Here is a 70,776-nt window from a genome sequence, read left to right on the forward strand (position 1 = left end):
TATGGTTACAAGATTACATGGAGGAGCTACATCGAAAACAGCCAATCAGTACACTGTGGAGTAATAGTTAAAGTGCAGTGCACTTAGCAAAGAATACAACTTATCACTCAAGGACTAAACATATCAAAAAGCATTATCACTTTATCAAATCAGCATTGAAAGATAATAAGTTAAAGCTACAGAAGATTAATGGCTTGAAGAATCCAATTGACATGTTGACCAAGGCAGTAGACAGAAAGAAGCTTATTTTCTATACTACTATCATTGCTATTACTCCATGTTGATTGATGGGGAGTATCACAGAGGCACAAGTTTTTCAATTACTATTTTTTAAAGAAGATAGATGCAAAGTTGCTTGGTGCTTGAGTATGTTTGTCTTCAAATGAGAGATTGTTATAGATGAAGCTAAATATTTTTTAGGGGTTTTTTGGTTTTTTCTATCAAATTTACTTTTAAGTTAAAAGTAATACATTTATATTAGCGATGGCAAGACGCTAGCCGTCAAGACACTGAAAAAGAAAATAGAGAGATAAAAAAATGATTTTTTTTTCTTTATGAGAGTTCTCAATCTCTTTGTGTCCTGATCTTGAGAGAAAATCATCATTGTATTCCAACTTTTTCTGAAGTTTAGTGGATTCGTAGAATGCCCTTATGCGGAGACGTAGCCCAGGTTTGGATGAACTTCGTTAACAAATTTTCTGGCGTGTTCTTCTGTTTTTATTCTTTTATTATTATATTTTATCTAGTGAATTGTTTGCAAGCGTTATTTTTCTAGAATTAACGTGCGATTTCGTAACAACCATCTTATTATCCTCATCATTCACGAGAATCAATCTAATTGTGGCAACATAGGACTTGATCCCAATATTGTCCATGACCTCATAGCTGAAGCACTTTTCACTAGGGTCCATCATGAGGAGCCACTCAATGACCCACTTGATCTTCGACGGGTCTGAATCGTTGACGGATGTGGTGGAGGCGACGTATCGAACGAGACCGGGCTGGCCCAAGATGCCCTTAACTTGGTGGCAAGTGTCAATGGAGGGAAGCAACTTGTGGATATTACAAAAATCCGCCAAGAATGGCCAGGCTTGGTTTGGTGTTGGTCCTTTCAGCTCAGTAGTGAGCTTGGCTTCCCATCTTGGTTGGGTTTCTTCTGCCATTGAGAGAGAGAGAGAGAGAGAGAGAGAGAGAGAGAGAGGACTGTTGGGTTTATGGCAAAGATGGAGACGCTTATTAGATAAAGCCCAAACATGTGGTGCTAAATTCCCCTTCTCCTTGTATACAATTCATTTTAGATATTCATGCTTTGAAAATTATAATTTGTCCCCCATTAAGTCAGATGGTTAAAGTGAGTAAGGGTTGTTTGGTAAAATCTATTTTTGTTTCGTGGAACAAATTTTTTTGTTCTTTTGTTTTGGGGAAAAAAAAAGAGTAGAAACGTGTTTGGTAAAACTTTTGTTCCCAGGAACAAAAAGTCCATGTTTTTGTTCTCAAGAATAGATTTAGAACATAAATAAAAAGTAGAAAAAATAGCTTATTGTTCCCGGGAACAATTTCTAAAATCAATTTTTTTCTTTTATTTTTTCTTCTCTTTTCTTCTTCTCTTTCTTTTCTTCTTCTTCTTCCTTTTGGCCGATTGCCAGCCTTGGCCATGGCCGGCGCCGGTGTCGCCAACTAGCCAGATGAGGGCCGGCGACCTCGCCGAAGTGTTGTTGGCCCTCAAAGACACCAAGCCACGGCAAGGCTTGGCCTCACCAGGCTAGGGTGAGGCCGACCTCTCATCGGCCGGCGCAAGGCTCAAGGTGAGGTCGACCTCACACCGCTTGGGTGAGGTCGAGCCTCATGGTGGCTTGGCGAGGCTCCGATGAGCTCGCCGGACCTTGCCCAACCGGTCGGTGACTATCTGCCACCGCCGTGGCTGGCAACCACCATAAAGGAGGAAGAAGGAAAAAAATTAAAAAGAAAAAAAAAAAAAAAAAGTAAAAATATAATAAAAATATTTAAAAATTAAAAGAAACAACAAAATTATACTATTTTATCAAATGCATTTCTACCACATGAATAGAATTTTTTTGCAGTTACCAAGCGCGCCCTTATACTCAAAAATTGTTCCTAAGAACATAAACAAAACAAAAAACAAAAAAAAAAAACCATTTATCATCAAAAATTGTTTCCTGGAATAGAATCGTTACCAAACGCACCCTAACTAAATTTAGGAAATTGTCGTTCGAATCTATTCTGGCGGCATACACATACATGTCAAAGTCAATAACTTAATATCTATCATGAAATTTCTATTTATCCGCTGGCGGTCTCTAGCATGTTTCCCAACTATTATATTAGCAGAGTATTTTCATCTTTTTTTCTCAGTAACTATTTTACAAGTTATACCGTTTTCCACATAAGAAAACAATTCAATTGCTAACATTTTCATCATGTTTACAACTTTGCGTACATGGTTTTATAATTATTTGGAAACTCGAGGGACTTGGGAGACTATGGTAATATTTTCTTTGCTGACTAATTAATTATTTTCATCATAAGTGGAAGCTTCCATGTAATATGAGGGAAAATTACCCAAAAAGTCTTAAATTTATCCATTTCAATTTGGCAAAATTAGTTCTAAACCATTTTAAAAAATTGTCAATGTGGTCTAACCAACCAATTTTGGTAAGAAAGTTGCATCCGATGTGGCACAGCTAACACTGAGAGGAAATTTTAGGGGATTGTCAGCCACCACCGAAGCTCGACAATCCCCACCAGCCACTGGGCAAGGGCCTGTGAGCCCTCACTACCCAATGGGTGAGGACTCGCACGACTGCCGCCCTTGCATGTGACTAGCGAGGGTTGCGAGCCTGCATCTAGTTAGCCACATGCTAGGGAGCGAACCCTTGCCTAATGGTCGAGGGTTGTTGGGTCTTGGTTGGCCTTTAACATTAAAAAAATAATAATGAAAAATTCCAGAAATTTTTCAAGTCCATGGTATCAATTTTTCACTAAAAATTAGTCCAATAGACTAATTTGACAAAAAGGTTAAAAATTAAATTGACTAAATTGAAATATTTAGGATCTTTTAAATAATTTTTCCTATAGCGGGATTGAAAGTCAAGCTCCCTTGAGATACAGATAAATAATTGGGACAATTCAATTTGGAAATAATATCGGACGTACTTTTCAACTTCGAATGGGTTTTGGACAGGAAGAGGTGGAGGATGATCAGATCGGAGCATCGCGATGGGTGCTCCAGTCCCATTCCATCTGCTGATATCTTTCTATCATCGATGGGTCCACCACGCTATTGATAGGTTTTGGCTTTGTGCTCTCGACTGTTCACTTACCGGTTTGATTTGATTAAAGGAAAAGGGTTTTGAAGAAGTTCGTTTCCTCTTTTCCCAGCTCAAAAGACCTTTAAAATTGGAGTTTGCTTTGATGACTACGATGCGGCTTGATGAGAGGGCCGATGCAGGTATTGGCGGCCGTAGTGGACGGAGGCCCATCTATGGCGTCTAGCACCGTCGACAGTCGATGATGGCGACAGAGAAACGATTGAAATAAGCCACGCAAATACGATGTTTCAATCTCCTACAATCGTCGTAAGAAATTTTGATTGCCTGAACCTCGAATGCAATTGCACTTGTCGGAGCTTTCAAGGCTGTGTGGTCCACTTTACCGATGAAAATACGAGCACGACCGGACCACAAACACCGCACTCCTCTCTTACATGAATAATTGCCTTCACATGAAAACGACGCGCCTGAAGAAAAAACAAGCTAAGCAAGACTTTGCGTCACATCACAGAGATGGAATCCTCCATCTTCCTGCCCATGCCTTGCAACCCCACCTCATATTTCCTCACCAAATCTTCCAGCACCCACCCTTCCACCGGGTCTACGGTGAATGACCATTCGATCGTGCACCCGCCTTCGCCGTCTCCGTCACCAGGGATGACTCTGACTGTCGACGCATATGAAGTGAACCCGTTGTTAGAGTCGACCATCTCGTAGTTTAAGCTTCGTCCGAGCGGATCTACACCGACGAGTCGCTCCTTGGACCACTTGATGGGGCGATTCTCGCCGGGGTCACTTGTGCCTTCGGACGAAATGGAGAAGCCGGCACAATATCGCACGCAACCGGGCTCGCCGTTCTTGCCGTGGATGCCATAGCAATCGGATAGGCCTGGGAACCATTTGTGGAGATTGAAGAAATCCACGAAGAGTGGCCAGATCTGGTCTGCACTGGCCTTTGCGACTCTGGTAGAGACCTTGCCTTCCCACTTGTGACCTGATTGGGACTCCGTTTGATCCATGTTTTGGTGCTTCTTTTTTGTGCCAAAACATGCTTGAAGAGAGTAAATACACGGCTTAAATATACACACAGATATATATTTTATTCATAGCAATGTAATTAATAAAATTTCGAATGAGCTGGAGTAGGTAGGGAAAGCACATCTGGCATTGGCTGATCTCATTAGGGCAACTATTTTAATGTTTGACCGAAATCGAGTAATAAATTATTCAAGCAAGAAACCTACAGGGTGCTTTGTCGTGGCTGTCGACGTAAGGAGTAGGGGGCTCAGTTGTCTAGCTCAATTTACGTATTGGTTGTAATCTCTTTCAAGAAAGTTGTCTTCACCGAAAAGTAACTTTATGGTGTTAGACTTTTTATTTATTTATTTGGGTGAGTGCAAGAGGGTACAAAATGTTTTTGATAAATTAGACGAGGGAAACGAACATGAAAATAATAATGTTATGTTTTCAACAGGAGAATTTTTCATTTTCCATGTAATTTTCTAAAGAGGTTGGAAATATAAAAATATTGGTAAAAAAAGTCCACGAAGGACCTCGTATCTTGGACAGCCCAATCCTCGACAGGATCAGCCACAAAAGACCACTCAATCATGCACCCAACCATCTTACCATCCCCATCATTCATGGGCATCACTTTAATTGTGGCAACATAGGACTTGAGCCCAATATTATTGTCCAAGACCTCATAGCTGAAGCACTTCTCACCAGGGTCCATCAAGAGGAGCCGCTCATGGCCCACGGGATCTTCAACAGGTCTAAGTCGTCGTTGATCGTGGTGGAGGCCATTTACCGCTCATGGCCCACGGGCCACGTTGATATCCTCGACTCGGTGGCATGTGTCGAGGGGGGGAAGCAACTTGTGGAGGTTGCAAAAGTCCTCCAAGAGTGGCCACACTTCGTCTGGCGTTAGCTCTTTCAGCTGATCTTGCCTTTCCATCTTGGTTGGGTTTCTTCTGTCATTGAGAGAGAGAGAGAGAGAGAGAGAGAGTTGTTGGGTTTATTGCAAAGATGGAGGCATATATTAGATGAAACCCAAACATAAGGCAGCTAGATTCCCTTTCTCTTGGCGTAGCTAGATTCCTTTTCTCTTGGTATACAATCAAACAAAGGAAAAAAGGAGTGAGACAAAGTTTTTAAAGCTTCTAAATAAAATGAATGAGTACGATTCTAAGATCATTACGATTAATCAAGTCAAGCAGAAACACAAAGTTGAAGTGGGAGATAACTTTTTCTTACATTCCGTGACCGTGAGCGAGAAGCATTTGGCTTTGTGCAGAGCCTAAGTGGCTGGTAGTCCATGCATAGATGTTTTCAGAATTGTGAATACTAGTGGTGAAAGAAAAGTCAAATCATAGATGTTAAAAATTAAAAGGATAATATTACGAAAAACCTCAAAATGATATATGTGACAAGTTTATCATAGATCTAAACTGGTATACCTTGCGATAAATTTATCCTTCACTAGTTTTCGTTAAATTTTATAATTAAATTTCTAAGTTGGATGACACATAACTGTTGACAAGTATAGCATCTCTTTGATCGAAGGAGTATTGAAGAAGTTTTCAGTTTCTCTTAACATTATTGCGAAAAGAGTAATCCCTAATTTGATTGGTGATGAGGGACTTCTAGCGTTGGAGACATGTCTCTCATTGATTCAATCACCCAAGTTTTTTCCCAACCATTAATGAAGTCTTTCTTTATAATAGAGAGTTTCTTTCGAAACCCCACACAACACTAAGGGAGCTGTCGCGACCAATTTTTTTTCGAGGTGTGAACCACCTAGGGTTTGGCTAATGGATTGTTAAGCCTAAACTTAACTCGGGCTCTCCCAAGCCCATACCAATTCGCGACTTTCGGTTCAAGTTCTTAACATGCAAATTTTTTAATTCGGAGTCGCCACTAATCTATTTTTGGTGGGTCGATTAGAAACCCAAGTAAAGTAATAGGAGTTTTACTTTACTCCTACGAACCAAAGATTTGTGAGTCCGGGGACTTGGTTACACTAGATTTCTCTAATGCCCTTTCGGTACCATTCTTTTAATTTCAAAAATGTTTTTTGCAGGCAGCTTGAATTGATTTTAAATTCTAACATGTGAGGTGACCATGCAGGTGCGCAAACCACCAATTTAACACTCAAGAAAGCAAATGAATAAATTGCAGGACTTACCTCATAGCAACGAAAGCATCTGCGTTGTTAGTTTAGAATTCACATCAGCAGTCTAAATATGATTTCTAATTAACACGCAATTTTTGTTTTGTTTTCACTTAATTAATGAAAATCATGCAATATGTAATGCATGCCACTAATTTAACATGAAATGATATGACATGGCAACATAACTTAACTATATGACCTAAGCAATATGACATAATTAAGCATGTAGTCTATCCTAAGCATGAGATGATTTATTCTAAATAATTTTTTTATTTTCCATGAGATTTGAAATTAAAAAAATGCAACACTTAAATATGCAATCTAAATTAATCTAATGACCTAATTCTAATGACGGGCAATTTCTAATTAGAAATAAACCTAACAATAATCACTAAATGACGTGCATTTCATAGACCTAATTCTGTATGACGTGCACATGATTTTTCTATTCTAAAAATGCAATCTGTCCTAGAAATTGCAACTAATTTATCCTAAGACAAATTTTATGAAATTTCAAATGATCTAGCTAGATTAAGATTCTATCTAATTTAAACTAGGGATTAAGTCATATTAAATCCTAATTTAAACTAAGATATTGTCTTAACCTAGCAAGCTCTAACCTAAGATGCAAAAATCAATCTAAACTTAATATGCAATTTTATCCTAATATGTCATGACGTGCCAAGGATGCCTTAATTCTACATGACGTATGCATGATGATTTTTTTTTTTGTGTTTTTGTTTTATTAATTTCGAAACTAATAATTGTCAAATAATTAAACATGCAATCCGAGTTAAAAATCTAACAACCTAAATTGATTGATTTGATTTTTTATTTCTTTGCTTTTTTAAATTCCTATTCTAAATATGCAAACCTTAAACCTACACTTTTTGGATTTTTTTACGAAAACAAAATTAACTTAAATGGCATGACAGCAAATCAAAGCAAGATTGATATCCAAATTGACGAACCATATCCCGCGCATGAGACCGGGTTGGCCAATTTTAAAATAAAATCGCGAATTATATCTCGAGCGTGAGATCGGATTGACGATTTTTACGTGCGATTGCGAGTCGTATTTCGAGCGTGAAATCGGACTGTCAATCATATGCACGTTGCGAAATTAGGAAGATTTCCTAATTTAGAAGGCTACTCGAGATTTCACATATCTTAGCATATCGGAAATTTCCATCATGGGCATCAACGAATTTATCAGATAAGGAAACGGAATTTTCGAAAATCAAAATAGATAAGATTTTTACCTAATTCGAATATTGGCTTCCGAATTCCGATCCTCAAACGCTACTCACGACCCGCGACCAAGGTTGGCCAGCGGTGTACTCGCAGTCACGAGACCCGAAGTATGTTCTCTATTCTTCCACTAAAAAAATATCTCCACACGTCTAAATTCTTCATGAGCTCCTGGCCTAAAATTAATCTTCTGCGGCAACTTTATCCTCTTTTCGGGAAACGTGAGACGCCACGGTTTTGTTGCTGGACATAGACAAAGACACCGGTAAACCTGCAAAAACAGAGAATAGTAATTCGCGGGGCTTGGCTCAGCAATTTGTGGTGCTGCTGGCGTGGTCGTTGGACTCGACAGCAAGGGCGATCGGAGTCACGGATGCTGCAGCGATGGCGTCACGAAGGACTCAAGTGAGGCAATGGAACTATGTCGGCAAGGGTGGCATCCGACTTGCGGGATTCGTGGGGTCTTGGACGCGCTGTTGCGGCGGTCACGTGAAGACGATGCAACGAAGATGGAGTCAAGGTTTTACGGGCAGCATCGTGGAGAGAGAATATTTCGTTCTCTCTCTAGTGCGTGTCGTTGATTCTTGCGGATTCTCCTTCAAGGCTTCTTCAATGTATAGACGTCTAACCTGCAGAAGAAGGATTCTCCAGTTTTTATCTCTCACGTGTTTCCCACTCACGTCCCCTCTCTGCACCTCTTCAGAATTTCAAACAATCCCCTTTTGACTCTTTTTTTTGGCTGCTCCTCCGAAGACCCCCGACGAATGAACCCCAAACCAAAAGGAAAAATCTCCTCTTCTTATGTTCAAATTTCTGACCTAAAAAAAAAAAAAGAGAAGAACCCCTGGGAAAACTTTTCTTTTGATTTTGACCTAAAACTCGAGAAAAGCCCCGTGTATATTTCTTGTGTGGCCTCGTACACGGTTGCTTTTATAGGGGGTGAGAGATAAGCTTTCGATTTTCCCTTCAAATCTACATCGCGATACATTTTCACCAACCGATCACTATTGATAAAAATTTAAGATTACGATAAATATTTTCTCGAAATCCAAATCTCGCAAAGATAATATCGCAATATCGCAATATATTTTTTTACCCATCTCGCCCTATCTAAAAAGATTCATATCTCGGAAAAATTTTAAAATATTATATTCCCATGAGATAATTTTTAATTATTAAAAAACGCAGCTTGGGCCAACTCCGTCGCTTCGTGGGCCTGATCCATCTAATTCGAACTCATTCGCCATAGGTCCAAAATATGCAAATAACAAAATAAATGCAATCTAAATCTAGCTATGCAATTAATATTTTTTTTTTCAGAGATAAAAATTAACCCCTAATTTTTTATGCAATAAATGACTAAATAGATCGCCAAAATTTAGGTGTCAACAGGAGCCATTGCCAAAAACGGGGACTACCCGAGCTAATGATAGAGGGAGTTCTAACCATGTTAACCATATTCTTTTGAAATAGCAATAAAAGTGTTTACACTAGTATCCAAAAATACATCTTTTAGTTCAAATTTCAAGTTTTATTTTCCATTTGTCACATGTGTACCAATTTTGTTTTTTCTTGGTATTAGTCAAATTTAACAAAAGGTAAATTTGTTACATATATATCGCTTTAAGGTTTTTGTGATTAGAAATTTAATTCTTGATAAATTTATCACATGTGTATTAGTTTGGGGTTTTTTAAGATAAAAAAATTAGTTTATAGTAAATTTATCTTAGGTGTACGTGCTAGTTTAGGGTTTTTCGTAGTATTAACCTAATATTAAAACATTAAAAAGTAAAAATCACTATAGCTAGACTAAATCTCGTGCCATTTATTTGTCAATGCAAACTTATAGTTTTTCATCTTTAACAATAAAGTTGAGTGTGGGGAATGACGAAATTAAAGAACTAAATTTACACTTCTTCCTTTAACTAATACTTTAAAAATAATTATGAAAGTACAGTCAAATCATAAATCTTATATTTAATGTAATCTAGGACTTCTTTCGGCTCCATTCAATGTAAACAATGGAAATACTAATATGATAATTTTAAATAATTTTCTGTGATACGTGATGCTGATGTGGTATTTATTTAGTGTTACAATAGAAAGAAGTTGGAAAAAAAAGTGAGAGAAAACAATAAACCAAATTTGGAAAAAAAAAAATAGGAGTCAAGTGAGGAGGCATGCCAACGCAGCGAAAGAATGATAAAAGCTTTTTGCCAAAAAATAAAATAAAAGGATGTTCTTGTAGGAACAATCAAAACTTGCAGATTGAAATATCTTTAAAAGGGTTTTCGAGGAGAAAAGGTGGGGCAAAATCAGAGCATCACGATGAGTGCTCCCATCAATCAGTCGAATTCTCTCTATCTACTGATATCTTTCCATCATGGATGGCTTCACCACATAATCAATAGGTTTTAGCTTTCTGCTTTCAAATGTTTGATTTTGTTTTGATCTGATTAAAGGAAAGGGAATTTGAAGAAGTTCCATTCTTCTTGTTCCATTTTAAGATGATAAACCTAAGAGTGTCCTTTGATGAATGCGAGAAGATTCGATGAGAGGGTGATGACCCTCCTCAAGGAAGAGGGGAAAAGAAAGAAGAAAAGCAAAATGATGAATAATAAAAATAAAACAAAATTGATTTACAAATTTATTGTTGGAAGATTGCTATGTGAAAGAATTTGGTTACATTCTTACCTTCAAGTATGCATGTCAATAATCCAATTGTGAGTGTGTAAAAGTTCTGTTGTACTAGTCGTGGATCTAAAAATTAGCCTTATTAAAATCTATGATTTTTTTATTACTTTCCTATAAAAAGTTAAGCACCTTATTTAGTGCTAATCTATGCCTTGAATTTAAGCCTGTAGATGCAACTCCCTGGTAGAAGTATTGGCTGTATTTTGAATGTCCTCCGATTGGAACATTATCTCCGAGCAAATTTAGTGGAGTCCGAAACTTGATTAAAGCTTGATCTTACATTAAATATAAAATGAAGAAAATCCAAATTTCCCAGTATGAGTAGTCAATTCGTAGAAGAACATAAACAATATTTTTCTCGGTTCGTACACATTAGAGCAAACGATCAAAGTGCTAAGGTTCTCTCTATATGACTTTTTTGAGAGAGTTCTTTGTAAGAGATTATGAGATAAAATTTGCTGGATTGTTTTCATTGTTATATGAATTGGACTAAGAAACACTTGAGAATGATTGAACAATTGAGCAAGTGTAATGTTGTAAATCTCCTGATTCATAATGGATTTTTTCGTGGGTGACTCTCTTTAGGGAGTACATACTGATTTCAGATTAAACCATATAAATTACTATTGTCCTTTTTTGTTGCTTATTGATTTTTTTGATATTTTCTTTTTGTTACATTAGGTTTGAATTGCAAGATCAATTAACTTCCATTAACAAATGGAACAAAGTCATTATGGAAATTGGAGCAACATGAGATGGTGAGCAACTAATTGATTTACATATACTTGTAAATTGGCTTCTGAAGGAGCAAAAAGCTAGCTTAGCTGACACGGACAGTGAAAGTCAATTCTCATAATGAGCACATGGGATCAAAATCGCTTCATCAGGTTGGCATAATTTTTTTGGAAGAGGGGGGACTAGCTACATCTACACTTATAACCTAACTAATATATTATGAAAAGAAAAAATTCAGCATATAGAAATTTCGCAAGAGATGAGCCTACATAATTAATTGAAAACATTTAACCATCAATACGCATATAAAAAGTCAGGGAAAAAAACAAGATGAAGCAAAGAAAAAGGAGATTCATGATGAGATTAGACTTCCAAGAAATTCAAAACATGACCTTAAGATATCAAACACAATCTTACTGAAATTATTAAAAGCATGCATAGTCAATCAACAGGAGGAATCGCATCTTTCTCAATTCACCCACTAGTTTCTTGAATTGCACTTTCTATCTTCTTGGCCATTGATTGGAGGCAAAAATCAAAGAAAGACTTCATATCTTGGACCCCCCAAGCCTCAACAGGATCAACCACAAAAGACCACTCAATCATGCACCCGACCATCTTACCATCCCCATCATTCATGGGCATCACTCTAATTGTGGCGACGTAGGACTTGAATCCAAGATTGTTGTCCAATACCTCATAGCTGAAGCACTTGTCACTAGGGTCCATTGTGAGGAGGCGCTCATTGGCCCACTTGATCTTCGACGAGTCTGAGTCATCGCCAAACGTGGTGGAGGCGACATACCGGACAAGGCCCGGCTGGCCCAGGACGCCCTCAACTTGGTGGCACGTGTCGAGGGTGGGAAGCAACTTGTGGAGGTTGCAGAAGTCCGCCAAGAATGGCCACACTTGCTCTGGTGTTGGCCCTTTCAGCTCAGCAGTGAGCTTGCCTTCCCATCTTGGCTGGGTTTCTTCCGCCATTGAGAGAGAGAGAGAGAGAGAGAGAGAGAGTTGTTAGGTTTATGGCAAAGAGGAGATACTTATTAGATGAAAGCCCAAACATTGGGCAGCTAGATTCCCTTTCTCTAGATTCCTTTCTCTTGTGGTAACTACTATGTTCCCTTTTTCTTGTTATACAATCAAAACAAACAAAAAAGGAATGAGACAAAGTTTATAAAGCTTTCCAATTAAAAATGAATGTGTACTATGTTATCGTAAACTCAGTCCACTGCTTTCAAAATATTACATGATAAGAAACCCAACATTGATTCTAACGTTTTCTCTAATTCATATAAGAGTCGGAGCACAACCAAAATATTCGCATAAATAGCAATCCAAGATTGATTTAATATGTCCATCGGTAGTTTAAACTTTGTTGTCAATATTTCTTGCTTGAGATTCCTTCTAAAGTTTATATATACAATTCTAATATGTCGTTGTTTTCTGCAAATTATTCACTGTCGCCGCCCTCCTTCTCTTTTCTCGCATTCTCTACTCACTAAGAGTAGTCCCCATTTCTATCTAATTAAGCAGACACATCGTTGCTTTTTCTTCCATATATTTTGTGACCGGGCGAGAAGCATTTGGCTTCTTGCAGGTAAATAAGGAGCCTCCTCAAGTAAAAGGCTAATTTCTGGTCAAGACTCAAAATTTAAAAAATAAAAATAGATATGCAAAAAAACTTTCACATGATTTTCAACGGTCTAATTGCCCGTGCGTAGATGTTTCAGAACTGGGAATACTCATCGGTCAATAAGGGTGCGTTTGGTAATGATTCTATTTCCGGAAGTAGATTACGATCATAAATGATTATTTTTTATTCTGTTCCCGAGAATAGATTCTAAGCATTTTAAGTTGTTTGACAACTGTTCAAAATTTCTGATTTTTGAATAGAATTGTGTTTGGTACCGTGTTCATTGATTACTTCCCAAATCAATTTCTTTTAATTTTTAAATAATTTTTAAATAATTTTTATAATTTTTTCCTTTTTTTTTTCCTTTTTTCTTTTCTTTTTTCTTTTTCTCCTATTCTTCTTCTTCTTCTTCAAGCTGGTTACTGGAATGGTGACTGGCCGACGAGGGCCAGAACCTCACCGGAGCGTCGCCGCCCTCGGTGAGGCCGGCCCTCATCGGCCGAGCCTCGGCCGATGGCTGCCGGCCTCGTCGAGGCTAGGTGAGGCCTGCCTGGCCATCGATGGGGTTGGGCGAGCCTCTTCGGGGCTGGGCGAGGCCCGCCTGGCCGTCGGCGAGGCCCCCCTAGCCATCAGCGAGGCTCAGCCTCGCCAAATCTAGCGAGGCCGAGCCTTGCCGATGGCCGGGCTTACCTCCGCAAGCTCGCCGAACAAGTTGCCAGCGACCGGCAGTGGACGGCGATGGTGGCATCGGCAGATGGCAACAGTGGCGGACGACGACGGTGGTGGCGGCAGACGGCAACAATGGCAGACTGCGGTGGCAGCGACGGCATATGGCAACGGTGGCGGCGGACGGCAACCGCAGGATGGCAATCGATGAAAAATAAGAAAAGAGAAGAAGAAGAGAAAATGGAATAGAAGAGTTGGTTTTGATTCTTAGATTTGTTCCCAGAACAAAAATCAACTTTTTTTTTTTTTTATTCTTGATTCTGTTCCAAAGCTACTTTCGGGAACAAAAAAAATAGAAATTTGTTCCCGGGAACAAAAATTTTAGTAAACGCAATTCTGTTCCCAAACTACGCCCAGAAACAAAAAATCATAATCAGTCGCTATTGGGATGGTTACTAAACAGGCACTAAAAGTCAAATCTTAAAAGTTAAATTTATTAGAAGGTCAAAAGTAGAAGTCCCTCTAGATCGATTAAATTTCTCTTTAATTCTATAATATGTGGCAATGTCTAGAATTAGGTAGGGTCAGTAAAGAAAAACAAACAAAGATGGGGTGCAAAATCATGTCAATTTTAAAGTCACACGAGTTTGTGTATCACTGAAACCTTTAGATTATTCTTTAACTAAAACCTATTAATTAGTGTAATCAAGTACTTCTATTAACTCTGTTCAATATAACTAACGGAAATACTATGTGATACTTTTTTATATTTTTCTATTACACATATTGTTAATGTGGTGTCCACTTAGTGCCATGTCAGAAAAGAAGCTGAAAAATAAAAATAAAAATAAAAAGCAAAAGGCCAAATTTGGAAAAAAAAATTAAGGGGAAAAAATTTTAAGGAAGAAGGGAAAAATTCAAGACAAATTAAAGGGAAAAAGATTTTTTTTTTTTTTTTTTTTTTTTTGATATTCAAGATCCAGCCCGGCATACCTTACGGGTGCTCACGGCTGCCGCCAGCCTGATAGGCCAACGGAGACCACCGACTATATCTGAAGAGAGGCTAGCACAAGATTCCACCACCATGGCTCCTCACTTAAGACGTGTTAGCAATGCGAAGATTCGAACCCATTCCCTCGACGATGAGGTAGTAGAGCCCAACCAACGCAGCTACCCACCGGTGGGTTAAAGGGAAAAAGATGTTCGCATGGCATAAATCAAAACTTGCAAAGATTGAAATCCATCATCCCAATTCTCTCTATCTGCTGATATCTTTCCATCGTCGATAGTTTTAACACATAATCACCTAGTTTCAACACATAATCATCGGGTTTTAGCTTTTCTGCCTTCAAAAGGTTTGCCTTTTGTTTTGATCTGATTAGAGGAGAATGATTTTGAGGAAAGTTCCATTCTTCTTCTTCTTCTTTTTCCATTTTAAGATGATAAAGTAAGAGTGTCCTTCGATGACTACGAGGAGACTCGATGAGAGGGCCGACGCAGGTCGTGGTGGCTGCATTGACCATAGTGGATGCAGGCCCGTCTAAGGTGGCTAGGGCGGTGATGGCGACTTTGTTCAAGGAAGAGGGAAAAAGAAAAAGAAAAAAGAAAATGATAATATAGAACAAAATAGTTTATGTACCGTTTATGGATTCATATTAGAGAGAAGCGACTAAAATATTCTACGTAAGATTTTTTAGTCAAAATTTGATCGCACAATTTTACTAATTTTAAGATTGATTGTACTTTTACTGTAAATTTTGGAATCTCTCGTACACTTATGTGTTGTCATCTACTGATGAACACTGCGCATCTTTTACATTGATAATAGTCTTTTATTACAAGGACGTGTGTGAAGTTAAAAAAGGACAAGAGGGAGTTGCATCACAGCAATGAAAGGCCCAAAACATTTATAAAGCAGGACATGTAAAATCAAGGACTACGGTTATCGGCCAATTTAATTCCCAAACGAATCCTCCATTTTTTTAGCCATGCCTTGTAAGCCCGCCTCATATACTACCCTCACCAAATACTCCAACGCCCACCCTTCCACCGGATCAAGGGCGAACGACCACTTGATCTTGCACCCTCCTTCACCTTCTCCGTCACTAGGGATGACCCTAACCGCGGACAGGAATGAAGTGAACCCAATGATATTGTCCACCATGTCTTTGCTTAAGTTTCGTCCGATCGGATCTATACTGACCAATTACTCATTGGCCCAATTGACGGGGGTGGTTCTCGCCGGCATCGTTAGTCCACAGTATCACATGCAACCAGGCATGCCGTTCTCGCCGTGCATGCCATGGCAATTAGATAGGCCTAGAAGCCATTTGTAGAGGTTGAAGAAGTCCATGAAGAGTGGCCATATCTAGGCTGCATTGGCCTTTGTAACTCTAGCAGAGACCTTGCCTTCCCACTTGTCACCTAATTGGGACTCCATTTGATTCTTGCTTTGGCACTCTTCTTTTATGCCAACAGATACATGAGAGGAGAGTTAATAAGAGAGCTTACAAATATAGAACTTTGGGGATTGTACAACAATCTCCAAGTGGCAATTAATTGTGGGTTGGGAAATTACTCTCAGTCATGACATAATGACGGGTATAATAATATTTAATAAATCACAACTCTCAGTCATGACATAATGAAAAACAACGCTTTCATATCTTTTACCAACTATTATTTTCCTTTTTTATTTGGAGGAGGGGTCGCTATAGGGGCACATGAACACGTTCAAACAGTTACATCATTTCTTGTCCGTGTGTGAAGAGGCATATTATGGATGTGGCATGGGAACCATTTAAGCTCTCTCTCTTTCCGCGCCAAGCCCGTTCCACATGGACCAAAAAATTAGATTCGACTTAAAAAAAAAATAAATAAATTAGACCTAGGTTGGGCCATTGGGGTCCATGGGCCTAACCCGACCTTGGCTTTACGGCCGTGCCTGGCACCGCCCTGGCACGGCTGGTTGCACAGTCCTGGTGAGGAGGGCCGCTGCCTCCTCAACTGCAGCTACCCCTCACCTTCCATTGCGTTTGGTTTTTTCTTTTGTTCTCTTTTTAGTTTTTAGGATGTTTCATATTTCTATTTTTATTTTTTTAAATTTGAAAGCAATTGTTTATATTTTGGTTTCCATGTAAGATGCCACATAAGGTAACATGTCGTCATTTAACAGCTACGCCGACATCTCCATTTATATTTTTAACGGCAGGACCAATTGAACAAAATATGTATAGTTTAGGGACCAAATTGCAAAAAAGAAAAAAAGGGTGGAGGGGCATGATTGAACATTTTAAAAAAAGTCAAGGACATCTTGTGCCTTTATTCCTAAAAGATTAAAAAAAAAAAGTTGATAGCTAAAAGAAAGATAAACTTATGAAGTAACTCAAATGAGAGTTGGTAACCCAAAATTAGTTGATAATTTAATAAAATAAAAATTGACAACTCCTAATTAAAGATGGTAGTTTCTAAAAATTGATAAAATCAAGGTGTTCCTAAGATATGCAAAGAAAAATTTGCAAATGACATAAAATGTTTGAAAGTTTAAAAATGTCATATAAATATCAATAAGCAACTCAAATAAAAGTTATTAATCCACTACCATGTGGTAATCTAATGGGAGAAAAATTAATAGTCATGTTAATTTAGTTTTGTGATCCCTAGAAAGAGTTATTAAATGCAAGCAGTTGCTGACCCAGGTAAATACATATTGGTAACTCAATAAAGAAGTTGATAAGATATAAAATAACATTTAAGTGTTAGTAAATAACTCAAATGAGAGTTGGTAACTTAATATGACTATTGTTGGCAAATTTCTCTAATTTAGGTTGGTAATTTATATAAAAATTAGTAAATCTGAACCATTAGTAAGTTATGTAAATAAAAGTTTGTAAATTAGTGCCAAAATTGCTCATTTGCAAACTATAAAAATTGTTAGTAATATCTTAAAAAGGTTTGTAAGTTACCAATAAACCATCTGGAAATAAAAAAAAATAACTATCAGTTGTTATATTATCAACCGAACTAACGGCATTTTGCCCTCCTTCGCGCCCAAAAATAACGGTTGAAATGGAGTCAAAAGGACTCGGCCTCGCTCTCACAGGCTCACCCTGCCCACTTCATCTTCTCTTCGCTAAAGAAACCAAGAACGACTTCAGCCGAAAGGAAGACTGAATCATCCGATTCAGAAGAGATAAATTCCTCAGCTTTCCAGTTCCAAGAAAATCCCAACACACACATCTTGCAGTTGTTCATTGGAAGGACAAGACTGGGAAGAAGAAGAAGAAGGTGAAGAAGAAGGAAAGCGGCTTCCGAATGATCGATACTATTTTATAAACAAGAGATAGCGATGGATGAGTTTATTACTCAGGCAAGTTACATAGGAATTCAGGGACTCGAAGATGAGGGCCACAGCAACTTTCCTCCAATTCCAGAGGAGGTGCGTGATTTTTCTCAAAAATGTTTAGATATTTCGTTCTTTTGGTTTGACTAAATCTTTTTGCAAGTTTTCCGTGATTTTGATAGATAAAGAAAAGGAAATGACCGGCGAAGTCATCTTTGGTAGTTTGAACATTTCGGGTTGTTCTTGTTTTTTTTTCTTTATGACTGAATGAGAAACTCAATTCAAAAGAGAAAAGAAAAGGGAAACGTTCATCTAATTTGGATTGATAGCTATAACCCCAATTGGCAGAATGCAGTATGTTACTGGATAATCTTCAAGGGAGTTTCTGGCTATTTTCGAGGAAATTACTGCTCTGATGTAATTATCACAGAATAACACTTTAGGTCATCAACTAATTTTGCCCTATTTGGAATTCATGCATCCCCAAAGACTCTGTTACTGATCTATAGTTGTAAAAACTTTTTGTTAAGTGCAGTTATGTCGATTATTTTGCCATATGCAAGCGTCGAGTACACCATTCTGAAAGTTTTACTGTCTCAGGTCCAGATTGATGATTCTCCAATGTACAGAATAGAAAGACAACTGGGTAAGGGAGCTACTGGGCTAGTATGTGTGGGTCGACCAATCGGTCCTTCAACTTCCGGTGGTCAAACTGGTTTACATGCAGAGGAGGTACTGCCTTGAATCTCTAACTCATTTTTCAGTTTTGTAAAGTCAATTTATGCTTTACTGCTTAGATAATCAGTACAACACTATCTAGGTAGCAGTAAAGTTTCAGCAGAAACATCCCGGCAAAGACGACGTTCCTCATGAGTGGAAAGTTTATGAGTGAGTCGCTAAAAATGTTTCCACGTTCGTTTTGTTTACATTTGATTCTAGCAAATGAACTTGTATCAGTTATACAAATCTCACATCCACCTTTTACTGCATGTTGTGCAGTGATCTGGGTGAAAATCATGGCGTACCACTGCCACGGGTGCATTATTGGGGGGAAAAAGGTGGCTATGACATCCTGGTATGTGAAATTCCCTTCGAAAAATGATTACAAATTTTTCTCAGATGCTTTAAGTCTTCGATGATCTGCCTCACATATGCAGGTCATGGATATGCTTGGACCGAGTTTACAAGTTCAGTTGGTCAATAACCGTCCATCGTATGCTCCCTTGTGAAGTGCTTACTCTATGATTTCTCTTTTAAATTTGAATGTTGTATCGTGTTATGCGTCTTTGAAATATTGACTCTTACCTTTTCTATTATTTCAGCATGCCATTGGCGTCAGTTGCTTGTGTTGCGGTTGAGGCAATCTCTATTCTCGAGAAGCTGCACTCTAGAGGGTAATGGATGGTGGTCGTCCGATCTTGTTCCTGCTTTTCAATGTCTATCAGGGTGTTCCCTTTATCGAAGTATAGAGTCAATTTCAAAAACCAGAGTCTTTTCTTGGCAGGTACATACATGGGGACGTAAAACCTGACAACTTTTTGCTCGGTCCTCCAGGAACTCCTGATGAGAGAAAATTGTTCCTGATTGACCTTGGATTAGGTTATCTGCAGTTGCATATACAGGTCTATATCGTAAGAAACAGAAATTAGAATACAATCTGTCTCATTGTTGTTTCATCATTCGCAGCTGGGAGATGGCGAGATCGTTCTAGCAGTTCGCATATTAGGTACCATCAATATCCAAACCATTTCAGGTGGGTCCAAGTGGTTTTTATCATCTTCGCACACAATGCCCTGTCCAATGAGCCTCCACTCACACATATACAACAAATTAACTATTTGCTGCAGAGGAACGCCTCTTTTCGCGAGTGTGCATGCTCATCTTGGTAGAGCAAGTAGCCGAAGAGATGACCTGGAGTCCCTGGCATACATGCTCCCTTTCCTTTTCCGTGGCCATTTGCCTTGGCACGGATTTCAGGTTTTGATGTGCTTAAAACCAGGAAGATGATTTTCAACCTTAGAGATGAATATGCCTTCTTAATCACTGCAGCTGTTTCAGGCGGACAATACGCCTATGCTTGTATGCAGGAGAAAGATGGCCACTCCTTTGGAAGCTCTTTGTCACTCTTGTCCTCCGCCTTTCCTGCAATTCGCTGAGTTTGCAGTAAATTTGAGATTTGATGAAAATCCGAACTACGCAAGATATATTTCTCTTTTCCGTGGGCTAATTGATCAAAACCCATACGTTTGGCCTGTGAATGCTGATGCTGCTCGTGAGGTACCACCTTATTGCTCTAAATATGTGTCTTTTGCAGTTTCTCCAGAAACAAGATGTTCGTTAAATTCTCTGATCGGACCTCTTTCTCTATGTGAGCAATGTCTTTCTCTTTGTTTTGACATGCATTTGCCAGTCGAAAGGCGACATGCTACCAAAGAGCTCACCAGCACGAAGGGGGTTGAGGAGATCACGATGGATAAGCATTTTCCACACACATCCACCCATGAGGCAAAGGTGAGGGATTAGACTTACCGCTAACAGTTCCTTCTTTTTCCGCACCTTGAGTTTGTTTTCAGATCACTATGCCTTGATTATTGACTCTAATTGTCCTATGGAAGATAAAGATGGAGTGTTCATCATCTTATCCGACTCTTTTTCTGGGTAGGACTATCCACAATTTGGACAATGTGAGACTAACTTCATGCATTTGGAAGGCATATGCGGATGGAATGTATGTTAGCAGTGCGGCTTCACGCTTGAATTTGTGGGCCGTGGTAATGGATTCTGGCACTGGCTTCACTCCTCAAGTTCATACTATTTCTCCCAGTTTTCTTCCCCAGGTTGCATTCGAGCTGCCTTTAATTGCACTTCCATCATGTACTGTAGCTCCCCGTAGTTCCACGTCGCTATTCTTTTAACAGATTGATCAATTAAAAGAGGAATTCAACCTAAAAGAAACCAACAATACATCAAGCCCAATCGATGGGATTCCCAGTTGGATGTGACTGGACTGCTTATTTTTTTGTTAATGAAGGACTGGATTAGGAGACTGTGGAAGAGGAACTACCACATCACTGCAATCGCCGGAGCAGATAATGGTAGCACATTAGTTGTAATGTCCAAGGGTTAGTCAGTGAATGATTCTTTAATCTCTAATTCCAGCAACAGTTGTTGTACCTCATCGATTATATGAGCTCTTCTTCATTTTACTGAATTCAGGGCCTCAAAACTTTTGGCAATCTTATCGCGTCGCCGATACATTCCCTTACGGGTGGATTAAGAGGAAATGGGCACTTGGTATTTATGTCACAGCCATGGCCACTGCAGGAAATAAATGGGTAGTCATCATGTCCTCTACCGCCAGATTTGTCCACCAGGTTCTCCATCCTTCTGTGCTTCCAATTTTTCTCCTTTCCATGATTTCTCTTTCAAAGTGTCTAGAGCTGAAAAAATCAATCTGATTTGGTTTCTTGCGCTGAAATTTAAGGTTGTAGAGCTAGATTTTCAGTACCCGTACGAGGCAATTGACAAAAGGTGGAATCAAGGCTACTTCATCACTTCGGTTGCAGCTACTACAGATCAGGTAGCCGTTGTCTTCAGCATTCCAGGAGAAGTAAGAGGATCCCAAGATGCATTCCTGACTTCACATTTTCCAGATAGAGTAGCCGCGGTGATTATTTTAGGCCATTTTACAAGCATCTAACTTTTGGTTGCATTTGCTCTGATTCTATGAGATTCATATGGTCTGTTTCTCATCTTATGCAGGAGAGTCGGCATAGGAATTACTACTTGTCCCATCTTTGCTACAGCAGAACTGTTTCATGAACCACCAAGTATGGTGCGTGCAATTACTGGCATCTTCACGGGTGATTGACGCGCTTAACATGCATTTTTGCCATTTATTTCCTGGCTTTAGGGGAAGCAAGGTTTAACAAGCCGCTGATCAATCATGTACAGCTATGAACCCACTTCCCGTGGTACTGTATAGAATTGAATACTGACCAATTCTTGTTTTCCTTGTATGCATGTCTGCGTTAAAGTTTTTCCCATTCGTGGTGCTTTTGAAACGTTTTAAGAATAATAGTAGGCCGAAATCCGGCAACGAGAACGATGCAATCTGTGTCTAGGTTCTTTTTCTCCAATGAGAACGCCCTGCTGATCAATTACCTTGGAACTAGTTGAGACTTGCGTTACGTAAAGCAATCTGCACGTAATCTGATGGAAAGAATCACATGCCATATGGAAAAATTTGGACTATAATTACAAGCCAAGTTGATACGAGTCTCAGAGAACGTGTTTATTAGAGTCCTTATCCGGATCTTAAAATCTTATGATTTAAGATCTGAACCTTAAGGAACTCTCCCGAGCTTAAACAGGATCTTGAGAGATATCCAAAGTTGATTGCTACCGCCGTTGGGACTCGACCTGGCTTGTTGATCTCTTTTGATTGTGGGTAAAAGTTGGTAAATCTGAGAGATCAGTAAGTTACGTAAACAAAAAATGGTCAGTTACTACCAAAATTGCTAATTTGCAAACTATAAAAAGGTTGGTAATTATATAAAAATATTGTTAAGCTATCAATGAGTTACTTGGAAAAAAAAAATATCGCCTATCATCAATTATCAACGGCTTTTTGCAAGTACCATCAACATTTATTGAAATTCACCGGCATGGCGACTTCGGAACGATAGAATTCAACGACGAAGCATGAAATCACTGAACCAAAATCAAAGGATGCAGAACAAAACCAGTGGGAGGGATGAATGAATAAACTATTCTTCTTGAAATAGCCCACCGGTTTTTTTTTTTTTTTTTTTTGGGGTGCTTTTTAAGCATTTAGGACGTCAACCGAATTAACGGCATTTTGCCCTCCTTCGCGCCCAAAAATAACGGTTGAAACGTAGCCAAAAGGACTCGGCCTCGCTCTCACAGGCTCACTACTGCCCACTTCATCTTCTCTCTGCAAAGAAACCAAGAACAACTTCAACCGAAAAGAAGACTGAATCATCCGATTCAGAAGAACGAAATTTCTCAGCTTTTCAGTTCTAAGAAAATCCCACACGCACATCTCGCGGTTGTTCATTGGAAGGACAAGACTGCAGGAGAAGAAGAAGAAGAAAGCAGCTTCCGAATGGTCGATACTATTTTATAGACAAGATAGCCATGGATGAGGCCATTGCTCGGTTAAGTCGCCTAGGATATATGGGACTGGAAGATGAGAGCGAAAGCGACTCTCCTCCAATTCCAGAGGAGGTACGTGATTTTTCTTGAAAATATTTTTATGTAATTACCATTTTATAGACAAGATAGCCATGGATGATTTCATTGCTCAGGTAAGTGGCATAGGATATCTGGGACTGGAAGATGAGAGCGAAAGTGAAAGCGACTCTCCTCCAATTCCAGAGGAGGTACGTGATTTTTCTTGAAAATATTTTTATATAATTACCGTTTTATAGACAAGAGAGCCATGGATGATTTCATTGCTCAGGTAAGTCGCATTGGATATCTGGGACTGGTAAGTCGAATAGGATATCTGGGACTGGAAGATGAGAGTGAAAGCGATTCTCCTCCAATTCCAGAGGAGGTACGTGATTTTTCTTGAAAATATTTGGATATCTTGTTTTTCGGTTTGACTGAATCTTTTCTGTGTGTTTTCCGCAATTTCGATGGACAAAGAAAAGGAAATGGCCGTGAAAGTCTGTCTTCAATAGTATGCACATTTCAGATTGTTCTTGTTTTCTTCTTTATGACTGCATGAGAAGCTCAATTCGAAAGGGAAAAGAAAAGGGAAAACGTTCATCTAATTTGGATTGAGAGCTAAAACCCCAGTTGGCAGAATGCAGTATGTTAGTGGCTAATCTTCAAGGGAGTTTCTCGCTATTTTTCAGGAAGTTAATGCTCTGATGTAATTATCACAGATTAACACTTTAGATCATCAAGTACTTTAGCCCGATTTGAGAATTTATGCATCCCCTCAAGACTGTGTTAACGATCTACAGTTGTAATGATTTTAAGTTGGGTCGATGATTTCGGCATATGCAAGCTTCAAATATGCCTTTAAATCCGTACTACATACTGGAAGCTTTACTGTCTCAGGTCCAGATTGAAGATTCTCCGATTTACAGAATAGAAAGACAACTGGGTAAGGGAGGTAATGGACTGGTATGTGCCGGTCGGCCCATCGGTCCTTCAACTTCGAGTGATGAGCCTTCAACTTCGAGTGGTCAAACTGGTCCACATGCAGCGGAGGTACGGCCTTGAAGCTCAAATTCATTTTTCAATTTTGTAAACTCAATACTTGCTTTGGAGCTTAGATAATCAGTAAAACACTATCTAGGTAGCAGTAAAGTTTCAGCAGAAAGATCCCAGTGGAATCGAAGCCAACATTCCCCGTGAGTGGAAAGTTTACGAGTGAGTCACTAAGAATGTTTCCATATTCGTTTTGTTTACATTGGGTTCTAGCACGTGAAATCGGACGACTTATACAAATCTCACATCCATTTTTAACTGCATGTTGTGCAGTGATCTGGGTGAAAATCACGGCATACCACTGCCAAGGGTGCTTTACAGGGGGCAACAAGGTGACTATAACATCCTGGTATGCGCAATTCCCTGTGAAAAACGACTTCGCATTTTTCTCAGATGCTTATGCTTTCGATAATCTGTGTCGCATATGCAGGTCATGGATTTGCTTGGACCTAGCTTACAGGTCCAGTTAGTCGATAACCATCCATCGTATGTTCTCTCGTGAAGTGCCCACTCTATGGTTTCTTTTTGAAATTTGAATGTTGTATCGTGTTATGTGTCTTTGTAATATTAACTCTTTATCTTTTCCATTATTTCAGCTTGCCATTGGCAGCAGTTGCTTGTGTTGCGGTTGAGGCAATCTCTATTCTTGAGAAGCTGCACTCTAGAGGGTAATGGATGGTGGTCTTCCAATTTCGTTTCTGCTTTTCAATGTTTACCAGGGTTCCCTTCATCGGAGTATAGACTTGATTTCAAAAACCAGAGTCTTTTCTTGGCAGGTACATTCATGGGGACGTAAAACCTGACAACTTTTTGCTCGGTCCTCCAGGAACTCCTGATGAGAGAAAATTGTTCCTGATTGACCTTGGATTAGGTCATCTGCCAGTTGCATACACAGATTTATATCCTAGGAAACAGATATTAAAACACGATCTGTCTCATTGTCGTTTCATTATTTACAGCTGTGAGATGGCGATGTCATTCGACAGGTTTGCATGTTAGGTATCATCAATCTCCGGACCATTTCAGGTGGGTTCATGTGGTTTTTATCATCTTTACACACAATGCCCTGTCCAATGACCCTCCGCTCACAAATATACAAAATTAACTATTTGCTGTAGAGGAACCCCTCTTTTCGCAAGTGTGCATGCTCATCTCGGTCGAACGAGTAGCCGAAGAGATGACCTGGAGTCACTGGCATACATGCTTGCTTTCCTTATCAGCGGTCAATTGCCTTGGCATGGATTTCAGGTTTTAATGTGCTTAAAACCAGAGAAGATGATTTTCAACCTTACAGATGAATCTGCCTTTTTAATCACTCTGGCTGTTTTAGGCAGAGGATATGCTAATATGCAAGAAAAAGATGGCCACTCCTTTGGAAGCTCTATATCACTCTTGTCCTCCACCTTTCCTGCAATTTGCCAAGTTTGCAGTAAATTTGAGTTTCGATGAAGATCCAAACTATGCAAGATATATTTCTCTTTTCCGTGGGATGATTGGTCAAAACCCATACGTTTGGCCAGTGAATGCTGATTCTGCTCGAGAGGTACCATCTTATTGCTCTAAATAAGTGCCTTTGCAGTTTCTCGAGATGCAAGATGTTTGTTAATAATTCGTTCTCTATGTGAACCATATCTTTCTCTTTGTTTCGACATGCATTTGTCAGTCAATTGAGGGCGACGCGCCACCGAAGAGCTCACTAACACGAGGGGGGTTGACGAGATTACAATGGATAAGCATTTTCCAAGAACATCCACCCATGAGGCAAAGGTTAGGACTTAGAGTGACTTACCCCTCACAGTTCCTTCTTTTTTAGTACCTTGAGTATATTTTCAGATCATTGCACATCGATTATTGACTTCAATTGTCCTGTGGACGATAAAGATGGAAGTGTTCATCATCTCATCCACCCCTTTCTTTGTAAAGGATTCGCTACAATGTGGACAATGTGAACCTACCTCTATTCATTGAGGAGGCACGTGCAGATGGAATGTATGTTAGCAGTGTGGCTTCCCGCCTCAATTTGTGGGCCGTGGTTATGGACTCTGGCACTGGCTTCACTGCTCAAGTTCATACTATTTCACCCGAGTCTCTTCCCCAGGTTGCATTCGAGCTGCCTTAAATTGGACTTTCATCTGTACTGTAGGTCCCCTTAGTCCCATGTCACTATTCTTTTAAAAGATTGCACCAATAAAAAGAGGCATTCGGCCTAGAAGGAACCAACAATACATCAAGCCCAATCAATGGGATTCCCAATTGGGCGTGACTTGACTGCTTAATTTTTTTTGTTGTAGAACTGGATTAGGGAACAGTGGGCAAGAAATTACCACATCACTGCAATCGCCGGAGCAGATAATGGTAGCACATTAGTTGTAATGTCCAAGGGTTAGCCAGTGAATGATGCTTTAATCTCTATTTCCAGCAAAAGCTGTTGTACCTCATCGATTATGTGAGCTCCTCTTCATTTTACTGAATTCAGGGCCTCAAAACTGTCGGCAATCTTATCACGTTGCCAATACATTCCCTTACGGGTTGATTAAGAGGAAATGGGCACGTGGTACTTATGTCACGGCCATGGCCACTGTGGGAGGTAACTGGGTAGTCATCATGTCCTCTGCCACCGGATTTGTCCACCAGGTTTTCCATTCTTCTGTGATTCCCTTTTATACTCCTTTCCAAGATTTATCTTTTGAAGTCTAGAACTGGAAAAAATTTACCTGATTTGATTTCTTGCACTGAACTTCAAGGTTGTAGAGCTAGATTTTCAGTACCCGTATGAGGGAATTGATGAAAGGTGGAAGCAAGGCTACTTCATCACTTCAGTTGCAGCTACTCCAGATCAGGTAGCTTTTGTCTTCAGCATTCCAGAAGAAGAACCAGTTGGAGGACCCCAAGAGGCAGCCCAGACTTCAAATTTTCCTGAAACAGTAGTGGCGGTGATTATTTTTGGTCATTTTACAAGCATCTAACTTTTGGTTGCATTTGCTCTGATTCTATGAGATTCATATGGTTCTGATTCTCATCTTTTGCAGGAGACTTGGCCTAGGAATTACTACTTGTCCCTTCTTTGCTACAGCAGACCTGTTTCGTGAACCACCAAGCATGGTGTGTGCATTTACTGGCAACTTCACGAGTCATTGACGCACATAACATGCATTTTTTGCCATATATATCCCGACTTCTGGGAAGCAAGGATTAACAAGCCACTGATCGATCATGTACAGATATGAACCCACTTCCCCTGGCACTGTATAGAATTGAAACTGACCAATTCTTGTTTTACTTGTGTGCATGTTTGCATTAAAGTTTCGCACATTCGTGAAGCTTTTGAAACGTTTTAAGAATAATGGTAGACCACAATCTGGTAATGAGAATGATGCAATCTGTATCTAGGTTCTTTCTCTCCACTGAGAACGCTCTGCTGATTTGTTACCTTAGAATTAGTTGAGACTAGTGTTACATGACACAATTTACATGTAATCTGATAGAATGAATGACATGCTACATGGCAAAATTTGGACTATAATTACAAGCCAAGTTGATAGGAGTCTCAGAGAACGGGGTTGTTAAAGTTCTTATCCAGATCTCAAAACTTCATGATAAGATCTGAACTTAAGGAACTGTCCTGAGGTTAAACAGGATCTTGAGAGATATCAGGAGTTGATTGCTACAATCATCGGGACTCAATCAGGCTGGTTGATCTCATTAGATTTGCGGTTTTAGAAACCACTCCAGCCAAAGGACCATAACATAACTCATAACTTTAGTAAAGACATCGATTTCATAAGAGAGGCTGGCCTTGGATTTGTCTTCCCTCATCTATCAATGCACAAATGCAACTGGACAAAAATACATAAATTTCCCAGAAGACCAGTTGAACTTCTGATTATTTTTTCTGCTATTTATCAAAACTAGGAAGGAAAAATAAGCCAACCGGATTTTAGTATTGGTGATCACTACAGATTGCAGAGCGTCCGTGAATGTCACCATGGACCAAATGAAAGACCGCCCACTGTGGGGACTCAACTTCTTAGCAGTGAGATTTGAAACTTGATCAAATTTATATAGAAGTACCACATGTCAAGTCTATCATAGGTAAAAGACGATCAATTCATGTAAAAGTAGGTCGGTAAAAGTTAATTGATAATCTAGTTTAAGCAATCAAGTTTTGAATGTTTCTCGTGATCCTATTCAAGATCAGGATAGTTTGTTAAGTTTTAGACATCTGATTTGTGATCTGGGTTGTATCTTAATAACTGTATTCTCGAGGGTCTTAGTGAGGAAGAACATTAGTAGGGGACAATGTCATTCTATTGCCAGGCTCTCTGGGAATTATTATATCGGAAAAGCTTCAAAAACAGTATGAATATTGGGGATCTCCTGCACATATGCATATATAAGGAAAAAAAAAATCCGGTTACTGTTCAATGCCTCACATGATTGATCAGTGGCTTCATCCTAAAAAATTGGGGAAAATTAGATGGCAAAAGATGCACGTAAAATGTGACAAGTAACTCAAGAAAACACCGGTAATGTGCAGTGGCGGCAGTGCTCGGTAGCTCACGAAATAGTTCAGCAGCAACAAAGAAGAAAAATACAGTAATACATAGCCCACCCTTCCTGCAAAATGATGAGAGAAGTCAGAAGCCTGGAGAATCAAAGTGAGTTCAACCTAAGCTAGATGCTTGTAAAATGGCTGAATACAATCACCACTACGTAGGTCGGGATAAGATGGGTTTGGGCCTGCCTTGCCGCCGGTAATTCCCCAGGAATGCTCAAAACAAAGGCTACCTGATTCAGAGTAACGCTACCAGGATGAGGTCCGATACCTTTGGCTGCACTTCTCACCTCTCATGAATACCTTCATTAGGGACAATAGTCTAGCTCTACAACCCTGAAGTTTAGTGCGACGAAACGAAACCAATCAGGACACGAATCTTCAAGTAAAGCAGTGTGCGATTCCTAACACATGTTGCCGTCGTCTGCTGTGGCGAACATGTGATCATTGCACCGCGCACATGGAGTTCGTGTTGACCAGATACAGTATAGATGTCCACTTGCTGTGATGGCTCGACTCCAACTTCAGGATGTGGAGTCAGATACGAAGACTAGACCATCTCTCTTCTTACTGTACTCTTGCAATTGACCTATCTTCCTTGCAATGAAGGTTACAACTTTGAAAATGGATATTTAACTATTTGATAATTTTGTTTTGCACAGGTTCAAAATAAATAAATCAAAAATGAAAAATCACAATTGTCATTCTAATTTTTTATCTAATATGACTTTGCTAAAACATGTCTCGAGCTTGAACCCAGAAGCAAAATTTGAGTACGAAATAAAAACATATGAAGTGCAGCTACTATTTGTTGTCACAAGTCCAAATTTTGGTCAGAAAAGCAATAAAAAGGAATTCATAAGCAATCGTATTAGAGGGATATTGGCTTAAGAAATGAGGATGACTTTGTGTAACTTACCCAATAAATTATCATAAGCAATCAGAGGTCAACCGAAATAACGGCATTTTGCCTTCCTTCGCGCCAAAACTGACACCTTCAACCTGGCACCGCCCACTCATTCTCTTCAAGAACCCCGATCGTCTTCTCAAACAGAAAGAGAAAAAGAAGAAACAAGATTGAAGGTAAGTATTCCGCTTGATCTTCCCTTTCTCTTCAAAAGAAGATCTCAATTTCAACGCTCAGTTGAGACCTGTGGGGACTACGCGGCTCAGAACCATCAAGATTGGAGTAAAGCTGGGAGGGTAGATATGCAGCAGTTTAGCAAGGGAAGTTGTAAAGGTGATGAGGGCCATCGAGATGAGAACCAAAGCAACGCTCCTCCAATCCCAGAACAGGTATTTGCATTGGAGAAAGAGTAAAAATTGCAAGTCGAATCCCATGTTGATTAGTTCGCAAAGTTTTGGCCGTCCTTGACTTCTGGGTTTGAGAAATTCATTCCCATGAAGCAGTCAGTGTCTTTCTTGTTTTGATGTTGATTCGGCAAACTTAAACAGAGCAGGAGGAAAACATGACCAAGATTTTGGTGGGTCATCCTTGGCTATTCTTTCGGCCAAAGAGAAAGAGGAAGATTTCATCTAATTCAGATTGCTAACTAGGATCCCATGCAAGTTCCATAAATGTTCTGTCGTCAGCTATTTTTTATCCATTCAAGAACTCCGTGCATCAGAGTGTCAGATCATAAATTACTGGCAGTTGTAATTAAAACAGTTCATCCATTCACCATGCAATTCGAAATATGTACTGAAAATTTGATCTTCTCAGGTTCAGATCGATGATTCCCCAGTTTACAGAATAGAAAGAAAACTGGGAAAGGGAGGTTTCGGGCAAGTTTACATCGGTCAACCCATCGGTCCAACTTCAAGTGATCAAACTCGTGCACAAAAAGCAGAGGCATGGCTCTGAGCTCTAGTTTTATCATTTTCAGATATTTGTTACATTGGCACCAACAGTTTACATCATTTAACGCGGCACTATCTAGGTGGCCATAAAATTCGAGCATAAAGACAGCAAAGGATGTGAAGGTGGCATCCCTAATGAGTGGAAAGTTTATGAGTGAGTACTTTAGAATTATTGCGTGCTAGATTTGGCTATATCTTGCTCTTGCATGTATAATTGGATAAAGGTGTTGAATTTCGCATCTGCATTCTGCATATTGCACAGTGATCTGGGTGAGGGTCACGGGATACCACTGCCACTAGTACATTACAAGGGGCAACAAGGAGACTATTATGTCATGGTATGTCCATTCCCTTCGACTTGGATTTTGTACTATTAGAATGCAAAATTTCAATGATCTTCTTCGGATATGCAGGTCATGGATTTGCTTGGACCTAGTTTACAAGCCCATTTGGTCAACAACGTCCCAACGTATGTTTCCTTGTAAAGTTAACAGCTTTTAAAGTGTCTGCTCTTGAGGATCTCTTAAACAATCTCTAATTCTTTTTCAGCTTCTGATGTTAGCTTTTTCCTTGGTACTACAGCCTTCCATTAGAAGCAATTGCATGTATTGCCATTGAAGCTATATCTATACTTGAGAAGCTGCACTCTAGAGGGTAATAGATTACTAGCTTCCAGTCGCATGTTTGTTAGCATTTTCTTTATCAGTTGGTCAAATCAGTTTTTCGAAGGCCAGACTATCAGAAACATATGCCAGTTCCGACCTTTTGCGATGTTTCTCATGTATGCTTCTTTTCCGGGCAGGTATATCCATGGTGACATAAAACCAGGTAACTTTTTGCTTGGTCCTCCAGGAACTCGTGAAGAGAAAACATTGTTTCTGACTGACCTTGGATTAGGTACCTGCCAATTGCATGAATACTTTTATGCTAGAAATTAGTGATTGCAAAGGAGAAATGCACATGTCTCGTCATTTATTCATGACCTTGCAGCTACAAGATGGCAAGATCCCTCCACTGGTTCACACGTTAAGTACAACCAAACTCCAGGAAATTTCAGGTTCGGTCAAAATGATGTTAAACATCTTCACATGCACATACCACATGCCCTACCTTTTTAATCACAGTTCCATGCACCGGAAAAAAAAAAAATTACTGCAGAGGAACAATTCTATTTGCAAGTGTGCACAGTCAACTTGGCAGAACAAGTAGCAGAAGAAACGACCTAGAGTCTCTGGTTTACATGCTCATTTATCTTATCCGCGGCCATTTGCCTTGGCAAGGACATCAGGTTTCATTCCCTATACCTGGAGAAGATTTCTTGAACCATAAACCTGTATTGGTCTTTTGATCGCCACAGTTCTCTCAGGGAGAGGATACGTCTTTCCCTGTTTGCAAGCAAAAGAGGGCCACTCCTCCAGACACACTGTGCGACACTTGTCCTGAGCCTTACCTGCAGTTCACGACATTTGTGCTTAGTCTGAAATTCGATGAAGAACCAAACTACGCTAGATACATTTCTCTCTTCCGTGGGATCATTGGTCAAAATCCATATGTTTGGCCCGTGCACACCGATGTCACTCAGGAGGTAGTATCCTGTTCTAGTAAAAAAGCAATAGATGTTAATGAAATTTCTCATTCGAGCTCTCCTCTAATCGAGCCATGTCTTCCTCTTTCATGTGATACACACGTATCAGGTACCATGGAAGCAAGTGCAGTTAAATGACGATGACGAGCCATCAAAGAAAATACAGAAACTAACACGATGGATAAGCATTTATGATGTGCATCCACCCATGAAGCAAAGGTGTGAACTTGCATTTCAGATTTATTTAGTTTTTCTGGGGTTCCTTGAGTTCATTGATGACCTTCCTCTTTCTTGCAGATACTGCTCTAATTTGGATTATGTCGACCTGATCTTCCATATTGAGAAGGGACATGCTGAGGGAATGCACATCACCAGTGTGACTTACAGTTTTCGCTCTAAGTCATGGGCCTTAATACTGGATGATAGCGCCCGCTACACTGCTCAGAATTATGCTTTTTCATGCGGCTCTCTTCACAAGGTTCTGTTTGAGCGGCTTTGCTTTGGACTTTCATATATAGTAGATCCCAATAGTTGCATGTTACAATTCTGATAATACATAACTGGAAGAAATTTTGTATTAGACCCATTAGGAACATGGATACATCAACCTCTTATGGAAGGATTCTCAATTAGGACTGTCTTGACTGCTTATTTCCTTATTTGAAGGAATGGATTGAGAAACAATGGTCGGAGAACTTCTACATCACTGCAGTGGCTGGAGCAGATGACAACAGATTTCTAGTTGTAATGTCCAAGGGTCAGCCCATGAATGGCTGTTTCACCGGTTTTCTTGATAAACACACAGGGACCTGGAATATTCAGCAGTCTTGTTGTGTTTTTGAAATATTTCCTTTCAAATGGATCAAGAAGAAGTGGGCAGAAGGTCTTTACGTCACCGCCATTGCCACTTCCGGAAGCCAGTGGGCAGTAGTTTCAACCAAAGGAACCAGATTTACCGACCAGGTTCTTCTTTCTTCTCCTTTTCTACTATTACCCAATTACTCCTCATTTCAAGAATTTCCTTGGAAGTGTCTGGAACCAGAGGATTGCTCTGATTCAGTTTCTTGTGCAAAACTTTTAAGGCCATAGAGCTAGACTTTCAGTATCCAGCCGAAGGCATTCGTGAAAGGTTGAAGCAGGGCTATCATATCACTTCGGTCGCAGCCAATCTGGATGAAGTTGCTTTTATCTTCAGTATTCCTGGAGGAGCAGCAACCGCAAGTGTAGAGCAAGAGATGCTTCAGACTTCCAATTTTCCTAATGATAGTGAGATCAAGGTGACTAGTTTGGCCCTTTTACCAGCATCTATTTGGCTGTATAACCTGTGCTTCACCAAAGCACTTGTTCTCATTTCTGCAGGAGAAGTGGGCAAGGAATTACTATATTTCTTCTCTTTGCTGCGGTTGAACCATTGCTTCGGCTACCAAGTATAAGTACAATCAAGGATGTCTCAGCGAGTGACACGACCACTCCGGATGCGTCTTTTGCCATCTATTGGCCAATTCTTAGGAAGCAGGTTAAACAAGTCACTGATCAATCCAGTACAAAGTTGAATAATAGCCACTTCCTCTAATACCGAATGGAATTCATTGTAACTTCTTTACCATACTTTCGTGTAGGAAAATTTTTGTATAATTCTGAAACTTTCAAGCTTAACGCTTGGTAAATTTTGCCAGGTGATAACCAACTTTTCTCCAAGAGATGCAACATTTCTTGACAAAATTTCCGGTAGCCATTAGGACTTGATATTGTCGATTGTTGGTCTTGTACAATTTGATCTTCAGAAACCAGACCAGCCAAGGAACCATGACAGAATTCGTAACTTCAGTGAAAACATCAACTTTGAACCAGAGGTTGACCTAGGGTTGACCTTTATATATGCATAAATGCAACTAGACAAATTCCTGAATTTCCCCAAATGCAGTCTAGCACTCTTCTGCCTTTGCACTTGAGGGCCAATTTCCATCTGGCCCGAGAAACATCTGATTTGATTCATTCTCAATAGCCATGAGAGATGATCATCTTTCCCACCCATACGGAGAAGACATGCCAAGCCAAATCATTTTTCAACCAATACGGTGATCACAACAAGGGTGGAAAAATTAAAACAAATAAATAAAATAAACAAAGTCATCCGGCTCAGTGTTGGCGATCATTTCAAGTGATCATTAAACTATCAGGAGAGGAGAAATTTAGGAACAGTACCGTTGGATGGATCTGTCATCAGGGAGGTATACACAGAGAGGAACGACCCCTTCTCTGAATACCAAGCAAATTGCAGACAGATAGGATCTGAGTGCTCGGTTTTGCATCTGCTTGTCTGCTACGGTAGTTGTTTAAGCTTAATCAGCAAAAATATGTTAAAAATAGAGAGAGATGACCCGAGATGGTCACCTTCCGACAAACAATAGTTATCAGTCTAGCGCTGCTCTTAGTTCAAAGCAATAATGTTGCAAGATGCGGTCCAGACACAGCGTTGGTAAGCTAATTGTGTTTTCGGGGCCGTATCATGCTGCCATGCACATATAGACCTCAAGATTCAGCTGCAGTGACCGTGAATTTTGATCATAATTATTATAGCTACAAGATGATGGATGAACATGTTACCGTCTTCTGCTATGGACAGTGCATGCCATGGACTTTCGTGTGAAGTTCGCCTTTGACCAGATACACCATAAATTTCCACTTGCAGTGGAGGCTATAATGGTTCATTCCTGCACAAGACCATTTCTCTTGCTACTTTACCATTGCAATTATCCCATCTTCTTTGCAATGAAGGTTAAAACTTTGCTTGCTTGACAATATAAATAAGATAAAAAGGAACATAGGAGAAACCAACACCATTGCTTCATTGTTGACACCTAAATCTTAAAGTCAAGCCTATTATTTTTTCAATGTGGCCGAAAATAAGCTAACAAGAATTATGAGAGTCAAGCCGATAATTGAATTAGGCATAGGCTCGTTGCTGCTGCCTTGCATCGCTCCAGCACTGGTGATGGTCACACAGCAACTGCGGCGAGTGTTCTTAGTCGCTGTGCTACTCCAGTTCAACGTGTCCGCTTGAGTGATCTGCACCCTCCTCGTGCCGCCTGTGGCGAGTGTTCCTAGTTGCTGTGCTAGTGCAGTTCAACGTGTCCGCTGGAGTGACCTGCACCCTCCTCGCGCCACCTCCAGTCGATCCCGACGGTGCTACAACTACTGTACCAACAATATGCGGCGTCGGAATATCAAGCGAAAGCAGCTCCTTATGGCCCCCACACCGAATCCTGCCCTTATAAGTTTTTTCTTGCAGATTCCTAGACGACGTTGCTATCCGACACTCCCGGAATCTTTGTGAGTACTGATTCATTGGGCGACTTTGTCTATGACCAGCAACTAATCATCGGCGTTCCTACGGTCCAACACCTTGTCACCGCCACTGCCAGTCGAACCTGCGGCAAAGAACTCAGTCTTTACGTCCCCAAGCAGAAATACCGGCGAACGTTCTTTACGTAGCTCCGTCGTCTCGTGTCGCTCACCACTTTCCATTTGGAAGAATTCTAATAAAGTCCCATTCTTTCTTATTGAACTGAGAGGGTGGAGACAACTCAGCCAAAGTAACCACCCACCATCGGATTCAACACCAGGGTCCAAGAGGTTTACTTCTCATCTCTCCGTGACACCTCAGTAAGCTTTGCCATTGAAGTTTCACGGCATACCCCGGCCGAGAGCACCACACCTATGGTCCGAAATCGATATCTGGAAAGTAATTATATGATATACCGATTTGATTTGAATATTTTATCGCCTACACCAAATCACAAATAGGATTATTTCCTAATTTGCAATGCACACATAATCGATAATTTAATTTCTTAGATTTGAGATGGAATTATGGATTGCACGGAAATTGATTATTTGATCTTTAAGGCTTAAGAAGAAGTTATTGATTTTATTTGCTTCCATATTCAAATTGAATGGATAGTTATTGCTATCTTTTAGCTTATCTTTGATGATTGAGTGTTTATCTTTTTATTTGTTTTCCTTATCTAACAATATAAAAAAAAAAAAAAATTGCTTGTTAGATTAGAATAGATTTTTTTTTATATAACATTGCACATAGATAGATTTTATTCTTTAAATTAGATTGCATGCTAAGATAATATCTATCTAGTTGGGATAATTATTTGATAAGAATATGATTTAATCTAAATTATTTCTTATGTTTAATTGAATAATATATCACTTTAGATAGTCTAATTTTTCATTATTTATTAATTATGAATAGAAAATAACAAAAATATTATGTGCAAATCATATAGGATTAGATGTTATAAATTCCACATCATCGCCATGTCACTATATATACCATATCATATATTCCATGTCATCAATGTCATGTCATTTGAGGATTGCACGTTTATGTCATTTAATTAGAATTGCATGTCATGTTAGAATTAGGTCAAGTCGCATGTCCATAGTACATCATCTATGTTCACCTAGATTAGAATAGCATACAATTATTTTTCAAAAAAAAAAGAAATCCCCAAAAAGGATTAGTTAAGATTGCATAAACATTTAAATAGAATGTTAAGGCTAGATATTCATTTTCAATTAACATTGTTGCTTCGAGGTAAGTAAATTTCTTCTCTACTCTAGCAATTTATTTACTGTTTTTTATTATTAAGTGTTAATTTCATTGATTGCACACCCATGTAATCACTCCTTGCATATTAGTGGATGAGTTAAAATCAATCCAAGTTACCTAACAAACCTTTTTTTTTAAAATAAAAGAGAAAAAGTATCGAAAGAGTGTTGAAACAATCTAGCATAACCACCTAGTTGATAACAAAGTTGTTGTTCAAATCTCAGAAGAGATCTTGCAAGCTGCCCACCCTAAATGGGATGATTGCTTAGTTGGCTATTATATTGGGAAGAGACTCCCTTTTCAATTGACAGAGGATGCGCTCAAACATGCCTGGGGTAACCACCTAGTTCAAGTTATTGCAGCTGACCTGGGCTTTTACTTTTTCCATATTCCTGATAAAGATTTTAGAAGGAAAGTGCTGGAAGGGGTGCCAATCACTGTTGCCAAAATTCCCCTTATTCTCCAACAATGGCACCCAATGATGGAGCTCAAGAAAGATTGCCACAAATCAGTTCCTATTTGGGTACGCCTAAGGAATGTTCTTGTCAACTTGTGGTCTGCTTCGGGCATTAGTGCCCTTGCGAGTGCTATCAGTAAGCCTCTCTTTGTAGATAACCGCACTGAACAAATGGCCATGGTTGCTTTTGCACGTATTTGCATTGAGATTGATGCTTCGAGCTCATTCCCTGAGGTTATTGATTTTATGCTGAATGGTGAGCCTCGTTCGGTGGATGTCCACTATGAATGGGTGCCAACTCTATGCCCGAGTTGTTGTTCGTTTGGCCATAGATGTGCCGATCCTAAAGCACCTGGCCCCCCTAGAGCTGGTTCTTTAGCTGCCAAGGGCCCTTCGGTGCGCCCCTCCAGTGAATGGCGTGAAGTTGGTGGAAAGCGAAATAACAGACCCCGTACTTTGGATGTTGCTCCACCTTCCTCTCTTACTATTGCGCCCCCTCCCTGTGGAATTGAAGTTCATTTACCTGCACCACAGATAGCGGAGCCTACTATGATTCCTCCGGTTCAAGTCAATAAGGAAGGCTCCCCCCCTCCTCCTGTACTCATCCCCGGTACCTCCCTAGCTCCTTCGCAACCTGGTCATCTTCAGGCACTTGAAAGATCAATGCTGGAGTCATCATCGTCCTCAGAGGATGAAATTGTGGATGACATTAGTTCTGGAGGAAAAGATTCTGACTTTCCCCTTGTGGTTACATCTTCCATCCTTGAGGAGCCGATCCCTCCCCAGCTCCCTCCTGAATCTATTGTGGCTGTCCCTAGCCGCCGAAAGGGTAATCTTTACTCTGCTTCTACTGATGCTGCTATTCCTTCGAGACTAAAGCCAATGACTTCCTCGTTGAAACGAGGTGGCAAGAAACGGTAAGGCCCTTCTTCCCTCCCTCTATGTTTTTTGGAGTATGGAATATTAGGGGCCTCGGGTCCCCCCTTAAGCAGGCTGAGATTAGAAATTTTGTCAGAACCAATCACCTAAGTTGTGTTGGTATTTTGGAGACTAAAATTTCCCCTGTGGCATTTCCTTTGGTCTCGGGCTCTCTCATTCCGGGATGGTGTTGGAGCGCTAATAATGTTCACTCACCTAGAGAAAGAATCTGGGTGGGTTGGAACCCCGAGACTGCCTCTTTTGCTTTATCTGCTTGCTCGTCTCAAGCTATCCACGGCCGCCTGGTTTGTCTGAATAGCGGTATTTCTTTATCCTCACTGTGGTGTATGCGGAGCACTCTTTTTCTTGAGAAGACCCTTTGACTCGACTTAATTCAGCCTAGTCTCCAAGTTGTGGACTCGCCCGGATTATTGCAGGGATTTCAATGCCATTCGGTCCGCATCCGATAGAGCCGACGCCTAACTATTGGATCCCGGCGTTTAACGACTTCGGCGATTGTCTTAATCAAGCTGGACTGGATGATCTCAGATATGTGGGGAACAGATTTACATGGTCAGCTTCCTCGGGTCCTACTCGCAAGCAAAGAAAAATTGACAGGGTGTTGACTAACTCGACTTGGAACTCTATTTTCTCCTTTTCTGAGGCATATTTTCTTCCTCCTGGAGTCTCAGATCATTCTCCTATGATTGTTAGGATTCTGCCTATTCCCAACACCCGTAAACCCTTTAAATTCTTCAATTTTTGGTTTACCCATCCTTCCTTCTTTGATCTTGTGACTCAGGTGTGGGACTCCCGCTTCTCTGGAAAGCCGATGTACATTCTCTGCTACAAGCTGAGGGCTCTTAAATGTAGGCTTAAACTCTTGAATAAAGTGGCCTATGCGGATATTTCAGCTAAAACAGCTGAGGCTAGGAGACTTCTCTCGCTAGCCCAAGATGCCATTCAACTGGACCCTCTCAACCAGGAGCTGGCGAATGCAGAAAAAGAACACCTTCGGGTTTTCTCCGAGTTGCGCATTCAAGAGGAATCCTTTTTTAGGTAGAAATCCAGGGTTCGTTGGCTCAAAGAAGGAGATCTAAACACTAAGTATTTTCATCACTCAATCAAGAGAAGCCACCTTCGAAACAGAATCCTTTCAATCTACAATGGGGACAATCTGGTTTCTGAGCCTGCTGAGGTACAACAGCTCTTTGTCTCTCATTTCCAAGCTCTCTTGGCGGCATCCCCCCCTTCCTATGTGCCTACAATTGAGGAGATCAGAGAAAATCTAAATCATACCCTTGATGATGATCAGATTCAGACTCTCTCTCAGCCTATCTCTGATAAAGAAATCCAAGATACCCTCTTCTCTCTTGCGAGTGGTAAAGCTCCGGGCCTGGATGGGTTTAATGTGGACTTCTTCAAGCGGTCTTGGCAAATTGTTGGCACTTCGGTCTTATTGGCGGTTCGGGACTTCTTTGCAACTGGTCATCTTCTTAAGGAGATTAATGCAACCATCCTGACCTTAGTCCCGAAAATCCCCAATGCTTCGTCTGTCAACGACTTCCGACCCATTGCTTGCTGCAACACAATCTACAAATGCATTACCAAGATTATGGCTAACAGGTTAGCCGCTGTGCTGCCTTCGATCATCAGTTTACCTCATAATGCTTTTGTTAAAGGTAGACGCATTAGTGATAACATTATGCTAGCCCAAGAATTGTTCGTAGATTTTCATCATGAACCTTGCCGGCCAAAATGCATCATTAAGGTTGACTTCGAAAGCTTTTGATTCGGTAGACTGGAATTTTATTGAGTTAACCTTATTGGCCTTTGGGTTTCCTCCTCTTTTTGTCCACCGAATGATGACTTGCATTCGGTCCCCCAAATATTCTATCTCCCTTAATGGTGAGCTCCATGGCTTCTTTCCAAGCTGGCGAGGAATTCGACAAGGTGACCCCATGTCCCCCTATTTATTCACCCTTGTTATGGAAGTTTTTACTGGAATTCTCAACACCCAAATTGCCAAGCTGGGTTTAGATTTCTTCTGGAGATGTAAAGCAACCAGGCTCTCTCACCTCTTCTTTGCAGATGATGTTCTATTATTCTCGGAAGCTAATATGACATCTTTGCGGCTTCTTTTGGATGGAATTCACTCCTTTGCTAGCTGGTCTGGGCTCAACAAAAGTGAAATCTTTCTTTCGGGTGGCTCTGATTCCCTAAGAAATGCTCTGGTGCGTACCTCTGGATTTCAGCTGGACTCTCTCCCTTTTAGGTACCTCGGTACCTATTATTTCTTCAAGATTGGGCAAAGAGGCTTGTGTTTCCCTAGTGAATACTATTACTTCTCGTCTTCAATCTTGGACAAATCGGTTTCTTTCTTTAGCGGGCAGATTGCAGCTAATCAAATCTGTCCTTCATTCTATTCAGGTTTATTGGTCTAGTGTATTTATCCTTCCCGCCTCAGTCACCAACCGAATTGAACAAATTTTCCGGCAATTTCTTTGGAAAGGCCCGAGCTTAGGGTCTGGGGGCGCTAAGGTGGCATGGGTGGATGTCTGTTTACCTAAGGAGGAAGGCGGTTTGGGTATTAGATCCTTCGGGTGAGCAATATTGCTGTCATGCTCAAGTACCTATGGCTCCTTTTCACCGATAAGGAGTTGCTTTTGGTCTAAATGGATTCATTCCATCTTCTTAAATCGCAAAAATTTCTGGATTGTCCCAAGACCTACCTATTGCTCTTGGGCTTGGAAGAAGTTGCTTGGCCTTCGTGACTTGATCCAACATCATTTTAAATGCCGTGTTGGTAATGGGCTATATGTCTCTTTTTGGTTTGATCACCGGCACCTCGTGGTCCGCTCTACAAGTCGTTCTCTCGACCGTGAAATCTACTCCTCTCGGTATATCAAGACTTGCTATGGTAGCTACCGCTTAATCGCCTTTCCCTGTCTTCCGTCGCTTGCCACCTCTATAAGTAATTGGGACAATCCCCTTCCAAACCTCAATGAGGCTAGTGACCGTCTTCTATGGCTTGGTCATTCCTCAGGAGTGTTTTCTACTGCCTCAGCTTGGTGCCTTCTAAGGCTGAGGGGTGTTGTAGTCCCCTGGTTGAGGTTTATATGGAGCCCCTCCTTACCTCCTCGATATCAAACCCATCTTTGGTTAATCTCCCGCAATCGACTGCCAACCCAGGTATTGTTATTAGCTCACGAGAGAATCCCTAATGTTACTTGTGCCTTCTGCTCTTCTATACTGACTCGGTAGATCACCTTTCTTTGGATGTTCTATCACTAATCTCCTTGCATCCTTTTGGGCGGCTAAGTGTAACTTACCTTGGAGGAATCTTGCTTGGAATGACAATCTTTTATGGGTTATTGAACACCTTTCTGATGCATCCTTCCACCAATCCTTGGCTTGCTTTGCCTTTGGTGCCTTATGTTATCTCATTTGGAAAGTAAGAAATAACATTATCTTACGCAATGAAAGATTATACATCCCGGCTCTCAAGGACCTCCTTCGTAAAGCTGTCAATGACAAGGCTCTTTCTTTTCCCAAGGTCCCGGACAACCCCCGCAATAGAAGACTACAACTTAGTTGGGGCATCCCTCCCTCCATCTTTGATTGATTTGGCTCTCGCTCTTGCTGGTTGATACTTCTGATGGATCTCTCCCGATCCTGTTGGGGTTGGGTTCCCATCTTGCTGTCTCTCCTATTCTTCTTCTCCTCTTTGCATCTTTTCCTTGTGCGGGCCACAGTGTTGTGTGCTCTTTGCCCTTGGCCGCTGTTTTGGCCTTCTTTTGCTGCTGCTTTTATCTGCAATGTATCTCTCTTGCAGCTCTTTTCCCTTGGCCCTGGCCCCTTCCACTCGTTTGGATTTTCTGTCCTTCTGAGTGTGAGCTGGTGCCAAGCCCCCTCCCTTTGCTGTACTTCTGTATAGCTTTTTGTGCTATTGTCTATATACCTATTACCTTTTACCAAAAAAAAACAATCTAGCATAACCTAAGTCTTCGAATTCATTTAATTTTTGGTTTATAGAAATAAAGTATTCTCCCACACTTTACATGCTTTCTAATCACTCCTTGCATGTTAGTGGATAAGGCTAAGTGTAGGTTAAGTGTGGGATAATACTTTATTTCTACGATGTGCCCGCCGGTGGACTTGTAGTGGTGGCCAGCAGTGCCTTGCGATGTGCCCGCCGGTGGTGCTCGGCTAAGTGGGCTTGTCATGGTGATTACTCACGGCAAGACTAACCGTCTCATGGTGGCATTCAGCTCAGCTGGATAGTCGCGGATCAACCTGCAAAACAGAGACAACGATAACGACCGTACAAAGATGCAACGGGGACGGCTGAAGCGAAGCTGGCAGGATGGGGACGAGGGTGCCAACGGGCAGGGAGCTCTCTGTCGCGCAAGAACAGTGACAATGCACATCTTGAGGACGGCAGCTTTGTCACGTGGCTGGAGACAATGCTACGGCATTGTTGGGGCAAAGGGGACAACGTAGGATGTCGCCGGTGGATCAGCAAGCAGCAGCAGCAGCTCTCGCAGTTTGTGATGCAGGCAGCAAGGAGCAGGTTACGGCGGCTGGCATCGTCTTGGTGCAAGGAACAACAAGTTTGTCGTCACAGCCAGGAAATCAGCAGTGCATCGCGGGAGAGCACCTGGAGATCAAACAGCATAAAATTTCAAACAGGAGACAGAGTACCGTTATACTCCGAGGAGACTATTAGCTTCACTTTAATTGCCAAGGTATCAAATGAAAAAACAGCCTTGTCAAGAGAGTACTGTTACGCTTACCATCCCACAATCGACTTTCTAGCTAATAGCTGTTCATTGAGTCTTCATGGCTCAAAAGATAATGTTCACAAGCCAATTAAAGAAACAGATAACTGTTTGCAATAAAGCCTATATATCGGATGATAAAATGAGGATGGTGATAAGTGAATGTATCCGAGAAGAAGAATTATATTCCCAAGGCAACTTGGCCAGATGACTGAGCTATTACCATGCCCCATCTTCTGTTGACTTGGCCTTAAAACTCCAATTCTATTAGTCTGCCATCTTTTGCCCCGCTGCTACTGAAGCAGCAACACAAATAAGGCACATCTATCTACAAGATCATGCCATTACCAGTCAACTTTCAAAACTGCTACATCAGTGTAATCACTAGCAAGCCAAGAGGGAAAATCTCAAACTGGGGTCCGAGGTATGGGCTTGAGAGATAACTAGATCCCGCCGGCATGCACGCTGCACACACGCAGACTGCAGAGTGCTTCTAGCCTTTGTTGCTTTTGTGCAAGACAGGCATTACAATTTCTCCCATATTAATTCACATGCACATACACAGAAAGAAACGCATTAGTCTATTCCAATATAGCAGTAGTTGGAAGTTTCTTCACTTAACACTTCCCCAATTGATCTACGTATCCTTGGAAGCCACTAAAGCAGAGACAAAACCCATTTCCGGCTTAAATATGTAGATGCTTCATACATCTTTGGAGGAAGGCTTACAAGTAAAAACTAAATTACCCTTCGTTCCAATTTTTGCGCTAAATTGCATAACCGGTCATTTTAGCGAGGACGCCCTCGTGTATATTCCCATTCGGTTATCATAAGCATTCGGAGGTCAACCGAAATAACGGCATTTTGCCTATCTCCGCTTTCAAAAGTTCGTTCTTGGCCCCCCAAAAACTAACAAACTCTTCTCGCAGTGCCCGCTCATTCTCTTCAAGAACCCGAATCATCTTTTTCCAGAGAAGAAGAAACAAGAACTGGGAGGACTAGAACCCTGCTTCATCGTGCCCGTCTCCTCGGAAGAAGTTCTCCTCTATATCAACTCAGGCCGACACTGGTGGAGACGAGGCGGTTCAGAACCAGTCGAGATTGGATTAAAGCTGGGAAGGGTAGATATGGATCGGTCTAGAAGTCGACGTCGTCGAGGCGACCCTCCTCAAATCCCAGAACAGGTACTTGCGTTGTTCTTGGAAATGGGTGGTCTAGTAGAGGAAGTATAAAGATGCAAGCCGAACGCCATGTTCAGTAGTTCGCAAATCTTGGGCTGTTCTTGCATTTAGATTTGAGAAGTTCAATTCCAAGGAACAATCGGTGTCGTTCTTGCTTTTGCGTTGGTTCAGCAAAAATTAAACAGAGCTAAATGACGAAGAATTTGGTGGGTCATTTTTGGCCATTTTGTCGGCCGAAGAGAGAAAAGTGGAAATTTCCATCTATTACAGATTTATAACTAAGATGCCCATGAAAGTTCTTTCAGCGACTATTTTGCTCCATTTGAGAACTTCATGCATTACAATATCAGATTACTTGTTACCGACAGTTGCAAAGCTTTTAGGTACGGTGCAATTTGTTCAGTAATTCACTATGCAAGTTCCAAATATGTACTGAAAATTCGATTATCTCAGGTTCAGATTGATGATTCTCCAGTGTACAGAATAGAAAGAAAACTGGGAAAGGGAAGCTTCGGGCAAGTTTATGTTGGTCGAGCAATCAGTCCTTCAATTCCATATGATCAAACTGGTGTGGAAGCAGCAGAAGTATGGCTCTCATTTTATCCTTTTCAGATAATCCGTTACATTGGCGCCATTACTTCGCATGATTTAACACAGCGCTATCTAGGTGGCCATAAAGTTCAAGCATAAAGACAGCAAAGGATGTGAAGGTGGCACCCCTCATGAGTGGAAAGTTTATGAGTGAGTCCTCAGAATTATTGCATGTTAGATTTCACTGTATCTTGCTCTTGCATGTAAAATTAAATTAGGGTGTTGAATTTCATATCTGTGTTCTGCATATCGCACAGTGATCTGGGTGAAAGTCATGGCATACCACTGCCACGATTACATTACAAGGGGCAACAAGGTGACTATTATGTCACGGTATGTGCATTCCCTTCGACTTGGATTTTGTACTACTAGAATGCAAAGTTTTCAATGATCTTCTTTGGATACGCAGGTAATGGATTTGCTTGGACCTAGTTTACAAGCCACTTCAGACGACAATAGACCAACGTATATTTCCCCATAAAGTCATCAGCTTTTACAGTGTCTGCTCTTCAGGTTTTCTTAAACAATTTCTGATTCTTTTGTCAGCTTCTGATTTTAGCTCTTTCCTTGCTACTACAGCCTTCCATTAGGTGCAATTGCATGTATTGCTGTTGAAGCTATCTCTATACTAGAGAAGCTGCACTCTAGAGGGTAATAGCTGACTAGCTTCCAATCGCATGTTTGCTCGAATTTTCTTTATCGAATGGTCAACTTGAAGTTTTGGTAGGCCAGACTATCAGAAATACATGCCAGGTCCGACTTTTTGTGATGTTTCTCATGTATGCTTCTTTCCTGTGCAGGTACATCCATGGTGACATAAAACCAGGTAACTTTTTGCTTGGTCCTCCAGGAACTCCTGAAAAGAAAAAATTGTTTCTGACTGACCTTGGATTAGGTACCTACCAAATGCATTAATACTTTTATGGCCCAGATATTAGTGATTGAAAAAGGAGAGGCACATATCTCATTGTTTAGTCATGACATTGCAGCTACAAGATGGCAAGACGCCTCCACAGGTTCGCACATTAAGTACAACCAAACTCCAGATGATTTCAGGTTCAGTCAAAATAATGTCAACATCTTCATATGCACGGACCACGCGGCCTACTTGTATAATTACTGTCCCATGCAATGCAAAAAATTTGCAGCAGGGGAACAATTCCTTTTGCTAGTGTACACACTCAGCTTGGTAGAACAAGTAGCAGAAGAAATGACCTAGAGTCTCTGGTTTACATGCTCATTTATCTCATCCACGGTCGTTTGCCCTGGCAAAGTCATCAGGTTGCATTCCCTATATTCAGTGAAGATTTCTTTAACCATACATCTGTATCAGTCTTTTCATCTCCACAGTTTTTCCAGGGAGGAGATAAAGCTTTCCCTGTTTGCAAGCAAAAGATGGCCACTTCTCCAAACGCCCTGTGTTTTTTATGTCCTAAGCCTTACCAGCAGTTCACCACATTTGTGCTTCATCTGAAATTCGATGAAGATCCAAACTATGCTGGGTACATTTCTCTCTTCCACGGGATCATTCGTGAAAATCCATACGTTTGGCCTGTGCACATCGATGTTACTCATGAGGTAATAGACGTTAATGAAATTTCTCATTTGAGCTCATACTCTAATTGAGCCTTGTCTTTCTCTTTCATCTGATACGCACATATCAGGTACCACATAAGCGAGCACGGTTAAACGATGACAGAGAGCCATCACAGTTTATACGGACGGGGTTGAAAGGAAAACAATGGATAATCGTTTACCGTGTGCATCCACCCATGAAACAAAGGTAAGGACTTGCATTTCAGATTTTTCTCTGTGGTACCTTAAGTTTATTGATGATCTTCCTCCTCTTCCTTGCAGATATTTCTATAATTTGGACGATGCCAACCTCAAATCACACTTTGAGAAGGGAGATGAGGAGGGAATGTATGTCACCAATGTGGCTTACTGTTCTAACACAAATTCATGGACCGTCATAATGGATGACAGCACCGGCTACACTGATCAATGGCTTGTTGGTTTTTCGCAACGCACTCCTCCCAAGGTTTTATTTGTGCGGCTTTACATTGGACTTTCATCTATATTAGACCCATTAAGAACATACATACATCAACCTCTTTGGGATTCTCAATTAGAACTGTCTTGACTGCTTATTTCCTTATTTGAAGGAATGGATTGAGAAACAATGGTTGGAGAACTTCTACATCACTGCAGTGGCTGGAGCAGATAAGGGCGGATTTTTACTTGTAATGTCCAAGGGTCGGTCCGTGAATGCTTAATTTCTATTTTGATGACTCCTTAGTAATGTCATCCTCGACCATTCACCAGTTTTTCTTGATACGCACATAGGGACCCATATCACTCAGCAGTATTTTCATGTTGCTAATACATTCCCTTTCGAGTGGATCAAGAAGAAGTGGGCAAAAGGTTTTCGTGTCACCGCGTTGGCCACTTCCAGGAGCCGGTGGGCAGTAGTTCTGTCCAGTGGAACCAGATTTACCGACCAGGTTATTCTTTCTTCTTCCCCTTTTCTGAGACTACCCGATTACTCCTCATTTAATGATTTTCCTTTGAAGTGTCTGGAATCGGAAGATTTTGCTCTGATCCCGTTTATTGCACTAAATTTTCTAAGGCCGTAGAGCTAGACTTTCAGTATCCTGAGGAAGGCGTTCATGAAAGGGCGAAGCAGGGCTATTATATCACTTCGGTTGCAGCCACTCCGGATGAGGTTGCTATTATATTTAGTAAATCAGAGGGAGTACCAGCGACTGCAAGTGTGGAGCAAGAGACGCTTCTGACTTACGGTTTTCCTGTAGATTTTCGGATCAAGGTGATTAGTTTGGCCTTTACCAGCGTCTATTTGGTTGCATTTGCTCTGGTTCACCAAGCACTTGTTCTCGTCTTCTGCAGGAGAAGCAGGTAAGGAATTACTATATTTCTTCTCTTTGCTTCGGTCTAACCCTTGCTTAAGCTACCAAGTACATGTGCAACCAAGACTTTCTTAGCAAGCGACACGACCACTCTGCATTCGTTTTTTGTCTTCTATTGCAGATTTTGTAAGAAGCAACTTCAACAAGTTGTCTAATGCCGTAAGAAATTGATTGAAACCTCTGTGTCATACTTTTGGGGAAGAAGTTTTTCATATTGATTCTGAAACTTTTCAAGCTTTAAAAAAGAAAAGTAGGCCTACAGTTGGTAAATTTTGCCAGGAGGTAACCAACTTTTTCTCCATGACAGGCAACAGTACATAACAATGTTTGCATAACAACGTTTGCATAACAATATTTGCAGTATGCATTGGGACTCAATCGTATGGATTGTCGCTCTTGCATGATTGGAATTTCAGAAACCAGACTAGGCGAACAATCTCAACATAATTCGTAACTTCAGCGAAAATGTTGACTTTGTACCAGAGGTTGACCTCACATTGACCTTACACATGCATAAATGCAACTGGATAAACGTTCCTGATTTTCCAAGATAAGTACAGTATCTTTTTTATACTAAACTACTTTGATCACAGCAAGGGAGAAAAGAAAAAGGTCAACTGGCTTATAGTGTCAGTGATCATTTCAAGTGATATGTTGAACTATCAGCTGGGGGAGAAATTTAGGGAAATCAGGGTTGGAAGGAGCTGGCATATGAGAGAGAGAGAGAGAGAGAGAGAGGAACGACTTCTCTCTGGATATCAAGCAATTGCAGAAAAAGTGAGGATCTGAATGCTCGAATTTGTATCTGCTTGTTCACTCCATTGTGTCATTTAAGCTTAAACAGCTAAAAAAGCATAGAGAGTGATAACCCGAGATAGTTGCTTTCTGCCAAGCAACAGTCATCAGTTGAGGTCTGCTCTTAGTTCAGAGCAATAATGTTGCGAGATGCGGTCAAGACAAAAGTTGGTGAGCATAATCTGCAAAGGGACCAATTTCATTTCTCAGGGCCATACCGTTTTGCCATGTATATTGTCCTAAAAAATTTGGCCTTATAGACTGCAAATTACAATCATAGTTATTACAACCATACTGCATTGAATGAACATGTTACCATCATCTGCTATGGCCGTGGTGCATGCTATGGACTTTCACATGATCATCACTCTGCTTGCATGAAGTTTTTCCATCGACCAGATACGGTATAGATGTCCACTTCTTGTGGGGTCTCAACTCCAGCTTCAGTTTTTAGAGCCAAGACTCGAAAACTACTCAAGTTTGCTGAATGATCAAGCGGTTTGAGAGACATTCCTTGACAAGACCATCTCTCGTTACTTTGAAAATAATCATGGCGTTTAAATGATCATGGCGAGCCATCAAAGGAAATTCAAATGGGGTTGAAATTAACACAATGGATAAGCGTTTACCATGTGCATCCACCCTTGAAGCAAAGGTGAGGACTAGCATTTCAGATTTTATTTTATTTTTTTGGTAAAAGGGTAATATTGTATAGAGCTTTAACCAACAATTACAAAAGATCTGGCGACTTGCACTCAACAAGATAACAAGTCAGAGTGAGTGGAAGGGAGCTGAATGCAAAAGAAGTCCGCAAAGAGCAGAACAAACAAGCAAAGAACAGCCTAAACAACAGGCAAAGAGACCAAGCAAGAGGCGGGAGAATTTTTTTGGCAAAGGAGAATTTTTTTTATATTTGGTACCTTTAATTTATTTATAACCTTCCACTTTCTTGTAAATTTTTCCCTAATTTGGATTATGTCAAAGCATAAGGAAGGAACAGGCAGAGGGACTGTATATTGCCAGTGTGGCTTACAGTTCTCCCTCTAAGTCATGGACCCTATAATGGATGATAGCGCCGGCTACACTGCTCAGATTTATGCCTTTGCACATGGCTCTCTCCCCGAGGTTCTATGTGAGTGGCTTTACTTTGGACTTCAATGCATGGTAGATCCCAATCGTTGCATGTTAAATCCTGATGATACGTAACCAGGAAGAATTTTTGTATTAGACCTATTAGGGCAGTCTTTACTGCTTATTTCCTTCTTTGAAGAAGTGGATTAGGGAATATTGGTCGAAGAACTATTACATCACTGCAGTGGCTGGAGCAGATGGCAGCAGGGTTTTAGCTGTAATGTCCAAGGGTCGGTCCGTGAATGCTAAATTTCTATTTCAATGGCTACTTAATAACGTTATACTTCACCCTTTGACTAGTTTTTCTTGATATAGACGTAGGGATCAAGAGTGTTCGGCAGTCTTATCATGTTACCAGTACATTTCGTTTCGAGTTGATCGAGAAGAAGTGGGCAGAAGGTTTTCATGTCGCTGCCATGGCCACTTCCGGGAGTTGGTGGATTGTAGTTTTGTCCAAAGGAACCAGATTTATTTACTAGGTTCTTCTTTCTTTCTCGTTTTCTGAGACTACCCAATTCCTCCTCCCTTCAAGATTTTCCTTCAAAGTGTCTGGAACCAGAAGATTTGGCTCTGATTCGGTTTCTTGCACTAAACTTTTAAGGCCGTCAAGCTAGATTTCCAGTATCCGGCCAAAGGCATTCATGAAAGGTCCAAGCAGGGCTATTAAATCACTTTGGCCGAAGGCATCTGTGAAAGGTCCAAGCAGGGCTATTATATCACTTCGGTCGCAGCCACTTCGGATGAGGTTGCTTTTATCTTTAGCAATATAGGAGTGCCAGCAACTGCAAATGCAGAGCAAGAGACGCTTCAGACTTCCACTTTCCCTGATGATAATATGATCAAGGTGACCAGTTCGGCCCCTTTACCAGCATATATTTGGTTGCATTAGCTTTGCTCCACCAAGCACTTGTTCTCATCTTCTGCAGGGGAAGTGGGCAAGGAATTACTATATTTCTTCTCTTTGCTATGGTCGAACTATTGCTTAGGCTAACAAATATACACACAATCGAGGACGCCTTCACAAATGACACAAACACTCTGCATGCCTTTTTTGCTGTCGATTGCCCATTTCTTAGGAAGCACCTTCAACAAGTCACTGATCAAGCCAGTATAGAATAGCATAATGGCCACTTCATCTGATTCCGTATGGAATTAATTGTATCCTCTTTGTCACACTCTTCTGCAGGAAAGTTCTAGTATTGATTCTGAAACCTTTTAAGCTTACCAACAACAACAAAGAAAGAATTAGGCCTCCATTTGGTAAATTTTGCCAAGAGGTAACCAACTTCCATACACAAGACGCAACACTTCTCGACAAAAATTTCAGTACACGTTAGGACTCGACGTTCTGGATTGTGGGTCTTGCATGGTTGGAGTTTCGGAAACCAGACCAGTCAGAGAACCACGGCTTAATTCATAATTTCAGCGGAGACATCAACTTTTTACCATAGGTTGACCTTATATATGCATAAATGTAACTAGACAAAAGTTCCATGAAGTTCACAGAGAAGTTCTGCACCGGTTCTCTACTAATACTTGATCACAACAAGGGAGAGAAACGAAAGGGTTGACCAGCTTAGTTTTGGTGATCATTTTCAAGTGATGCACTAAACTATCAGTGGGAGGAGAAATTTAGTAGCATCAGGGTTGGAACGAGCTGTCAACAAGCACACAAGTTTTTGTATTTTCTGAGAGGCTTTCTCCCGTGTTTCCAAACCCTTTCTCTTAAGGGTGCGTTCGTGACTCTTGCCATTCTAAGATGGCAAGTTTATGAGCTACTCTAACTTCTAATGGCTTCTCCCATCCCCACAAACAGCATCATTAGCTTACATATGGGATTAATTGCCTAGAGTGCATCTTATACTCTCCGACATTTTCTTCAGTGTTGAAACTAGATGGTTGAATCTTGCAATGCAATAATTTGAGTCTTGTTCACGCTTACAAACTATAACTTGGGTCATTATGCATTTGCAGGTTGCCTTACACTAAACATTAAACAGCAAAACATGCTCATTATGAATTTAACTATCGCAAATCCAACCGAAAATAATTTAAACACAATCCACAAAATTCCTCATCTCTCATATTGACACATATCTTTTCACAGCTTGCTTCCCAGCGAGCACCGCCACTTGTCACCAATGTGGTGAATTAAGAATCGCAGGGTGCAGAATTAAGAATCGGAAAGGAGCATACCACTCGTCACCAATGTGGTAAATTACGCTTACATCAACACAGTAAATTCCAATTAAGCCTAGTTAATTGGCTAACTGGGGTCAGTACACGTTAAAGCATTCCTTCGAGTAATTCAATTCGCCAAAAGAGGAGTTTGCTAAAAAGTGCTTTAGGGGCACGTTCTAATACAATGATTGCCCTCATGACATGCACAATCAATACTTTTGCTTGTGTATGTATCAAATTCTGTCATGACATCGAATATTTTCTATTTATTAATGCCATAATTTTACGTGTCCAACCTAATAATTTTGATTCCAAAACCTTTAGTGATATAAGAGGAAAATCATCATATTGTAAAAGTATAGGTCAAAAACTTATTAGTGTTAGACCAATATAGATACTTGTGAAAAATAAGATCATGGGACAAAATATTGGTTATGCATAAAAAAAAGGGGGTTAATCACAAAATGGAAATTGTAATTGTAGGGGTAATTTTAAAAAGTGAAAGTAAAACAAATTACACTTTTGGCTTAAATATATAGGTGAAATGTGAGAATGTGAGTTTTTTTTTTTTTTTTTTTTGGCTCAGTCTTACTCTAACTCTCAATTCACTATCAAACTTTTATCATGCCTCTTTGCAGAGCATGGAAGTTGAAAACCACACCTAAAATTAAACATCCCTATCCCAATCCTTCATAAAAAGATGGAGGTTCAAACCTCTCACCTCTCCCTTCCAATGTGGAAAGGGTGGCCATTGAAATAAGCCACAATAGTATTTAAGATAAAATGGTGGTTATGAATGAAAAAATGGGCGGTTATTCTAGCATATAGAAATTGTACTGTCGGGGTGATTTCATGTAGCGACAAATGAAGTAATGACACTTTTAACCTAAATATATGGATGTCCTAAAAATATTCTTCATGATTCGTGTGCCTCTTTATATGCACGCTCTCTTTGTAGCAAAGTAGCACATCTCCCTATAATGAGCAGCTGAAAGCAAGTTGTAATGTTAAAAATTATCTTTGTGGACGTGTGGGTTTAATTTTTGGAGAGATTTATCGAGTGTGATTCCCATATATCATCTAACTAAGAACTTGATTATCATTTTCCCCATCGAGACTTTGATTAATTAGATTACCAATATTATTTGAACTTGAGTGTCAGGTAAAAAAAAGTCAAGAACAAAATGAGAGATGTAGATCCCTATTGTGACTCACATTTAGTCTTACCAAATTAAGTATAATAAATTTAAGAAACGATAGAAACTTCAAAGATATCACATTTACTATTGGAACTTTAAAAATGGTGACATTTTTATTTTGTTCTCATTACCAAGCCACATTTCCGAACTCACTATGTAAACTATATAACTTCTATGGCTGTGCTTGGTCATCTTAATGAACTGAAGTTTGATAAAATAGCATTTGATTGAAGTGAAAATCCTATAAATTTTACTCATTTTCAGTTTTGTGTTTGAAAGATGATAGATCTTGCTATGTACCATACTAGGTCAAGAAATTACTTAACTATGGAAAAAAGAGGAAGTAGAGTATCAAATCAATATCAGTGATGTTAGCCGGTGCTCTCCATTTGTAGATGTGACTAAGCTAGATGATTTGAAGAACAGTCAAATAGCTTAATCCATCAAGTGGTATATCAGATTAAAAATAGACCTTTATCCACATGGGTCATATGCAGCACATTAAGAAAAGTTTGACACTTGCATAGTATTCCAATTTAATAAATCAATCTAACTGTACTTTTTATTATTTTTTCTAGAAAGTAATAGCATTCATTGATCATTTAAAGAGCCGTAGAAGAAGGCATTATTTGTTGGAGAAACGGGACGACCAAGTTGCACTCAATCCTATCCTTTCGTGGAGTCAGAGACACAGAGCACAGCATGGATAGAGGGCTGAGCGGAGATTTAATGGCTAACTTGCAACCACTTTCATTAATGGCGGCTGGGAGATCCAAGTCCTTTTCGAGGTTAATGGCAAGATGTGGCCACTGCTTCAATTTTGACCAAAGGCACTAAAGGGCCAAACGCTCTAAGTTGGGGATTTTAGTTAGGAATATACTGGATTTTGACCACTTGTAAAAATAATGAAAATCTTGTCTCAATTTTGCGACGGATCATACTAGACACAACCAGTAGTTTGGATTAATCAGATCCTAAAACATTAGAAAGTGAGCACGGCTTTCTAGACAATTCCACAACCATGTTGATAGAACGATAGGAATATCATGGGTGCCCCGTTAACATTGACCCACTTAAGGGGCACGCTCCCTACCAAAAGAGGCACATTTCTCATCCGAACGTCTGAAGAAGCTCACTCTTGACCATAACAAGTGTTCACTCCACCCTAAGAAGGATGCACTTGGTCTCAAAGGAATGTGCGCTTTGACATGAAGGAGAGCATGCATTATCATGAGAAGCATTAGGGGTGCATAACTAAATTAGTTCTACCCAAAAACCTGATCGAACCGCCCGAAAATCAAGTCTGAGAACTGGTTCTCATTGGAACTGGTTGTAACCGGTCTAAGAAAAAAAGTCCTAAGTGAATACTCATCTAGGAACTAGACTAGGTCGCCTTGTTTTGGAATCGGTTTTATACGTTAAAAAGCCAAAATCTTAATTTCTTTTTCCCTTAAATTCTAACAACAGCACTCGTTTATCCTTTGTCTTTCCTCGAAACTCTTCACTGGTCTTTCCTCTTCCCCTAAATGTTTTTGGATGAATGGGAAATGGAATTTTATAATTTATATTTTATGTTACGTGTTTAAACTTTTTATCATTAATAATTGTACATGACTACGTATTCATGGATTGTTGTTTTCTGTGGATTAGGATTTCTGTTGTTCATCTTTTACTTTGAATCGTTTCATTTCTCATTATCTCATATGATTTTGTTGTAAAAAATTATTCAAAAAAATGGAAAAAAAAAATACAACAGGTTCTTAGGTAGACTCTAGAACTGGATCCGAAAAACAATGTATGTTCCAGAAAATAGGGTAGGTTCCAGGATTCAAAAACTTATAATTAATTATAACATGATAGGTTCCATAACTTATAATCTACCCACCCCAAAACCAATTATCTCTAAGAAACATAGACTTCACCGTAAAAAGTGAGCAATCTATTGTGAGGAGGGTGCACTTCACACTAAAGAGCATGCACATTATTTAGGATAGGACTGCATCTCAACAGGAATTTTCATTTTTTTCCATAAACAAGTATCCCTTGACACCCTGTACTTAGCTGGCTCAAGAAATGGGGGCCAGACAACGGCAACAAGGAGTACTGTGGGTAGGAGAGGAAGAAAGTACAAGATGACAACATTGAAGGTAAAGGTAAAGAAAGTATTGTACCGGAGTCAGATCTTTTCTCCTGTCATTGAAGCATATATCCAGGCAACGATATTGTCGAACTGAGACAATTCATGGTTCATCAACAAGGAGAACCTTCGTAAATTCCTCAAGGGGCCACATCCCTTATCCATTGTACGCTCATTTTATCTTAACTAGTAAATTGTCACGTGCCTTGTATATGTTAAGACAATATATATTTTCGGCGATGTACATAAATCAAATTTGATTAAACATGAGTTGAGGATTCTTTATTTGACTCTTGAGTGTTATTGAGTAAGGGAAATTACGTGACTTTTAAGAGAATCATTGATGATAAGGAATTGTCCTCCTATAATTAATAAAACTCTCTAAAATAGAAAAAGAAAATAACTTAGGTAATATATATGCATGTCATACCGCAATTGTAACAACGTATATCTTATCGTAATTTCAACATGAAATCGTAGTATTTAACAAAGTTAGAAATGTTCTTAATCAACTATCAAGAATTCTAATTTTTTTATGATTCAAATATCCATCAGTCCTCTCATAAAAGGTTTCTAGATGATGAGATGTCCCTAGACATTATTGTTGGACGCAAATTGCGCAACCCCAAGATCTCCATAACTAGAACAAGAACATGCATAATTGAGTAGAAAGATTAACGCACCTATTTTGGGATCCATTGTTCTTGAAGCGGAAGCAGAAACACAATGTTTCACGCGCAAGTCCTTCTCCTCTATTGCCCTCCGTATCACTGGCTCAATGAGGCGGCCCCTTCACATGTAGCGTTAGGTAAACGCTCCTTAGGTGAGGATATAGGTGAGAATTAGGGTTAGAGGAGAGACTTGAGCACTATTTATAGAGTTTCCGGTCTACTCTCATTACGGGCCGGGCTCAACTCGCCCACATTAGTCACCCATATTAGACTAATTAAGAAACCTTCTATCTCACCTTAGACCAACCATGTTTTACGGTAACCATAAAAACAGTAAATTATAATATCAATTAATTTAGTCAACATTAGGAAAACTCTTACATTCTCCCACTTGGACTATATTAATTGAAATCGTACTGTATGTGCGTACATTTGGTCGAGAGATAATTATTAATAGTCAATCCAGAATGGCTTGACCGGTGGTTAAGCCGGTTTTGAGCGATAAGAGGCATCTTCCATCAGCCTTCAAAACCCCCAACGGTTAGCTTGTTTGCATCTTGTCTTTGGGCTATTCGTGATCCCGATGGATTAGGGTTACGCGTCAGTGATCTTATTCTCGAGATGGAGCCCGATTCTAATCGATCTCGCCTGAATGATGAGGGAACGCACTCGTCTGGCCCCTTCTCCCCCAGGAATGATCGTCCTTTGGCGAATGCTTCTGTGTTGAATGTGGGTAACTGAAACCCCCCTTCTGCTGGAGTTGGTGCTTCTAACCCCCCATCGACATCTGGAAGAAGTCGTCCTGTTAATAGGGAGTGTTCTAAGTCAAAAAGACCTCAGTTTAGGGGTCGATCGAAGAAGCCTGAGACTCGCTCCTGGGCTGCTGTCGCAAGTGGCGCGAATAAGGGATATGACCTTGAGTTTACCCCCCCCGATAATTGTAAATAACAAGCCAGTTATCCAAATGGAAGATTTTGATATCGATGCTGCGGACCCTAAGTTGTATGATTGCCTTGTGGGACACTTCATTGGGAGGCAACTTCCGTTTAAGCTGGTTAAGGAGTCCCCGAGAAGAGCTTGGGGACCAAATTTGTTAGAAGTAATGTCCAATGGGTGAGGCGTGTTTCTTCGCGCATTGTGGATCGCGAGTTCAGAAGGCGTATCCTTGAGGACATTCCCATTACCGTTGCAAGAATTCATTTAATCCTTCAACAATGGAAATCGGGCGTTGAGCTGAACAAAGATACTCATAGGTCTGTTCCAATTTGGGTAAGACTAAGGAACCTTCCGTTTGCCTTCTGGTCTGCACAGGCGATCGGAAAGGTGGCTAGTGCCTTGGGTAAGCCACTTTATGTTGATCAGAAGACTGAGCAGATGTCCATGTTGACTTTTGCCCGTGTATGTGTGGAAATCACAGTTCAGCAACCTCGGTATGAGACCCTTGATTTAACTACCAATGGATCAAAGGTCGTGGTGGAAGTCGAGTACGAATGGAAACCGATGGTTTGTTCAAAATGTGAAATGGTTGGTCACACCTGTAAAAATGTTACACCTGGTCCTTCTGCTGGACGAGCTGAGGGAGCTTCAGAAAGCATCCAGAAGGCCAACCCAGTAGTTGAGGCCAGCTCCTCTAAGGGAAAGGAGGTGGCCATGCAGCAACCTTCTGCGGAAGATGTAGATATTCAAGTCACCCATCGTTCGAAAGTGGGTACTGCAGGACCCGCATTTGGGGTGGCTGTTAACAGGCCTTCCTATGTCGGTGAATCAAGCTCGATTAAGGCGACTCATCGGGACCGGATGTTCCAAAGGCTCCATGTCCTATCCTCTCTGCTCTAGCTGACCCGCAATCAGTTGCTAAGGAGGTAGGGTGGAAGCAAGTTAATCGGAAAAACAAGAAAAAGAAGATGAAGCAGGCAGCAAGGAAGGCGGCTATTACTGCTGCTGTTGTTGCTGCTGATGCAAACGCTGTAGCAGCTACTGATATTGTTCAAGCGGAAGTTATAGATATGCCTATGCTGAATCCAAATGACCCTTCAAAATCTATTGATCCAGTGATTCATAACCCAAAGAAGATCAATTTCTCCTCTCCGAGCGGACCTTCCTGCTCAGGATGTTCCCCTGGCTTTAAGCGATAGCTCCGACGAAATCAGCAATTCTAGTATCCAAGAGGACCCGATTGGAGTAGATTCTCAAATTCGGGATATTCCCGATCCCAAAAGGCTCACCTCGCCGTTAATGGCAAACTTCCAGGAAAAGCTTCGTATGCTCCTTTCTGATGGTCCAGAAGATCTGAAGAAGGAAGTTCTTGCTTTGAGGACCTCTAAAAAGAGGTAACTTTGCTCCTTGTTTTTTGATGATTGTTGGTTTTTGGAATATTAGAGGTATCTTAGATCCTCTTAGGCGTGCCGAAGTAAGACATTTTGCCGCGGTAAATAAGCTCTGTCTTATTGGTTTGATTGAAACTAAAGTTCCTTTAGAGCTTTTTGAGTCTATTTCGGCCACCCTCATTAGGGGGTGGAATTGGTGTGCTAACTATGATTATGCTCCGCTTGGGAGGATTTGGGTTGGATGGAACCCGAATCTCGTCGCCTTTTCTACCATCTCCATTAACGACCAAGTGTTGCATGGCAATTTAAAATGTATTCTGTCTGGAAGGAGTTTCGTATATCGGCCGTCTACGGGGAACATTCGTTTGCCCGTCGTAGACCGTTATGGGAAAATCTTCAGCGCTACAGTGAACTCTTCCTCGATTCTCCTTGGCTAGTTGCTGGTGATTTCAATGCTATCAAGGATCCATCGGACTGAGTTGGGGGCGCCACAAATTGGATTCCGTATTTTGATGAATTCCGCCAGTGCTTGGAGCAATCGGATCTTACGAACCTCAGATTTGTCGGGCTCCGTTACACTTGGTCCACTTCATATGGGACCGAGAGGAATATGAGAAAGATAGATCAGGTTTTGGTTAACAGCAAGTGGAACCTTGATTTCTCGTATTCGGAGGCGTCTTTTTTGAACCCTGGCATATCTGACCACACGCCGATGGTTGTAAGAGTTGTCCACCCGGCCCCAAGGAGGAAACCCTTCAAATTCTTTGATTTTTGGACAGATCATCCAGAGTTCAAGACGATCGTGCATTGTGTCCGGAATACTTCGGTTAGAGGCGTCCCTATGTTTAAACCGGTCTCTAGATTGAAGATTTTGAAAGCTCAGCTCAAGACCCTCAACCAGATGCTTTTTCTAACATTTCGACTAGAATTGCTGAGGCAAGAGAAGCTCTCAGCGTCACTCAAGTTCAGCTTCAATCAAACCCGTCCAGCCTTGCTCTTGCTGATCAAGAAAGGAGCCAGCGACGGCTGTTTGTTGAATTGAAGAATCAAGAGGAATCTTATTATAGGCAGAAGTCCAGAATTAGATGGCTAAAGCAGGGTGACCGGAATTCGAATTTCTTCCACCAATCTGTGAAGAGGAGACAACAAATTAACAGAATCCTTTCGATGAAGGATCCCACCGATTCGCTGATTACTGACTCGGGGATGGTTCCGCAGGTGTTCATTAGCTACTTCTCTTCGTTGTACTCCCCCCATGATGCGTTAATTAGGCCTTCCGTCCAAGAGGTGGAGCGGATTATTTGATAGCCTTTAGCAGCTAATCAGATGTGCTTTCTCTCTAATCCAGTTTCTGATGCGGAGATCAAGTCTACGCTGTTCTCCTTAGCCAAAGGCAAGGCCCCTGGACCAGACGGATTCTCGGCTGAATTCTTCAAGTCCAGCTGGGAGATCGTTGGTCCATTGGTATTGGAGGCGGTTCATGACTTCTTCCACACTGGCCGGTTGCTGAGAGAGGTAAATGCAACCATCCTTGCTCTCGTCCCCAAAATCCCTAATGCCAGTGCTGTTTCGGATTTTAGGCCGATTGCTTGTTGTAATACTATATATAAGGTGATTACCAAGATCTTGGCCAATCATATAGCGGCGGTTTTAAATGAGTTGATAAGTCCGTCTCAGAATGCATTTGTTAAAGGAAGGAGAATTAGGGATAACATCCTCCTGACTCAAGAATTGTTTGCGGGGTTTCATCTCCATCCATACTTGCCTAAATGTGCGGTTAAGGTTGATTTCCATAAGGCATATGACACGGTAGATTGGGAGTTCCTTGAACTTGTTCTTGTAGCCTTCCACTTCCCGGAGAATTTCATTAAGTTAGTGATGGCTTGTGTTCGGACTCCTAAATACTCTATTTCTATAAATGGCGATCTCCATGGCTTTTTTTCGGGAGGACGTGGTTTGAGGTAGGGGGATCCTATGTCACCTTCCCTCTTCACTCTAGTTATGGAAGTGTTTTCCGGTTTACTGGTGTCTCGAACCTCAAATCATGAATTCAGGTATTATTGGACGTGTAAGCCGGTCCAACTAACGCATCTATTCTTTGCTGATGATGTTTTCCTATTTTGTCAAGCTGACTGGCCGTCAGTATCCATGCTGAAAAGAGGCTTAGATATATTCTCATCCTGGAGTGGATTGGTTCCTAACAAAAACAAGAGCGAGGTTTTTATTGCAGGTGCTAACCCTTCCATTCGAAACAGAATCCGGTGGGCATTTGGTTTTAAGGAGGGGAAACTCCCTTTTCGTTACCTTGGGGTACCTATAATATCTTCCAGATTGAATAAGGGGGATTGTATTGCATTGACGGAGCGTATTACGGTTAGGATTCAAGCCTGGGCGCATCGTTTCCTGTCTTTTGCAGGGAGATTGCAACTGATTCGGTCGGTTCTTCATTCGATTCAATCTTTCTGGGCAAGTGTCTTTACGCTTCCCGCTTCGGTTTTGTCGGACATCGAGCGAATTATGAGGCAATTTTTATGGAAGGGAACGGCTTTTGGCCGTGGAGGTGCAAAAGTAGCGTGGGAGGATGTATGTCTTCCGAAACTTGAAGGGGGTCTTGGCATTAGGAATTTGAGAGATTGCAACAAAGCCTCTATGCTCAAATTCATATGGATCCTCTTCTCAGACAAGGAATCGATGTGGTGCCGGTGGATTCATTCCATTTTCCTGACAAAGAAGAATTTTTGGATCTCATCTCAACCCGCGACTTGTTCCTGGGCGTGGAAAAAAATCCTCCAGCTTAGAAAGCACTTCAGAACTTCGTTTAGGTGGAAAATTGGAAATGGGCTGTTGGTATCTTTATGGCATGATTACTGGCTTCCATGTGGCCCTCTTGATGGATTTGTCCCGCCCTCATTTAGGGACAATACGTGGCTACCTGACTATGCAGTATTTGCTGACTTATACACCCCGTTAGGTGACTCTTTCTCTCGGATATTAATCAGATGGGGCGTAGTTTTACCGACTCTGGAGTCTTATAATGACAAGTTTATTTGGTGTGGCGATCCATCAGCCTCTTTCTCGGTCGCATCCGCATGGAATGCCATTAGAGCCAAGAGAGTTCGGGTGGACTGGGCTCCTTTGATTTGGGATATCGATATAGTCCCTCGCCATCAATTTATTCTGTGGCTTATATCTAAAAACCGTCTTCCCACTTAGGTGATGTTGTTAAATCAAGGCCGAATTGATTTTAATCTTTGTGCCTTTTGTAGTGAAGTACCGGACTCAATCGAACACCTATTCTTCTAGTGTCGCATCTCGGCCTCGCTGGCCTTCTTTTGGGCTGCCAGATGTAACTTGCCATGGAGGAATAGATGTTGGAGAGAGGTGCTCACTTGGGCCAAAAAATTCCTTATGGGGAAGGATTTTTACCACAGGATAGTTCGATTCTCTTTCGATGCTTTGTGCCATCTCATTTGGAAGAAGAGGAATGCGATTATTCAAGGGAGAATCCTTGGTGGTCCCTACCTTTAAATATCACCTAATCAAGGTGGTTAAGGACAAAGCGCTCACATTCACGGAAGTTCTTCCTTCTCCGAGGAACAGTAGACTGCAAAGGGGGTGGGGATTCGACCCCATGATCTTCTCCTCAATAGCTGATGCTCCCTAGCTTGTTGTTGTTCCTGTTTCCTCTTGTTCTTGTAGTTGCGGGTTCCTTCCATCCCCGTTCTTCGCCTTCAGCTTTTGAGGGTTAGAGGGTTGGGGAGGGTAGGGATTCCTGTTGTTCGTTTTGGTTGCTAGTTTCCTAGGTTTGTGCTTCTGTTGGCGCCCTCGGGCTTTTATATCGGATCCCCGTCACTCTTGCTCCTTTGTTAAGAGTGCTTGTTTGGATCTGATCTTTTGTTCTTTGTCCATTCTCTCTAATATTATTACCTTCACCAAAAAAAAAAAAAATAGTCAATCATATCCCATAAAGTCTTAAACACCGAATCATGGCGGTAACTGCATGTATACACACAGAGCCTTCCATGGTCACGAGTGCTCTCAAATTTATTGATATGGATTCAATATGTTAGTGTATCAAATGAATAACATCTCTCATAGATAAATCCCATTTGTCAGTCACAATTCTCTTATCTTAGGTGTCACAAAAACTTGTGCCACTAGATAATGCTTTATGGTTCCAATAAACCCATATATGTCTTGTCCTTATGGTTAACATTTCTTTATGTATCATAAGACATATGCACAAGGCTAATAACCGGATGCCCGGATGCCCCTAGCCTTCAATCAAGGTTTATACAATCCCTTGAGACTTTATCAATATGTATTCAACATAATAACAATACATTCAAAAATATTTTATTGAATGTAAAAGTTGATACATATCAAACCGTTACAAAGTGTAACGAACACGGATGAAACATTTATCAGAGTAAAGCCAAAATAGCTCCCACTAAACAACAACATCTCATGATGCTCTTAGGTCCATGCTAACAATATCTCACTCAAATACACACGGGTGTAGGCCTTTAGTTAGTGGATTTACAATCACATCATCTGTGAAATATATATTATATTAAAACGTCACCTTTCTATACCGTTTGCTTTTGGTCAAAAATTTTGACTACCATATATTTAGACCCCTTGAGACCTCTGTAGTAAATAAATAATACTACAAATTTGTTATCTCAATATAACCGTATGGGTCTATCCATAAAGTTAAAACGATTAACTTATTCATGAGGTTTTGGAGCCTAAAAGAATGTTACTAACACTGCTTACATAGTAAAAGATGATATAGAACTTTATTTACTACACTTACTGCTAACATAAATACGTATTCCTTTATTAATTGTATGTCATCAGAATAGCCAGCAAAGTTTACATCTAAATACCCTACTAACTGCAAGAATTGAACATGTCTGTAAATTAGCATATAATCTATTGTTTTCTTTAAGTACCTTAAAACCTTCTTGACAGCAACCCAGTGATCATATCCTGGATTTGACCGATATCTGCCTAGAAGTCCCGTCACAAAGACAACATTTAGTCTAGTGCAAATTCGAGTATACATTATATTTTTAAGTGCACTGACACAAGGTACTCCATTTAATTAGATTTTCTCAATATCTAAATAAGGACAATGTGATAGATTTAGTCCATCACCCTTAACAACAGGAGCAATTCCTGGCTTGCAATAATGTATATTGAACACTTCCAATATACAATTAGCAAATGTCCTCCGGGAAAATCTAATATAATATCGCAAAAATAATCATTACAAACCTCAGTACAAAAGATATAAGATGTCTCAAGGTCACAACTTGTAAGCAAAATATTATGTACATAAAGTATGAGAAAAAATAAATTTCCTCCCACTAACCTTGCAGTATATTGAATTACTTTGTTCCCATTAGAACAAAATAACAACACTATAAAACTTTAATAATATTATCTGGAAACTTGTTTAAGACCATGAATTAGAACTTTTCAGTCTACACACAAGTTTACTTGAATCTGTTGCAAAATCATTTAGTTGCTCTTATAGATTTTGTATCTATTTAACGTAACTCCAAATAAAAAAGAGTTATTAATGCCACGTTCACTTTGAAAGAATATTTAAAGAAATAATTATTTATTCACTATAAACTATCTACCCCTCTTTCAGAGCGAAAACTTTAGCTACAAGTTTAGTTTTAAACTTTACAATTTTCCTTTGAAATCCTTTTAGTTTTGTACGCCAATTTGCAACTAATGAACTTATAATCTTTAGACAAGTCAGTAAGTTTCCAAACATGTTTCATAGATTGTATATCGCCTTTTATGGCATCTAATCACATACTTAATGAGGATGAGAAACAACATTTATTTATATCGATAAATCAACCATGTAATGGATATTGTGGTCATACTCTCATGGATAGACTATATAGTCTAATGGAATAACTGATCGTCTTTCCTTAACAAAATCTCCTGAGTAAAGCTATAACAACTTCATTCTATACTTGAGAGGTTTGAAAAAATTTCATCATAAACTATATCAAGAATAGTATCTTGAACCTCATCAAGTTTAGTCTATGGTACAGGAGATTCCACGATTGTCTGTATCACAATTATCTATTTATGCAAAGACAAAGACACAGTGATTTTCCATCGTACTATTATCCTTAATAGTCTGAAATAGCTATCATTGTCAAACTGTAGAAACTTTACAGTATGTGATACCATAATTCTTGTATCTTCTTTAAGGTCTTAAAATCAATACCCTTTTGAACAACCTAGGTAAGATACAAAATAATTCCGAGTGAATCTAAATTCCAACGCATCTAATATTGGATTAGATAATCTCACTTCTATATAACACCTCTAAATTTTAATAAGAGTTAAGTAATTTACATCAAGCTCTTAAGTCAAAATAAGTTTATGAAATAACTTTGATAAGAAACACGTTTTGCGTGTGAAAATGTTGTTTTCAAAATACCATTCTATAAAAGACCGAATAAATTAGTCTTACTAATCATACTCAATTACCATGTAAATAATTGTGCAATTATGCATTTCGGCCAAATCTTTTGTCAGGATTTTCAAGCATAGTAATTAAGTTACCACCCCAGAATCTACCAAGTATTTGACAAATGACGCTTTAAGCTATTTCGCATTGTCATACTTGCCAAAATACTCACGGCCACTGTTAAGCCTGAGAACCTTTTAAGACATTTATCTCGGTCATTTTCCTTAAATAGAAAACTTTCGGAAACAACCTTTTAACAATATACGAGATGTATATGTCATTAGGACTTAAACACAATCTTTGCAAATGTGTCCTAATTTCAATATCATACAAGATATAATTTCAAGCAACTAAGGCTTCCATCATCTTATAGCAGTGCAGTCCACAGGCAAACCTCTTTTTAAATGTTCCAGAATGAAACGCTTTATAGACAGTAAGCAAAATTCAATTACTCTTTTCTCAAGCAACAAATCATATGTCTACAACTTAAAATTTGAAGCAGTAAAAACCTCAATAATAATGAAGTTATTAATTACAGAAAATGTGATTGAAAACCAAGCAATATATATATATACCATAAAGGGGTTAGGATCGGAGTACTATATGAGAGAACAAATAAGTATCAAAGTATAACAGATCTATATGAAAGTAGAGAGATGTATCTAAAAGAAGAATGATGTATAAGAACAGGGAAGTAAATGACTTAAATAAAATCGCGAGAATTAAAAATAATGTAAAGACCGAAAGCAATATATAAGATATAAAGTAAGAGTATGCATAAACAAAAACCAACCATGAAGGTGGTCTGAACTTGTATTAAATAAAGCTGAAAAGCTGAAATTACATGTATTGAAAGATGCAGAAACTTAAAGCATCAAGTCATCCACTAGGGCGGTAATCCGCACTCCAGGGAGTATTGATGTGTATTACAAAAAATGGTTAACCAACTATCATGTAAGTTAGTAACCCTGTATAAAACTATGTATGTGAAAAACTAACTTACTTTGGAACCAGGGGATACAAGGTAAGAGAGCTTGGAGATGGAAGAGATGAGGATGGGGATGGAAGGGGTGATGGGTTACAAGTGAGAGAGGGAGAAGAAGAAGAGAGAAATCTGGAAAATTTCGAGCCCCTTCTTCTATGTTGAGAAGGTGTATTTATAGTGGGTGCTACAGTGAAATTGCTACAGTGCTGAACAGTGTAAAGTGAACAGTACTGAGTGAACAGTGAATAGTGAACCGTGTATGAACAGTGTATGTCTATTACGGTACGGTGTATAGCCTTTGTGCCGCTCGTAATAGTGTTGGCATGTGATGTCTTTGAGTTTAATCTCTGTCCAGATTGATCCCGTAGCAGTCGTCTTCATTAGTGTTTCCACTGTGATGTGACTGAGAGGATCCGTCTTGACTGTCTTGAGATTTGGAAGATCCACATTGTGATTCTTCTGCTTCTAAGAACATTGTCCTGAGGATGTTGCAGTATTCCTCTCTGTTTTGGACTGCTGCAAGTGCTGCACTTGCCATGGATTTTTCCTGTAAGAACGATGTATTTGATGGGGATGCGATTATTTGGGTTTTCTGGCTATTTAGCCATGTTTTAACCGCAGCTTCGGATCCTTGATCAAAAAATCTGAATCCATCCCACCATTTTGTTTTGTATTTTCGGACAAGTAATCGGTACACCCGGTTTATTGGATGTATTGTATTCAAATTCCCATGTTTGTTACCCAAGAGATTCTGAATATTATGAAGAAATGCGAAGGCATGGGAACCTTATATCATGAGGTGTTGGTATGAAGTGTTCACTGAAAACCTTGTATCCTTGTTTGATTGTGGGGTGTAATATTATGTCTAAAGGACCAAAGAGATCCCACCAGGAGTCAAACCCGTTTGGTAAACTTTGTCTTGGGAAGTTGTCTTTGAAGAATAATAACCAGGAGTGTTGGAAATTTGTATTCTGTCTGAAAAAGACGTTCCACCAAGCTTGTTGGTAGTCCCAGTATGTATATGAGGAGGAGTATGGCAGGCTTTGGGTAAGTCTGGTTTGGAATTTTCTGGGTGTATGAGGTGAGGCTCCCCATTGTGAGGGGTGTATGACTTTACTGATGGATATAGTGGAATAAAGGATATTTTCTGTATTGTTTTTATCAGCAAAGTGAGTGAACCTTGCCGATTCTGTTTCCACTAAAATTTGCTCATAATAAGCAAGGGTTTTGTTTGTATTGTGGGGTTTGAAAAGCCAATTTTTTGGAAATATGTTTTTGCAAATTTTATTGGATCTTCATCGAAGAATCCGTCTTCCACAATCAATATTTTTGGAAAGATGTTTTGGGGAAAATTTTGATCTTTGAGAAGGAGGGGTTGCCCGAGGCCTAATAACCACCTCACTCGAAATTCTTTTGTATTCCGCTTGTTTTTGTGTAGCAAGCGGGAAGGATTTTACTTACCTCTATGGCACTTTGGATGGCTCTTTCTTTACGTTTTGTAAAGACTAGGCAAGTAGCAATATTGTTTCTTTTGGTAGTATGTTGGCTAATTGATTAAATGCTAGTATGGGTTCGAGATGATATGGGTTCATTGTCAAAGGTGTTTGTTGTAAGAATGTCTGGTTGTTTTCTGCCATTTGGAGCCATGTCTTGACGGATGTTAAGCCTTTTGGCTTTGGTGGTGTATTGGAGGGTTCGGCAGTGGCTTTGCCTTTGCCTTTATCTTTGTCTTTTTGGGTCTTGGCATGATTGTATCCCTGTAAAAATTCTCTTGTGAGAAAATCAGGTAATGAATTTGAAGAACCATTTATAAATTCAATGTCAAAATCGAATACTGAAAGTATGGCTTGCCATCGGGCAAAAATTTGTTTTGATGCAATGTTTAAAACGTCTTTTTGTAAAACATCTTTGGCTGATTTGCAATCAATCCTCAAGAGGAATTTTTGATTTAATAAATCTCCTTGGAATTTTGATATAGATAAAACTATAGCAAGTATTTCTTTTTTGATTGTCGAATAATTTTGTTGAGTGGAATTCCAATGTTTTGAAATGAATTGAACAACTTGTTCTTTGTTGTTATTGACTTGTTTGAGAATACCACCATATCCTAATTCCCGAGGCATCTATTTCAACTATTTTGAAAGTGGAAGGGTCAAGAAGGTGTAAGCATGGTATATCTTTTACATGCATTTTGATTTGTTTGACAATGTCTGTATGGACAGAGGTCCAGGGTGGAGGATCCTTTCGTAACCTTTGGTGTAAAGGTTTACAAAGGATATTTATATTTGGAAAGAAATCTAAAATATAATTGAGACTACCCAAAAACCTTTGTAATTGAGTTTTGTCTTTGATCTCATCAGAGAATTTATCGGTAAAAGAGATTGATCTTTCAATGGGGGTTATAGTATTTAAATGAATGTAATGACCTAAGAATCTAATCTTGGTTTTGAAGAATGCAATTTTAGTGGGAGAAACTACAAGACCATTTTGTATTATTATTTTTATGAAAGTAGATAAATGTTTGAAATGTTGTTCTATATTGGAAGAAAATACTAGAACATCATCTATATAAACTATGATGTATTCTGAATAAGGATTGAAAATCTCATTCATAATTCTTTGGAATTCTGAAGGGGCATTTTTTAGGCCGAATGGCATAACATTCCATTCATATTGGCCAAAAGGGACTGTAAAGGCTGTCTTGTATTTATCCTTATCACTGACCTGTATTTGCCAAATCCCGACTTCATGTCAAATTTTGAAAATATTTTTGATCTACAAAGTCTCTTTAACAAATCTTTTTATTGGGTATAGGATATCTTATCCACCTAAGGGTTGTATTAAGAGGTTTATAATTAATGACTAATATGGGAACTCCTCTTTCAAGTTCAGCATTTTTATTGACATAAAAAAGCGAGAACAACTCCAAGGTGATTGGCTTTTTCTTATGAGTTTTTTATCTAAGAGATCTTGTATTTCTGTTTGACAGAATTTCAAAACTTCTTGATTCATTTGTGTTGGGCGAGCTTTGGTAGGTATTTTGTTTTCAAAAAGTCATGTTCATAAGGTAAATCAACGATATGCTTTTTTTCTTTCCCAAAAGGCATTGGGTAGAGTAGAACATATAGTTTTTTCTATGTGTTTTTGTAGGGAAGCTATTTTCTCTATGATGTTTGGTTTTATAAGATTTTCTTCTATTCTTTTGAATTCTAAATCTTCTTTTAAGAATTCAAGTTGATTTTCTTTGTCTTTTATAAGGCAATTTATTTCTGAAATAGAATGTTCTTGTAAAATATTTAGGCTTCTCTTTTGTGGTTTTGTTATGAAGTTGAAGGTGATTTTTCTGTTTAGAGCATGGGTTTCAATACCTTCGTTAGTAACTGTAAAATGTTGTATTAGTTGTATGAAAGGAGTTCCAAGAATTACTTGTTGCCTCATATTTTTAACTAAAAGAAAAGAGGTTTTATAAGACATTTGGTCTTTTATTATTAGAGCTTCGGGTAACTTGTATTGTATATTCAGTTTGTCTCCTGAGGCTGATTTTAAGGATTCAGATGTTTTATCAAAGTATCTTGTTGGAACAAGGCCTTCCTTGATACAATTGAGATCAGCCCCGTATCAAAGAGTGCCGTTGTTTCAATAATATACTCATTATTGATTTTTATTTTAATATTTATTATCCATTTCCTAGATGTGATTTCTGTTAACAACATAAGAAAGGCTGGATCAGAAGTATTTGGGGTACTAGTGATTTCATTTTGGTCATCAATATTTGTTTTTCCTTTTATGACAAGAGACTTTATATCAGAAATTTCTTGTTTCATTTCTGATTGGGTTTCTTTTAAGGCTTGTATTTCTAATTTTTGTTGTTTTATTTCGTTTTGAAGGTCATTAATATTTATGGGTCTAGATTGGGGTTTTTTGTTTCTATTTAGAATGTCTCTAAGATTGTAAGAAGTATTAGGCTTGGAAGTAATATTCATAGAAGAGTGTAGTCTATCTAAGTATTCTTTTTTGGCTTCAGGGTCAAGTATTTTGTCAGCAGTGCTGAGAAGGAATTCTTCTTCTTTTGTTAAGACGTTTACTTCAGGAATGGGTTTTCCTGGTGAAGCATCTTCGTATTCGGAATCTGAAGAGGATTCTATCTCATTAATCATAAGACCTTCTTCCTCAAGAAGTTCATCAGAAGAAGTATCATCATTTTCTATGAAGATGTTATTTAACTGATTAAGAGTATTGTCATCTAAAGAAAGTTCATTCAATTTTTTATTAATCCTACAATATTTTGAAATATGACATTTTCTACCACAAGAATAGCATTTAATGTCTTTAAAAAATTTTCTATCAGATTGAGGTCTATTTTGGTTATTCTCTTGTCTTTGTCTGTTTCTACGAAATGGAGGTTTTTTTGTGATGTTTCTTTGTTTCTTTCTCAGAGGACAAGTTCCCTTACATTTTGATTTTGTTTTTTCATTATAAGAGGGGTCGTATTGAGCACAAAAATCTCCTAGACTTCTATTGGTGAGGGATTGTTCTTCCTTGAGTTGTCTTTGTAATTTGATTGTATTACACATTTGGGTTCCTTGTTTATAAACATAAGAGACTATTTCTCCATAAGAAAGGAGATCATAAGGAATTTGACCGCTATAATCTTCTCTAATTTTATCTCTAACTTGGTCACCTATAATTTGAGGTAAACCGGCTAAGAATTTTTCTTTCCAAAAGGGTTGATTGCAGTCGGGTCTAATAAGAACCCTTTGAAAGAAAAGCTCTTTGTATTCTCTAAATCTTCCTAAGGATTTGCAACGCATATTGGAAAGGAGATCTTGGTTTCTATCCCTAATGTGTGAAGGATCTCCTACAAAGTGTTGTGAAATAGAATAGATAAGGGTATTGACCGCATCTTGGATGAGATGTCCTTGATCATCATCCATGCGTTGACCAAAATCATCTACCTTATAAGCAGTTAAAATTTGTGTCTTTTGTTCATCTGTTAGGTAGTTATCCCACCAACCTTTTAGTTGTCCAGTAAATCCGGCTACTAAAAGATTAGCAACAGCATAGTCAGAAACATCTTGCTGTGTTTTGTAAGCATTAGCAAGCATCACCATGTTGTTAAGAATGTTCATAATATTGGTTTCTGCAACACCATCAATGTTCCATTCATAGATGGCGTCGGGAGAGTATTTATTCTGTATTTTTGCGATGATTCTTCTTGGGCAATGTCTAGTGGGGTAGCTCTACTATAATAAAGCTTCGAGGTTGTCTCCAATTGAGTCTGTTAATCTCATTGACGGACTCATTATCGGAATTGCCAGAGTGTTTGGT

The 70,776-nt window shown here is 39.8% G+C and overlaps 5 protein-coding genes and 1 non-coding gene across 6 annotated transcripts; 4 read left to right on the top strand and 2 right to left on the bottom strand.

Annotated features, from left to right (window-relative positions):
* Positions 1 to 3,101: 3,101 nt before the first annotated feature.
* Positions 3,102 to 4,389, bottom strand: LOC104437800 (lachrymatory-factor synthase). Its single transcript, XM_010050828.3, has one exon. It carries the CDS (start codon positions 4,307 to 4,309, stop codon positions 3,791 to 3,793), a length of 519 nt encoding a protein of 172 aa, XP_010049130.2. The 5' UTR covers positions 4,310 to 4,389; the 3' UTR covers positions 3,102 to 3,790.
* A 7,230-nt stretch (positions 4,390 to 11,619) lies between these two features.
* Positions 11,620 to 12,126, bottom strand: LOC104439949 (lachrymatory-factor synthase). Its single transcript, XM_010052946.3, has one exon. It carries the CDS (start codon positions 12,124 to 12,126, stop codon positions 11,620 to 11,622), a length of 507 nt encoding a protein of 168 aa, XP_010051248.3.
* Positions 12,127 to 17,792: 5,666 nt separating this feature from the next.
* On the top strand, positions 17,793 to 21,608 carry LOC104439950 (casein kinase 1-like protein HD16). The gene is made up of 16 exons (XM_039309795.1): positions 17,793 to 17,882; positions 18,387 to 18,518; positions 18,607 to 18,674; positions 18,786 to 18,861; positions 18,944 to 18,999; positions 19,109 to 19,180; positions 19,291 to 19,385; positions 19,473 to 19,539; positions 19,634 to 19,763; positions 19,845 to 20,083; positions 20,184 to 20,297; positions 20,449 to 20,623; positions 20,818 to 20,908; positions 21,003 to 21,160; positions 21,271 to 21,453; positions 21,549 to 21,608. The coding sequence occupies exons 1-16, from the start codon at positions 17,793 to 17,795 to the stop codon at positions 21,606 to 21,608; spliced, it is 1,806 nt and encodes a 601-aa protein (XP_039165729.1).
* A 1,338-nt stretch (positions 21,609 to 22,946) lies between these two features.
* Positions 22,947 to 27,121, top strand: LOC104439951 (casein kinase 1-like protein HD16). The gene is made up of 18 exons (XM_010052949.2): positions 22,947 to 23,036; positions 23,117 to 23,191; positions 23,272 to 23,367; positions 23,880 to 24,032; positions 24,121 to 24,194; positions 24,306 to 24,381; positions 24,463 to 24,518; positions 24,629 to 24,700; positions 24,809 to 24,903; positions 24,992 to 25,058; positions 25,151 to 25,280; positions 25,363 to 25,575; positions 25,696 to 25,799; positions 25,956 to 26,130; positions 26,324 to 26,414; positions 26,509 to 26,666; positions 26,777 to 26,965; positions 27,062 to 27,121. The coding sequence occupies exons 1-18, from the start codon at positions 22,947 to 22,949 to the stop codon at positions 27,119 to 27,121; spliced, it is 1,974 nt and encodes a 657-aa protein (XP_010051251.2).
* A 2,675-nt stretch (positions 27,122 to 29,796) lies between these two features.
* Positions 29,797 to 33,493, top strand: LOC104439940. Its single transcript, XR_005549748.1, has 16 exons — positions 29,797 to 29,883; positions 30,311 to 30,439; positions 30,528 to 30,601; positions 30,710 to 30,785; positions 30,861 to 30,928; positions 31,030 to 31,101; positions 31,250 to 31,344; positions 31,438 to 31,504; positions 31,606 to 31,735; positions 31,814 to 32,037; positions 32,135 to 32,251; positions 32,330 to 32,510; positions 32,699 to 32,789; positions 32,838 to 32,995; positions 33,115 to 33,309; positions 33,392 to 33,493. It is a non-coding gene; the product is annotated as a casein kinase 1-like protein HD16 (transcript).
* Positions 33,494 to 42,538: 9,045 nt separating this feature from the next.
* On the top strand, positions 42,539 to 47,669 carry LOC104439953 (casein kinase 1-like protein HD16). Its single transcript, XM_039309796.1, has 17 exons — positions 42,539 to 42,734; positions 43,788 to 43,999; positions 44,450 to 44,581; positions 44,664 to 44,737; positions 44,845 to 44,920; positions 44,997 to 45,052; positions 45,167 to 45,238; positions 45,388 to 45,482; positions 45,577 to 45,643; positions 45,739 to 45,868; positions 45,947 to 46,165; positions 46,252 to 46,370; positions 46,445 to 46,628; positions 46,753 to 46,843; positions 46,934 to 47,091; positions 47,217 to 47,503; positions 47,636 to 47,669. The coding sequence occupies exons 1-17, from the start codon at positions 42,539 to 42,541 to the stop codon at positions 47,667 to 47,669; spliced, it is 2,202 nt and encodes a 733-aa protein (XP_039165730.1).
* The last annotated feature ends 23,107 nt before the right edge of the window (positions 47,670 to 70,776 follow it).

The sequence above is a fragment of the Eucalyptus grandis genome, chromosome 3, assembly GCF_016545825.1.
Source record: "Eucalyptus grandis isolate ANBG69807.140 chromosome 3, ASM1654582v1, whole genome shotgun sequence".
In the NCBI taxonomy this organism is placed as follows: domain Eukaryota; kingdom Viridiplantae; phylum Streptophyta; class Magnoliopsida; order Myrtales; family Myrtaceae; genus Eucalyptus; species Eucalyptus grandis.

Bases quoted from the DNA above. Each gene is read 5' to 3' on its own strand.
- LOC104439953 (XM_039309796.1), top strand. From the start codon at position 42,539: ATGTCGCCGGTGGATCAGCAAGCAGCAGCAGCAGCTCTCGCAGTTTGT. The intron at 44,921-44,996 runs GTATGTGCATTC...TTGGATACGCAG, and splicing joins AAGGTGACTATTATGTCACG to GTAATGGATTTGCTTGGACC. The intron at 47,504-47,635 runs GTAAGGAATTAC...CTTCTATTGCAG, and splicing joins GTCTTCTGCAGGAGAAGCAG to ATTTTGTAAGAAGCAACTTC.
- LOC104437800 (XM_010050828.3), bottom strand. From the start codon at position 4,309: ATGGATCAAACGGAGTCCCAATCAGGTCACAAGTGGGAAGGCAAGGTC.
- LOC104439951 (XM_010052949.2), top strand. From the start codon at position 22,947: ATGGATGAGGCCATTGCTCGGTTAAGTCGCCTAGGATATATGGGACTG. The intron at 23,037-23,116 runs GTACGTGATTTT...TTCATTGCTCAG, and splicing joins CTCCTCCAATTCCAGAGGAG to GTAAGTGGCATAGGATATCT. The intron at 25,059-25,150 runs GTGGGTTCATGT...TATTTGCTGTAG, and splicing joins CAATCTCCGGACCATTTCAG to AGGAACCCCTCTTTTCGCAA.
- LOC104439950 (XM_039309795.1), top strand. From the start codon at position 17,793: ATGGATGAGTTTATTACTCAGGCAAGTTACATAGGAATTCAGGGACTC. The intron at 19,000-19,108 runs GTATGCTCCCTT...CTATTATTTCAG, and splicing joins TTGGTCAATAACCGTCCATC to CATGCCATTGGCGTCAGTTG. The intron at 21,161-21,270 runs GTTCTCCATCCT...CTGAAATTTAAG, and splicing joins CCGCCAGATTTGTCCACCAG to GTTGTAGAGCTAGATTTTCA.
- LOC104439949 (XM_010052946.3), bottom strand. From the start codon at position 12,126: ATGGCGGAAGAAACCCAGCCAAGATGGGAAGGCAAGCTCACTGCTGAG.